This window comes from Haematobia irritans, chromosome 5 (assembly GCF_050003625.1).
Source record: "Haematobia irritans isolate KBUSLIRL chromosome 5, ASM5000362v1, whole genome shotgun sequence".
In the NCBI taxonomy this organism is placed as follows: Eukaryota; Metazoa; Arthropoda; class Insecta; order Diptera; family Muscidae; genus Haematobia; species Haematobia irritans.
In genome coordinates, this window is record NC_134401.1 from 81,390,445 (window position 1) to 81,446,073 (window position 55,629).

At 33.8% G+C, this 55,629-nt stretch overlaps 2 protein-coding genes across 3 annotated transcripts; both read left to right on the forward strand.

The window, feature by feature from the left end:
- The first annotated feature begins 623 nt into the window (after positions 1 to 623).
- Tsp42En (Tetraspanin 42En) lies at positions 624 to 16,424 on the forward strand. 2 transcript variants are annotated; one of them, XM_075310405.1, is made up of 5 exons: positions 624 to 884; positions 1,016 to 1,189; positions 1,317 to 1,472; positions 1,528 to 1,722; positions 15,843 to 16,424. In XM_075310405.1, the coding sequence occupies exons 1-5, from the start codon at positions 825 to 827 to the stop codon at positions 15,918 to 15,920; spliced, it is 663 nt and encodes a 220-aa protein (XP_075166520.1). In that variant the 5' UTR covers positions 624 to 824; the 3' UTR covers positions 15,921 to 16,424. The 2 variants fall into 2 exon arrangements, with proteins under 2 accessions (XP_075166520.1, XP_075166521.1); XM_075310406.1 differs by lacking the exon at positions 1,317 to 1,472.
- A 21,973-nt stretch (positions 16,425 to 38,397) lies between these two features.
- On the forward strand, positions 38,398 to 53,834 carry Tsp42Eo (Tetraspanin 42Eo). Its single transcript, XM_075310408.1, has 5 exons — positions 38,398 to 38,615; positions 52,953 to 53,126; positions 53,179 to 53,334; positions 53,405 to 53,602; positions 53,675 to 53,834. The coding sequence occupies exons 1-5, from the start codon at positions 38,556 to 38,558 to the stop codon at positions 53,744 to 53,746; spliced, it is 660 nt and encodes a 219-aa protein (XP_075166523.1). The 5' UTR covers positions 38,398 to 38,555; the 3' UTR covers positions 53,747 to 53,834.
- Positions 53,835 to 55,629: the final 1,795 nt, after the last annotated feature.

Genomic DNA, 55,629 nt, shown 5'->3' on the forward strand with positions numbered 1-55,629 from the left:
GGATGACAGTTTTTCGTAGAAGTTTCTACGCAATCCATGGTGAAGGGTACATAATATTCGGCCTGGCAGAACTTACAGCCGTATATACTTGTTTTTTTTTTTTTTAATTTCTTCATTGAAATGAACTTCCAAAGCAATGCAAAGTATTCAAAAATGGAGTACTTACGTCCTATAACAAGACCATGTGAAATTCATTGGAGATGGTCCAAAATTGGGGATCCAAACTACCCTTTTGGAAGCTGTTTTTTTGCTGGGAATTGTTATTACATCATGAGTTTATGAGATAATTCGTATATCCTAATAAAGGATTACTTACTTTTATATTCCCTACAATTTATTTCTCGGTGGGTTCACTTTTTTCACTTTCTATGACAACTCGAAATGTCAACACAACCCTAAAATGTCGAAGGGTCTCAACCCTCCTCGCCGTAAGAACACATGATAAGTTACACAACAAATCTTCGGAAAAGGATAAAATAACACCATTTTCTGAAAAAAACCCTGAATTTGTGAAAAATGTACAAATCTGGCAATATCTACATGGCAAGGCAGTAAAAAGGAAATCTAATCGTATACACAATGTCGTTACTGTCTGTGTCATTAGTTCACGGTTAGCTGTGAAAGCAATCGGTGGTCATTGCTACAGGGAAACCAAGTGAAAGAAACCCAACGAGAGAAAGTTTAAATAAAGAATAATATTAACACAATAAACTTTGTTGTTATTTTTTTGGGTATTTCCTCATTGAGAAAATACAACAAGAATTGACTTTACCACTATCCAATTGAAAACATATAAACATACAGAAACGAAGGACTTTGTGGATATGAGTTGCCAATTGTCATTTTACAAAGTGCTCTTGAGCATTGTAAACACAGTGCTATCGGTACGTATGAGCAATTTCCGCCCCCAAGAACGTTGTTGTAAAAAAATTATCACGTATACGTCCATGGGGACACTCCATCATGACGATGTCATCTGTTTATCCTGTTGTGCTGATGTTATTTTTGATTTTAGTTACTTGGCATTGGGCTGATAGCACTGTCCGTTTATGAACTGAATTCCTCAACACCTGGCACCTTTGAACATGTGGCGGTGGTAGTGCAGATTTTTATCGGCTCCTTTGTTATACTCACCTCATTTACGGGTTGTATTGGTGCTTGTCGTCATTCCTTGAGTCTTGTATGGAGTGTAAGTATTCCTTTGGGAAAGAGATAGAGAGGGGGAGCGAATATCAGTTTAGGTCATACTTTATCCTTTTGACACCTGCTTCATTTTCCCCCTAATTTCCTATGGAATTGTAAACCGACTCTCTTAGTATGCCATGTGTATTGGATTTTTATTGGTATTCCAAATTTACATCATTGTGGCTGCCCATTCTACGGACTATGTGGCAAATGCTCGTAACGATTTCGATAATTTGTGGTCTAATTATACCCTGAACGAGGACCGAATTTCAGGCATTGAAACAAGCGTAAATATATGAGGGAGAGTTTTAAATTCTCATTTCTAATGTTTTTGAATTCCAGTATCGTTGTTGTGGCCGTAATGGCTCGAGAGACTATCAACCCATAATTGGATCAATACCCAAGAAATGCTATCTGAACCAGGAGAGAACTAGTCAAAATCTATTCAAAGATGGTTGTCTGGACATTGTGGTGGAGAATGCTTCAAAGAATAGTCACATTGGTCTAACAGTCAAATGGATTATTTTTTTCCTGGAAGTAAGTACAATAGCTGTCATATAAATACCTCTTCTAACACCCCTAACCATTATGGTCACATGTTAAGAAAACTTGTGAACAAAGGCATAAGGACTTTCGCATTTTGTTTCTGGTGTTCTGAGTTACTCATGTGCCATTGTGTTTCCGTTTTTTTTTTTTGAAAACCCTGTCAACTTGTCAAATTAAATTCCAATAGAAAACCCTTCACTATCACCATATCGCCTTTGCAGTTTTTTTTTTAATTTCTTGATAATTCGAACTATGAACAGTTTTCTGTATTAGTTCGAACCTCATCATTTTTAAGGGAAAGTCTTTGCAATGAGTAAAAAATAACTTTGGGCAATTTTTTTTATCTAATTTAATATAAATTTTGCTAATGCCAGATAGTTAGTATCTACCCCACTAATGATCCTAGATCTGACATTGTTAATAGCTTCTGTTTGTCTTCCTGTTAATTCTCAACCACACTTCAAAAATATTGACACAATATGAAATATTATGCTAAATACTCAAATTTTATTTAAAAGAAAGTTTAAAGTTCATATAATATTGTTTCATTAAATTTAGGGCACAAGTCTTGTGAATTTGTGTCCTTCCGTGAAAGTCGTACACCATTGAAATGAGGAGATGTTCCTTATAGTAAAGATAAACATTTTTCGTTTCAAGAAATCGAATTTAAATATTAAATCTTTAACAGGTTAACGTAACGTAATTTTTCGTAATCTTAACTGCATTCCCTACAAACTACTACAAATTTTAGAAGAACAAAATTTGTACTCATGTGCTTTAGATTAAAAGCTGTAAACTCCACAAGTTAGAATTTCAAAAAAATATCGAATTTTGACCATTTTTTTTTTTGGAATAAGGCACATAACAGGTTGTCTGATAAGTCCCCGGTCTAACAAAGAAAAAAATTTTTTTTTTTTGTCAAAATTCGTTTTTATTATTCAACATAGTTCCCTTCAAGAGCGATACAACGATTATAACGACCTTCCAATTTTTTGATACCGTTTTGGTAGTACTCCTTCGGTTTTGTCTCAAAATAGGCCTCAGTTTTGAGGTCTGAGAACAAAAAAAAGTCGCTGGGGCCAGATCTGGAGAATACGGTGGGTTGGGAAGCAATTCGAAGCCCAATTCATGAATTTTTGCCATCGTTCTCAATGACTTGTGGCACGGTGCGTTGTCTTGGTGGAACAACACTTTTTTCTACTTCATATGGGGCTGTTTTGCCGCGATTTCGACCTTCAAACGCTCCAATAACGCCATATAATAGTCACTGTTGATGGTTTTCCCCTTCTCAAGATAATCGATAAAAATTATTCCATACGCATCCCAAAAAACATTACATTGCCAGCGGACTTTTGAGTCTTTGCACGCTTCGAAGACGGTTCACCGGTCGCTGTCCACTAAGGCGACTGTCGATTGGACTCAGGAGTGTAGTGATGGAGTCATGTTTCATCCATTGTTACATATCGACGGAAAAACTCGGGTGTATTACGAGTTAACAGCTGCAAACACCGCTCAGAATCTTCAACACGTTGTTGTTTTTGGTCAAATATGAGCTCGCGCGGCACCCATTTTGCACAGAGCTTCCGCATATCGAAATATTGTTGAATGATATGACCAACACGTTTCTTTGATATATTTAAGGCCTCTGCTATCTCGATCAACTTTATTTTACGGTCATTCAAAATCATTTTGTGGATTTTTTTGATGTTTTCGTCGGTAACCACCTCTTTCGGGCGTCCACTACGTTCACCGTCCTCCGTGCTCATTTCACCACGCTTGAATTTGCATTCCAATCAATTATTGTTGATTTCCCTGGGGCAGTGTCCGGAAACTCATTATCAAGCCAAGTTTTTGCTTCCACCGTATTTTTCCCCTTCAGAAAACAGTATTTTATCAAAACACGAAATTCCTTTTTTTTCATTTTTTTCACAATAACAATAGTTGCTTCACAAAAGACGCTCTATCTCACAAACTAATTGACTTACAAACGTCAAATTTTGACACAAATCATTTCTATGAGTCAGACCGGGGACTTAGATTTAGATTTAAGATAATCTGTTATAATTTAGATTTTTAATCTGGCATTTGTTGGTGCGTGAATAGCTTTACTAATATATGGCAAAAAGAGAATTAAAATTCTATAAATGATATCTGTATCCTAATTTTAATTTTATTGATCCTAGATTAAAGCTAGATAGGTGCCTTAAAATTTCCTTATTATATAGAAGCGACCTCTTTGGATCGGAATCAATGCCAAAATTCTTACAAATCTTTAAATTTTGGATATGATCAATAAAAAACTTTGTAGATACATTTGATCAATATATCTAATTCACCTATATCTAATTCAACCGTCGAACGGAACGGACGTGTTTTTTAATAGCGGCTATCATTAATAAAGGAGCATTGGACGGTATGGTTCCAAAGCAAAACTGGGGGAAATTGAGAATGCTTTGTCTGGCGTCTACTCACAGGTGTTGCAAAAGTTTCCCGGCCCAGATCCTCGACACCAAGAGGCTGGTTGATATCAAGGACGATTTAAGCTAGTCGCATTTGAGGACCAGAGGTCTATAGAATGTTTTAAAGCTGTTCTGATACTAATTGGTGAAGTTTGGGAAGGAGCTGCTCTAGAGTTAGTCGAGAAGAAAGACATACCTGCTAGAACTAGAGCACATGCGTGGATACCTGCAAACCCTCCTGACCCTGAATCTATTTTAAATAGACTGAAACAATGCAATCCAGATCTTCCAACAGCTGATTGGAAGGTTGGCCGTTCGGATGAAGTGGATGGACCGAGACGGCATGCAGTGTTTATATTGAACACTCAGTCTTTGCCACATCTAGCAAAGTCTCAGGGCCGTGTATGTTATGGCTTTCATTATATACAAATGAAGGTATATAAAAACGATCAGCTAAAGGATTCGGAAATCGACAAGCCTCTGTCTGAATCAGAAATAAGCGGATCCTCTTGCGAAGTCGAGGGAGATACCAAAGATGCAGACTTGGATAGACACCGTATGCAAGAGGAGGTTTCTACTGCCTCAAAACTCACCAAACTTGAACCTATGGTTATTGCGAGAGTCACCGAGATCTCTGAAGAGGATATTCTTGATGACTCGATTGAAACGGCTGATGTGACGGTTGTTGAAAATCTCGATGGTCCTACGGATCCTCCAGATAAATCTTCACCATTGTAAGGCTGCATGTGCTGCCTTAAAAGTTCTCCTGATGAAAAGGGACATAGATATAGTTCTTATTCAAGAACCATATGTTTATAGAAACAAAATATGTGAATTAAGTACTCCGGGGTTCAAACTATTGCAGTATACTGGTAATGATGTAATTCGAGCCTGTATAATTGCTAAAAACGAGCTCAACTTGTTTCTGCTTCCTTCAATGTGCAATACAGACACTGTCGTTGCCAGTTTAGAAATAGCTAAATGCAAATATTGGGTATCTTCGGTCTACATGGGACATGATAGGGAGATGCATCCATGTGCCGTTAACACCTTAGTTGAGGAGTCATTGAAAACAAAGACAAAACTCATTATGGGATGCGATGCAAATGCACATCATAGTATATGGGGAAGAGGTGACATTAATACATGAGGAGAGTCACTACTAGAGTTTATTTTGTGTACTAATTTGGTAGTTTGCAATAAGAGAGATGCCCCAACCTTTGTTACTAAAAACAGGCAAGAGGTTTTGGACGTCACCTTGGCCTCGCAAGAACTGAATGAAATGATATCTGATTGGCAGGTTTTAAGTGAACATAGCTTCTCAGATCATCGCTACATCAGTTTCAAATTTGATGTTCATACCACCGAGACCATATTTCCGCCAAATGCTGACTGGAATAGGTATAGTGAATCGTTCAATATGATGATACCGGAAATACCAGAGACAAATATGAGCACTGTGCAAGTTATCGAACACGCAGTGGAGAGGATTACTAAGGCGTTCAACATTTCACTGAAAGCTGCATGCCCTAGAGGGAAGCCAAGGGGGAAAACCGACCACCATGGTGGTATACGGTGTTAGGTAATATGAGGAAATCGTGCAGGAAGCTCTTTAAGAAAGTCCACTAGAGCTCCTGTGGATTGGGACGCTTACAAGAAGAATCTGAGAGGATACAAGCGAGAACTGAGAAAGGCTCAGCATAACTCTTGGAATGATTACTGCAGCAGCATTGAGAATACGTCCGAGGCTTTCAGACTACAGAAGGTGCTAGCATCCACGAGCTCCGCTCCAGGTTTCATTAAAATATCGGAGGGCAATTGGACAACGTCCAGTGCGGAGACGCTGGAGGTACTATTGGACACACATTTTCCCGGAAATCAGACGGTTGAACCATGTACTGTCGGTGCCACAGTGGCTCAGCGGTCGTTTCCTATCGAGGAAATTGTATCGGAATCAAGAATAAAATGGGAGTTAAATAGCTTTAGATCATTCAAATCCCCCGGACCTGATGGAATTATCCCCTGGTTGTCGGCGATATATATGGGATGTATCAACTTAGCATATATTCCAGGAAAGTGGAGGGAATCAAAAGTCGTTTTCATACCTAAAGCGGGAAAAGCCTCTCACTCGAATGCGAAGGACTTCCGACCAATCAGCTTATGATCATTCCTACTTCAGACTCTGGAGAGGATGATAGATATTTATCTTAGAACTAGCGTCCATTCAAGTTTGCAATCGAAACGACAACATGCATACTCGAATTGCAGGTCTACTGAGACCGCATTACATGAACTAGTCAGCTTTATTGAAGGCTCACTATCTGTCAAAGAATACACAATCGTGGCGTTTCTAGACATCGAAGGGGCGTTCAATAACGTCCATCCGAGCTCGATAATAAATGGACTGACAACTCTGAATGTTGATTCAGGTATACTTAGGCTGTTAAACGAACTTCTAAGGAAGAGACGCATTTCAGCCACACTAGGACAAGCAAACATACAAAGGTATGTGAACAAAGGCACTCCTCAAGGTTCTATCATCTCTTCTTTGGAATGTTGCTATAAACGACCTTCTGGTTTCCCTAGAAAAAGAAAGGATACAAGTGGTGGCATACGCAGATGATGTGGCGCTAGCAGTCAGGGGAAATTCCCATCAACAGGCAGAGATATTATACAGAGAGCCCTCCGGATGACTGAGAAATGGGCGAAAGATAATGGTCTTGGGGTAAATCCTGCAAAGACAGAACTAGTCATGTACTGCAAAGATCGCAGAACTCCCACGGTTAGGCCCATTTCCTTAGGGGGTATTGAAATTCCCTTTAGTGAGTGTGCAAAATACCTTGGCGTTATTTTGGACAGGAAGCTGAACTTTAAGCTTAATATTGAAGAAAGGGCGAGGAAAGCAACGGTAGCTTTATACTCGTGCAATAGGGAAAAAGTGGGGACTAAAACCAAAAATTGTGCATTGGCTATACACTATACATTGGTGTTATAGTCTGGTGGCCGGCACTTCACCAGCCAACAAGTTTAGAAAAAGTTCAGCATATGGCGTGCTTGTGTGTCTCAGGTGCATTCAGCAAGACAGGAACAAACTCCCTTAATGTCATGCTGCATCTATTGCCTTAGACATTTTGGCCAAACAGTCAGCTGCAACAACTGCTGTGCGGTTGCGCGAGCTATCGTTGTGGTCGGAAAAAAGTTACGGTCACAGTTCGGTCCTCAAATTAATGCCAGATGTGCCTAACGTAGTGGATTACACTTTGGCGAGACTACTTTTCGACAAAAAGTTTGAGACTCTAATTCCCAACAGTGAGGCGTGGTGTACACGGACCCTGGGGAATAAAAGATGTATAGATTTCTACACTGATGGCTCCAAATTGGATGGCCAAGTGGGTTTCGGAGTATATTCTAAAGATCTGGAACTTCGAATAGCGAAAAGATTACCTTATCACTGTAGTGTTTTTCAAGCTGAAATATTAGCAATAGGAGAAGTAGTGAATTGGCTGAGAAGTAATGCTCCAAGCAATATTGGCATTAATATATACTCAGGCAGTCAACCTGCAACAAAATCCTTGGACTCTGTGTAGCTCAACTCGAAAACGGCCATCGACTACCGCAAATCTCTCAATGAGATGGCAGAGCAGCAAAATATTCACCTAATATGGGTGCCTGGCCATAGGAACATACCGGGGAACTGCGAAGCAGATGAGCTAGCAAGGCTAGGAACTACCTTACATATTCCAGGGGAACTAAAATCTGTTGGTATGCCTCTGGCTACCTGCAAGCTCTTACTGCGTGAGAAGGCTGTCATGATGGCAAATGTTCGATGGGAGAATTGCAAGGGTTGTAACGACACCAAGCAAATATGGCCCCATTTAAACTTAAACCGCACACTAGATATGCTAGTGTTCTCGAGGCGCCAGATATCACTCCTGATATCTGCTATAACGGGTCGCTGCCTGATAGGCGATTTTGCAAAAACTATTGGTGCGAAGTATAATGACTATTGTATTAGCTGTCATGATGCGGAGAAAAAGGAATCAATAAAAAACTTCTTGTGTGATGTCCTGCATTTTGTGTAAGGCATAAGCAAATTTTAGGGTCATATAGCTTCAGATTACTGGCGGACCTGGAAAACGTTAACTTAAGCCGTCTGCTAATGTTTTTGGAACAATCTGGTTGGTTCAACAGAAAAAAATAATCGAGAAGGTTCAGCGCTTAAAACTAGAAGTGCCCATATGTAATATGTACTTTTAGTTAATGTGGTATCACAATGGACTGAATAGTCTAAGTGAGCCTGAATCTTAATCGGGCTGCCACTTTAACCTAACCTAACCTAACCTTTAGGACACTCCTCTCTTTGGATTTGAGTTTTGAGTGCTTGACTTTAGGAGATAAATGTTAATTTATTAGTCTTTTTAGCTTTTTTCTTTTTGTGCTTTCAAAGTCATTTAAAAAGTATTAACGACAATTTAAATTTTCAAATTCAGACTCGACTTCAAGTAGAAATTGTGCTATTTTTCAAGTAAACAACGTCTTTAAAATAAATTTTTAAAAAACATGCCATAACTTTGAACGAATTTTTGCCTTGTAGTCAAGATGCAAAAAGTCGACAAATATAAAGACGAATCCATTAATTTTGAAGATTTTTTCGGAAGTATTAAAGCCACGTTGACCTTAGTAATTTTTTTCGTGTTAGGATACCCAATTTAAAGTCGAATCACTTAATTATAAGGAAAAAACTACTTTATTGAAAAGTTTATTAACTTTTCGCCAAGGAAAGAAACTTTATATCTTTCTATGCTAATCAAAATTTGCATTCGTATTTTAAGGACATTGCCTCACGACAATATTTTTTCAGTGTATAATTATGAATTGATACGATCATTTTTACCATGGTACACTTAAAAAACAGTTTATTAAAGATTTTGATCTTCCCTTAATAATTTTGGTATTGATTCCAAACTGATGATGCGGCTTCCTTAAAAAAAATAAAAATTTCAGGAACCTATCCAGATTTAAATCAAAGTTCAATGAAAACGAAATTTGGATGCAGATCACATTTATCGAATTTGTATTCTCTAATTGCGATATATTAACAAAGTTGTTCACTTAGAAAAAGGATTCGTGTCCTAAACTTAATGAAACATTCTTTGAAGAAAAGATTACAAACTTTCTTGTAATTAAAATTTCATTTGGTAAACAAATTTGTGTTTTATTGTGTTGTATATTGAGTGTCCTAAAATTTAGGTGGCATTTCATTTCAAATTAGATCAATATTTTTTTCAATGCACTCAAAAACAGTTTACTTGGATTCAATGAATTTGGTATTGATTCCGAGCCAAAGAAGCGGATTATTCAAAATAAAAATAGCTTTTAGAAAGTTATCTGTTTTTAAATATAGACACTATAAAGTTGAAATTGGGATATAGATCTGATCTATTGAATTTGCATTTTCTGTTTGCGATATATTAAAAAAGCTAGTTTTTCTCTTTGATCCAAAGATTCAATATCATAGTTAATTTAAAGATTATTTCTTTAAATCAAAAATGTTCTCTTTAAGAGTAATTAGCCTTACTTCAAAGACGTACGACTTTATGGGAGGCACGCAGATTTCAAAGATACATGTCCTAAATTTAAAGGAAACAATTTTTTAAAGCAAATTCAAAAAAAAATATTTCAAAGAAATTTGTCCTTAATATTGTTGAAATTGTGTGTCCTAAAATTGACGTTCCATAATCTTTCATATTAGGTTAATATTTTTCCAGTGTAGTGTACTTTATTTCATGCTATTAGACCACTCAATTCATTGCAAAACGCCCGAAGTAATTTCGTGGAAAGTACGCACAATATTCATTAAAGATACGAAATTTTTTCATAGGATTATGAAGCAATAATTAAGTTAATAGAGCGTAACTTTTCGTACTTTGAAAATTATCATTGGTTGTAAAACAATGATAGCAAAAGATAGCATTATTATTAAATACTTATGCCCATATGCAATCATAATTTATTGACAGATTATAGGAGAAATTGGTATGGTAAAAGTAGGCGTGACATTTTCTTTAACTTTTTTATATATGGTGGTTCACCACTGTGGTATCACAATGGACTGAATAGTCTAAGTGAGCCTGATACATCTGGCTGCCACAAAACCTAACCTAAACCTAACCTATATATGGTGGTTGAGATATATAGATACCATATGTATATATTGTAATATATTAGTGTTAGTCTGTAATAGATGAGAATAAAACAAGTATAAACGGCCGTAAGTTCGGCCAGGCCGAATCTTATGTACCCTCCACCATGGATTGCGTAGAAACTTCTACGAAAGACTGTCATCCACAATCGAATTACTTGGGTTGTGGTATCTTAAATCGTTTTCTAAATTGTGAGTTAGTCCATACGTGGTATACATTAGACAAAAAAAGTATGTGTAGGTAAGTCTACAAATAATTACGAATCGATATGGACTTTTGCACGGAACGTAGGGAGCCAGAATTGAAATATGGGGGTCGCTTATATGGGGGCTATATACAATTATTGATATAGACAAATTTTTGTGTGATTGGGGATCGATTTATCTGAGGGCTATATATAACTATAGACCGATATGGATCTAGTTAGGCATGGTTGTTAACGGATGAAATTTGCTCCTCCAAGAGGCTCCAAAACCAAATCTCGGCATCGGTTTATATGGGGGCTATATATGATTATGGACTGATATGGACCACTTTTGGCATGGTTGTTAAATATCATATACTACCACCACGTACAAAATTTAAACCAGATCGGATGAATTTTGCTTCTCCAAAAGGCACCGGAGGTCAAATCTGGGGATCGGTTTATATGCGTGCTATATATAATTATGGACTGCTATGAACCAATTCCTGCATGGTTGTTGGACACCATATACTAACATCACGTACCATATACAAACGGAATGACAAAGTTAATATACCCCCATCCTATGGTGGATGGTAATCACGCTAACTTCCGAACGAAACAAGCTATCAACTTGAAACTTGGCACAAGTAGTTGTTATTGATGTAGGTCGGATGGTATTGCAAATGGGCCATATCGGTCCACTTTTACGTATAGCCCCCATATAAAGGGATCCTCAGATTTGGCTTGTGGAGCCTCTAACAGAAGCATATTTCATCCGATCCGGCTGAAATTTGGTACATGATGTTGGTATATGGTTTCTAACAACCACGCTAAAATTCGTCCACATCGGTCGATAATTATATATAGCCCCCATATAAACCGATCCCCAGATTTGGCTTGCGGAGCCTCAAAGAGAACCAACTTTCATCCGATCCGGCTGAAATTTGGTACATGATGTTGGTATATGGTATCTAACAACCATGCAAAAAGTTGTCCACATCGGTCCATAATTATCCATAGCCCCCATATAAACCGATCCCCAGATTTGGCTTGCGGAGCCTCAAAGAGAACCAACTTTCATCCGATCCGGCTGAAATTTGGTACATGATGTTGGTATATGGTATCTAACAACCATGCAAAAAGTTGTCCACATCGGTCCATAATTATCCATAGCCCCCATATAAACCGATCCCAAGATTTGGCTTGCGGAGCCTCAAAGAGAAGCAAATTTCATACGATACGGCTGAAATTTGGTACATGGTGTTGGTATATAGTCTCTAATAACCGTGCAAAAATTGGTCCACATTGGTCCATAATTATATATAGCCCCCATATAAACCGATCCCCAGATTTGGCTTGCGAAGTCTCCAGGAGAAGCAAATTTCATCCAATCCGGTTTTAATTTGGAGCATGGTGTTAGTATATGATCTTTTACAACCGTGCCAGAATTGATCCATATCGGTCCATAATTATATATAGCCCCCATATAAAGCGTTCTCCTGATTTGACCTCCGGAGCCTCTTGGAGGAGCAAAATTCATCCGATTCGGTTCAAATTTGGAACGTAGTGTTAGTATATGGCCGCTAACAACCATACCAAAATTGGTCCATATCGGTCTATAGTTATATATAGCTGATCTCCAATCACACAAAAATGGGTCCATATCGGTTCATAATCATGGTTGCCACTCGAGCCAAAAATAATCTACCAAAATTTTATTTCTATAGAAACTTTTGTCAAAATTTTATTTCTATAGAAAATTTTGTTAAAATTTTATTTCTTTAGAATTTTTTTTTAAATTTTATTTCTATACAAATTTTTGTCAAAATTTTATTTCTATAGAAAATTTTGTCAAAATTTTATTTCTATAGAAAATTTTGTTAAAATTTTATTCGGTTCGGTTATGGTTGCCCCTCGAGCCAAAAATAATCTACCAAAATTTTATTTCTATGGAAATTTTTGTCGCAATTTTATTGCTATAGAAACTTTTGTCAAAATTTTATTTCGATAGAAAATTTTTATTTCTATAGAAAATTTTGTCAAAATTTTATGTCTATAGAAAATTTTGTCAAACTGAATTATATACGTATTTGATCGATCTTTTTTGATTTAATATATACCACGTATGGATTTACATACAATTTAGAAGACGGCGTTAGGAGGTTTAAATATACCTTGCCATCGGCAAGCGTTACCGCAACTTAAGTAATTCGATTGTGGATGGCAGTGTTTAGAAGAAGTGTCTACGCAATCCATGGTGGAGGGTATATACGCTTCGGCCTGGCCGAACTTACGGCCGTATATACTTGTTTTTTTTTTTTTAATTTAGGACATAAATCTTCGAAATTTATATTTCTCTATTGAAGTCGTGTGTCTTTGAATTTAGGAAAATTTTCCTGAAATTAAATAAAAACATTTTCGTTTAAAAAAAATGTATCTACATTAGCTGATATATTGATTTAAGATGAAAATGCTTCAAATAGAGGCAAAGACTTATTTTAAGAACTTTTTTGGCATTAAGACAATTTTTATACCCTCCATCATAGGATGGGGGTATATTAACTTTGTCATTCCGTTTGTAACACATCGAAATATTGCTCTAAGACCCCATAAAGTATATATATTCTGGGTCGTGGTGAAATTCTGAGTCGATCTGAGCATGTCCGTCCGTCCGTCTGTTGAAATCACGCTAACTTCCGAACGAAACAAGCTATCGACTTGAAACTTAGCACAAGTAGTTGTTATCGATGTAGGTCGGATGGTATTGAAAATGGGCCATATCGGTCCACTTTTACGTATAGCCCCCATATAAAGGGACCCTCAGATTTGGCTTGTGGAGCCTCTAAAAGAAGCATATTTCATCCGATCCGGCTGAAATTTGGTATATGGTGTTGGTATATGGTCTCTAATAACCATGCAAAAATAGGTCCACATCGGTCCATAATTATATATAGCCCCCATATAAACCGATCCCCAGATTTGGCTTGTGGAGCCTCTAACAGAAGCATATTTCATCCGATCCGGCTGAAATTTGGTATATGGTGTTGGTATATGGTCTCTAACAACCATGCAAAAATTGGTTCACATCGGTCCATAATTATATATAGCCCCCATATAAACCGATCCCCAGATTTGGCTTGCGGAGCCTCAAAGAGAAGAAAATTTCATCCGATCCGGCTGAAATTTGGTACATGATGTTGGTATATGGTCTCTAACAACCATGCAAAAAGTGGTCCATATCGGTCCTTAATTATATATAGCCCCCATATAAACCGATCCCCAGATTTGGCTAGTGGAGCCTCTAAGAGAAGCAAATTTCATCCGATACGCCTGAAATTTGGTACATGATATTGGTATATGGTCTCTAACAACCGTGCAAAAATTGGTCCACATCGGTTCATAATTATATATAGCCCCCATATAAACCGATCCCCAGATTTGGCTTGCGGAGCCTCAAAGAGAAGAAAATTTCATCCGATCCGGCTGAAATTTGGTACATGATGTTGGTATATGGTCTCTAACAACCATGCAAAAAGTGGTCCATATCGGTCCTTAATTATATATAGCCCCCATATAAACCGATCCCCAGATTTGGCTAGTGGAGCCTCTAAGAGAAGCAAATTTCATCCGATACGCCTGAAATTTGGTACATGATATTGGTATATGGTCTCTAACAACCGTGCAAAAATTGGTCCACATCGGTTCATAATTATATATAGCCCCCATATAAACCGATCCCCAGATTTGGCTTGCGAAGTCTTCAAGAGAAGCAAATTTCATCCAATCCGGTTGTAATTTGGAACATGGTCCATATCGGTCCTTAATTATATATAGCCCCCATATAAAACTTTCTCCAGATTTGACCTCCGGAGCCTCTTGGAGGAGCAAAATTCATCCGATCCGGTTCAAAGTAGGAACGTGGTGTTAGTATATGGTCGCTAACAACCATACCAAAATTGGTCCAATCACACAAAAATTGGTCCATATCGGTTCATAATCATGGTTGCCACTAGAGCCAAAAATAATCTATCAAAATTTTATTTCTATAGAAAATGTTGTCAAAATTTTATTTCTAGAGAAAATTTTGCTAAAATTTTATTCGGTTCATAATAAAATTTTCATCATTGTCAAAATTTTATTTCTATAGAAAATTTTGTCAAAATTTTATTTCTATAGAAAATTTTGTTCAAATTTTATTCGGTTCATAATCATAGTTGCCACTCGAGCCAAAGATAATCGACCAAGATTTTATTTCTATAGAAAATTTTGTCAAAAGTTTATTTCTATAGAAAATTTTGTTAAAATTTTATTTCTGTAGAAATTTTTGTCAAAATTTTCTTTCTATAGAAAGTTTTGTCAAAATTTTTATTTCTATAGAAAAATTTGTGAAAATTTTATTTCCATAGAAAATTGTTTAATATTTTCTTGCTGTAGAAAATTTTATGTCTACTTTGTCAAACTGAATGATATACGTATTGGATCGATCTTTTTTGATTTAATATATTCCACGTATGGACATACAATTTAGAAGATGGTGTTAGGAGGTTTTAAGATACCTTGCCATCGGCAAGCGTTACCGCAACTTAAGTAATTCGATTGTGGATGGCAGTGTTTAGAAGAAGTTTCTACGCAATCCATGATGGAGGGTACATAAGCTTCGGCCTGGCCGAACTTACGGCCGTATATACTTGTTTATTTTGAAGTATTTGTTATAATTTGGGGGTTTTTAACTGGCATTCGATTGTACGCGAATATCTCTATTGATATATGGCAAAAAGAGAATGAAAATTCCAAAAATGATTTTAGACTGAAAGCTAGATAGGCTCCTAACAAATGTCTTCTTTAAAAGTCACATTTTTGGCTAGGAATTAATACAAAAATCCTTAAAGAAGGTCAAAATCTTTGCATTAAAGTATTTTTTTTTTTTTTTTTTTTTGAGTGGAGAATATTGAAAATTGTACAGTTTAATAATAACCTAATTTAAAATTTTAAATCTTTCTATACTAGTTTTTACGAAAATAAAATTGAATCAAATCAAGATCAAACTTAAGAATAGTTTGCATCGCTATACTGAAGATGATGTATGTTGGATCAAATTTTTTATTTGAAAATATGAATTTTGAATTAAAATAGCTCCCATTAGGCCAGAAAAAAATGATATGTGTTCTTTTTTAACTTTTATTTATTTGTGTATTGTGTAGAAATAGAAAGTATTGAAAGGCGTTTTTCCAATAAATGTATTTATCTCTTTTTTCATTACAGTTATGTGCCTTAGGACTTGCATCCTTGCTGGGTATAAACCTGCGAAACAAACGACGAAGGGGACAATTTGTAAACTAGGAACGTTTATTTATTGCATAATAACTGTGTACCCACATATACCAACTATCCTGAATATTCATACATACATATTTACATCTATATATATTTTCGATTTGATTTTTTCGATTGTTATTAACTTATTGTTGTAGTAAAAGCTAAGAGCAAATGTAAGGAATTTATATACAAAATCAAAAGGGACACACCATATGAATGACATACAGATGGAAAATAATTACAAAGTACCTTTCAATGCAACATACAAAGCTACACATACATTTGTTTTTATGTTAGTGTGTGTATGTGTAATGTCATATATCTATACATATAAAATATACAAAACATGCAATCATATGAATATCACAACTTACTTACACCCACATACAGATCTTTAAACATACATATATTCTAATAAATGAAATGTTATCGACGACCATACCAATTTACATTCGATTATTCCCGTAAATCATAAATCACAAACAAATATTTTATACAAAATAAAAATATTTATTTTTGAAAAAAAAATTGAAATCTCTTTTCTATATGTATACAAATTACTGGTATGTTCGTAATCGCAAAAATCTCAAGAACTACAGCACCGATTTTGGTGAGATATCAATATGGACTTCTTTTCTATCCAAATTAATTGTTCTACCTATTTTTAAAATTGTTATAGTATTGATTTCAGCTTATAGCTATTCGTTGACTAAACTATAAGAGTAGCCCTTTTACACTGCTAGATGGTTGGATCGACGATCGTTTCGGAACTGCCACATTCTTCATCAGCATCCTCTAATTGCAGCGAAACTATCAACCAATTGTCAGAATAAATTCGGATAATTCACTAAACCCAATGTGAATTATATTTGAAACTTCCCGAAAAAATGTTTTTTGATGGTCAACTTTGCCTTCATAAATTAACACAAACATTTCACTTTTCCTTTTCCAATGGAGAATCATTGATTTGAAAGCAGTTGGCTGGGTTTATTTTGAGCGTGATTTTTATACCCTCCACAATAGGATGGGAGGTATATTAAATTTGTGATTTCGTTTGTACCACATCGTGGTGAAATTCTGAGTCGATCTGAGCATATCCGTCCGTCCGTCTGTTGAAATCACGCTAACTTCCGAACGAAACAAGCTATCGACTTGAAACTTGGCACAAGTAGTTGGTATCGATGTAAGTCGGATGGTGTTGCACATGGGCCATATGGGCTTGCGGATCCTCTATGAGAAGCAAATTTCATCCGATCCGGCTGAAATTTAGTACATGGTGTTAGTATATGGTATCTAAGAACCATGCAAAAATTGGTCCATACCGGTCTTAATTATATATAACCCCCATTTAAACCGATCCCTAGATTTGACCTTTGAAGCTCTTGGAGAAGCAAAGTTCATCCGATCCGGTGGAAATTTGATACGTGGTAAAATTTGGTACATTGCGCTAGTATATGGCCGCTAACAACCATGCCAAAATTGGTCCATATCCATCTATAGTTATATATAGCCGATCCCCAAAAGTAATGTACAAAAATTTTATTTCTATAGAAAATTTTGTCAAAATTTTATTACTATAAGAAATTTTGTAAAAATTTTATTACTATACAAAATTTTCTAAAGATTTTATTTCTATAGAAAAGTTTGTCAAAATGTTATTGTTATAGATAATTTTGTCACATTGAATTATATACGTATTTAATCGGCTTTTTTTGTTTAATATATACCCCGTATGGACTAACTTACAATTGAGAAGACGGTGTAAAAAAGTTTTAAGATACCTTGCCATCGGCAAGTGTTACCGCAACCCAAGTAATTCGATTGTGGATGACAGTCTTTAGTACAAGTTTCTATGCAATCCATGGTGGAGGGTACATAAGATTCGCCCTGGCCAAACTTACGGCCGTATATACTTGTTTTCTTTTGTTGTTAGTTACGAGTAACTCGCCAATAAAGCCAGTTCTCTTGCATTTAAAACGAAATTTTTTGGTTTTTTGCAAATTCGTGAACTCTCAACTGGGTAGAGAAGAGTTCACCAATACGTGGTGGTAGTATATGATATTTAACAGCCATGCCAAAAGTGGTCCATGTCAGTCCATAATCATATATAGCTCCCATATAAACCGGTCCCGAGGTTTGGTTTTGGAGCCTCTTGGAGGAGCAAATTTCATCCGAGTCAGTTGAAATTTGATACATAGTGCTAGTATATGGCCGTTAACAACCATGCCTAACTAGGTCCATATCGGTCTATAGTTATATATAGCCCTCAGATAAATCGATTCCCAATCACACAAAAATTGGTCCATATCAAGTTCATAATTGTATATAGCCCCCAAAGCGACCCCCATATTTCAATTCTGGCTCTCTACGCATCGTGCAAAAAGTCCATATCGATTCGTAATTATTTGTAGACTTACTAATACATAACTTTTTTGTCTGATATATACCACGTATGGACTAACTAACAATTTAGAAAACGATGTTAAGAAGTTTTAAAATACCACAACCCAAGCAATTCGATTGTGGATGATAGTCTTTCGTATAAGTTTCTTCGCAATCCATGGTGGAGGGTACATAAGATTCGGCCTGAACTTACGGCCGTATATACTTGTCCTTTTTATTAAAAATGTTTTTACCAACTTATGGGACAAGAAGGGAATTGAGATACCAATCTACACAAGCCTTGTTATACGTTTCATTACAAACTAAAGCGAAATTTCACAGCCTTCAATTTTGAACTCCAACTTTATCCTTTAAAGTACGGAGTTTTCTTTAACAGCCCAGCAAAAAAAAAGCGTCGCCAAAATAGTAGTGAAAATGTTCTTTTTAAATCCGGAAGTGGTACAAAATTGACGGATGTCCACACGCATAGAAGAAACATGGTTGTCACGATCATATTCGAAGAGCAAAAAAATTAATTTTCACTTGCAACCATGTTGGCCCAGTGAACATAGTTCTAAGAAAAATATAATTGTCCTCATCTATGTTAAATAAACTGTTATTATATTGCTACACCCAGAAAAAAGTGTCTTCGAAACTAAGGAAAAAATGTTCATCAATTTAGTTTAGCCATTTTATTTCCATTCAGTTAAATTTTTGTGTGAAATAATAAAATTTACTTGTTTCAGTAAAAAAATCCTAAACTGAAAGCAGTTAGGAATAGTTAATTAACTAGAATAAGGCATGGCATTTTACTAATACTGCTTTCTTCGCTGGGTATAAGAATTTACTACTGGAAAAGAACATTTTATTCACTGATAACAAAGCATTCGTAAAAATAAACAAAACCCGAACTAAAACCAAGTTTCCTCAAATTTAGTAAGATTTCTTATAAAATGATAATTCTGACTTCCTTTATTATAGAAAGCTTATCATAGATACGAATAACACTTGGCATAGAAAAATATTTTAGTTCACACTTGTTAGAATATAGGAAAATTTCCTACATTTCTTTTATCTACCTGTAATCGATACCTGTCATCGATGTGTTTGCGCGTGGGTTGTTTTTATACCCTCCATCATAGGATGGGGGTATATTAACTTTGTCATTCCGTTTGTAACACATCGAAATATTGCTCTAAGACCCCATAAAGTATATATATTCTGGATCGTGGTGAAATTCTGAGTCGATCTGAGCATGTCCGTCCGTCCGTCCGTCCGTCTGTTGAAATCACGCTAACTTCCGAACGAAACAAGCTATCGACTTGAAACTTGGCACAAGTACACACAAAAAAATTTTTCTCTGATTCAATCACCAAATTAATTGATCCAATTAATTTTTTTATTGAAATGTCTTCAATCACGAAAATGATAGTATCAATCACAGTTTTAATTGAGCATAGAAAAAATTCTTGATTAAAAAATTAATTGATTTTTTCAGCAAAATTCAATTAATTTTTTAATTGATTCAATTAAAAATTTAATTGATGTTGATTGCAAAACGCAATTAATTTATTAAGGTAACTATTTTTAAAAAGGTAACTATTTTTAATTACTTAGTTAGATTGGCTTAGAGTTTTTATTTGGATTAACAAATGATTGTTTCCGAATTTGATTAAAAAGTTAATTGTATCAATTAATTTTTTAATTAAACATTTTAAAAATTTCAATCATTGACTTAATTAACTTAATGTTTCTATCATGATTAAAAAGTTAATTGTATCAATTAATTTATTAATTGAAAAAATTTTCAACTTCAATTAACTTTTTAATTGGAAATATTTTGGTGATATTTTTTTCTGTGTAGTTGTTATTGATGTAGGTCGGATGGTATTGCAAATGGGCCATATCGGTCGACTTTTACGTATAGCCCCCATATAAACGGACCCCCAAATTTGGCTTGCGATTGCTCTAAGAGAGGCAAATTTCATCCGATGCGGCTGAAATTTGGTACATGGTGTTAGTATATGGTCTCTAACAACCATGCAAAAATTGGTCCAAATTATATATAGCCCCCATATAAACCGTTCTCCAGATTTGATCTCCGGAGAAAATTTTTTCCAAATTTTATTTCTATAGAAATTTTTGTGAAAATATTACTTCTAAAGAAAATGTTGTCAACATTTTATTTTGTCAACATTTTATTTCTATAGAAACTTTAAACTTAATTATATACGTATTTAATCGGCCCTTTTGTAGTTTAATATATACCACGTATGCAAATTTTATTTCTATAGAGACTTTTGTCAAAATTTTATTTCTATAGAAAATTTTGACAAAATTTTATTTCTATAGAAAATTTTGTCAAAATTTTATTTCTATAGAAATTTTTTTTCCAAATTTTATTTCTATAGAAAATTTTGTCAAAATATTACTTCTATAGAAAATGTCAACATTTTATTTTGTCAAAATTTTATTTCTATAGAAACTTTAAACTTAATTATATACGTATTTAATCGGCCCTTTTGTAGTTTAATATATACCACGTATGGACTATGTGGTATATATTACGTTGTTAGGAAGTTTTATGATACCTTGCCATCGGCTTCAGTAGACGTTTCTACGCAATCCATGGAGAAGGGTACATAAGCTTCGGCTTGGCCGAACTTACGGCCGTATATACTTGTTTTAGTTGGAATCGCGTTGTTATGGTATACGGAGAGATTGTTAAAAAATAATATAGTAAAATAATATTATAAAACAAATAAAATATATAAAATATTTGTTATTTTAAATTAGTGAAAAAAATATTCGTTTTTTTTTTATAAAAAAGAAACCACCAGCAGAATAACAACCCCTTCATTCGACCTCATTTTGGAATCTTCAATTATCAGGTAATATTCAGCGACGCTAACCTTTTGTGAAAAAATTTGTTTTGGATTTTTTGTTTATATTTGCAGGTATTGAAATTGTAAAAGGTGGACAAAATTGCTAGGCAGCAAACTATTCAAAGTGAAAAGTACTAGAAGAAGAAAAAAATGTGTTTCAATGTTTCAAGGTCAGTCGATGCTTTTGATTCTATATAAATTTATTTAATATATTAATAAAATATGTCTTTTATTGAAGAAAAAATTGCTTATATACATACATAAAATTGTATTTAAAAACGAAGGTAAGCAGATCTAAATTTGAAGTAAAAGGTTTACCACAAATATGTAAGATTGTCCAAATGAATGAAAAAAGTTCAATAAAATCATTCCATATATGAATTCAATTCAGTTAAATTTTTTCATTCTGTAGTATAGTGGTACATAAATATAGAAAAATGTTAACTAATATACAGAATGCATTCTACCTAATTTCTACGAAAATCACATCATTCAAACAAATAAAAATGTCTTTGGCGCTATACGAAGTTCAACTTTCTTCACAATGAGTTCATTTTAACTTAAGGAAGGGATCACTTTTTCTGGGTGTAAAAAGAATTTTATGGACATTAAAAGACTATAGTCACGATCTAAAATGTTACAGTATTCGTCAAAAATGCTTTTCTCCCAGTTACACTGAAAAAAAAAAGCATACTCGGTTCCAAAGATTTTGTCTTTACTTTAAAAAGCCAAAGAAGCGGAGAATACAAGTAAGGATACTTTTAAGACACAATTCTGTTTTAAATTTAGGTTTTGTGTACTTGCTTCTAGGAAGCAAATTTTAATTTTTCGCTTTCTCAGCTTTTTATCTTCATATGCTATCAAAGTTCTTTAAAAGCGAGTTAACGGCAACTTTATTTTCCAAATTAGGACTCGACTTCCAGTAAAAATTATGCTATGTTTGAAGTAAAAAACTTCTTTAAAATAAAGTTTTGAAAAACATGTCCTATATTTGAACGATTTTTTGCTTTGTAGTCAAGATTCAAAAAGACAACAAATTTAAAGACAATTTCATTAAATTTACAGAATTTTTCTGAATTATTAAAGTCAAGTTGACTTAGCCTATAAATTTTTTCTTTCATGTTAAGATACCCATTTTTAAGTCAAATCACTTAATTATAAGGACAATACGACTTCATTGAAAACTTTATCGACTTTTGGACAAGGAAAATAACTTTCTTTTAGAAAAATGTGTCTTCTATACTAAGCAAAATTTGTATTCGTATTTTAAAGACATGAAATCTTTGACCTCACGACAATATTTTTTTCTGTGTAAAAGAACATGGTCACAACATAAAATGTTATGATCTTTCTGAAAAAAAATGTTTCGTCGGCGAAAAAAGGACTTCACTTGAAAAAAGACAAAATTATTATATAATTTCTTGTTTATTTGTATTTATAATAGGTGTGTTCCTTTACTTTACTCGTAGTTAAAAGTAGTAAAAGAGAGAAATATTGAAAATCTTCTCAAATTTCTATATTTGTTAAATGTACAGGAACGAAAATATAGTAAAAATTGTAAAAATGTCAACTAAAAAACAAAAGAAGCATTGTGATTTGAATAAATATTTTCAAAACAGGTAGGTAAATTAAATACCTTTATATCGAATTTTTTTTGACAAATGGCAGATTTTTGGCAGGAAACTTTGTAATCCTTATTACGATAGAAAGAAGCTATGGTATTTACTTTGTTATAAAAAGTACTCCTTTTGCAAAATTTTTAATCAAAGTAAAACTCTGGCTTCTGGGCCATAATGTAGAGTAATAGCGCATATTATCAGTATCTTATAAGGTGGGGATTTTTATTCCGTTTGTAACACATACAAATAACGAATTCTGACTATATAAAGTATATATAGTCTTGATCAGGGAGAAATTATAAGACGATGTCTCTCTGTCTGGCTATCTGTTATAATCAGGCTACTTCCTTCAATAATGAACCTATAGTGCTGAAATTTTAACAGACACGTTTTTCTTCTACATGCAGGTCAATTTTGAAGATGGGACTACTTCGGCCTAAGTTTCGATTTTGCTTCCATATGAACCGACCCCCGAATTGGGGTCTTCATGACATAGACATTAAAACTTTTATCCGATTTGCATGAAATTCAAAACGTAGAGGTACTTTTGGTCCATTAAAGGGTGTGCCGAATGTGGTGTGAGTCGGTCAATGTTTTGGTACTTTTTTCGAAACAAGTGGTATTGGTTCGGCATTGTTTTGAAATTCCAAATTGTGGAGTCTACACGTTAAATCTAAAGCACAAAGGTGCACAAAATTTTCCTCCAGAATACGTAGAATTTTATAAGGAATGTAGTCCTTCTAGACTCAAAATACAGACCCCACTTTGTTCAAATTTTGCAAAAAAAATAAATTGTAAGGCCCTATCTCGCAAATATTAGATATATTCGCACACATACACAATCTTTTTATGGTAGTTTATAAGTTCTATCCAGCAAAAAAAAAATCATGAAAATCGGTGCATAACACTCGGTGCATAACACTAACTAACTAACTAACATAACACTAACTAACAAGTAACACTAAATTGTCCAACTTCCAACGTCTATAGACCAGCCCGTGAATCCACTAGGGACCTACAAACCTCTAAATATAGAGAAAAACATTTCAGCTTTGGCATAAAGTAAATATTATGATGATATCTTAATCCATTAAAAAGTTACAGATTTATTTAAAAAAAAAGCGATTTGGAACTACTTTAGTTTGGAAAATTTGAAAACAAATAATTATTTTTGTCATGACATATCTACAACTTTTACTCGAAAGAATTTGTCGAGTAACTTGTAGTAAAAAAATTTTAAAAGAGACATGCATTTTGACATTGTTCTCTTAAAATTGTTTACTACTTTTACTATTTTTTGGGGTTGAGGAACGGTTTCTAGTAAAAACTAGTAAAAGTAGTAACTAGTAGTACGTAAAGGAACACAACTAATATCGTGCAAGCACACATCACATATTTTTATACACTCTATATTGGTTCAATTTCAACAATAAGTAATCATTCCATATTTACGTCTTGCCTATGAAATGTACAAACGCACACGGATGAAAAAGGCTGTTTTTCATATGTTTGGCTATAAACATTATATGTTTGGAACATAAATTTTTAAACACAATATTTTTGGGTGCAAGCATATAATGTTCATAAACAAGCATAACATGTTTGGGACATATATGTTAATATGTTGGAACATATTATGTTTGGGACATAAAATGTTTGTAAATATAATATGCTTGGATGCAAACATATATTAATTTAGAAATAGCCTATAAACATATATGTGTTTAGTAGCTTGGAGCGCTATTTAACAGGGAGCGATATTGAATTAAGTTGGTGGTTGTTGCTTGTTATTACAAAATTAACATTTTATTTTTCCTTGGGCAATTGATCAGCTACTTCTTTGATCCTTACAAACTGTGTGGTCCGCTGTTCGAATCCCCATCCGGCAAAAGGTAAAATTAAAATAAAAAAAATCATACAATTGAATAATTTCTTCTACAATGTTTGTATTACAGAAAAAGGTGCTAAGAACTAAAAAATCTCGTGGAAGTGAGAAAGATGTGGGGGAATATACAATTGGGCAGAAACAAAATTTTGAGCATTCAGGTCGAAAACCTATGTTGTTAGCACCTATATTACCTGTTTATTTTCATAATTCGTTATGATTGTAAATATATAAATAAATACATAAAATTTTGAGCACAATATTGTTTGGGAGATTTTTTTTAAGCATATAATATTTTTGGGTGCAAAATGCTTCCAAACATATTATATGTTCACATAATAACATATTGTTTTTTGGAAGACAACATTATTGAATTTGGATGCAAAAATACAAAATGTTTGGAACTTAGAGTACCCAAACATATATTGTTTAGACTAATATGCTTTCAAACATATTATATATTGGAAGAGATCAAACATATAAATGTTTGGGCAATACCCAAAAATGTATATGCTTGAAGCAAAATATGTTTGGGAGTATATGTTACAGAAGCGATTTTTTGTGAGATATGACATAATGTAACTGCAAATAAAAATAAATAATACAATATAGAAATATTCTGAGCAAAAAACAAACACTTCTTTCAAATACACTTCCCTTCTTTTAAATATGTTCACATAAAACCACGTGCCACTTCCGAATAAATAAATTAGCACAGTAATTCCGTATTCTCCGCCCATTCTAAGCAACAATCGAAACACAACTGACGCGCGAAATGAAAATTGTGTGTACATGCTCAAAGTTTTTATACAATTCTTTTCGCTTCAAAAAAGTAAAAAGAAAGAATTAAATGGTCACGAAAAAATGTATATGCGTAGCCGATAGAAAAAAAAACTTTTTTCCCTACAAAAAAAGTAAAAAAAAAACTAATGTTCAAAAAAATTAATGATTTTTCTGACCGTGTAATCGTATCAAATTTCTTTTCACAAAGACACAATACATGGGTTTCGCGACAATTTCATGCTCTAGATAACCATTAAATAGATACAGCAACCATGTCCAAACAAGTTATTTCTGTGCGTGTAGTTTTCTTAAAACCAATAGCGGTATGTGTTTGTTGGTAGATTCACTTTTAAGTTGCGAAGTAGAGTTGGCATTAAATTTAATTTTTGTTTTACCTGTTTTTTTCAGTTTGAACCCAAGCTGAGAGAGGGATATCTGATAAACAACTGACAAACGAATGAGATGAAGAATACTTTTAAGACACAATTCTCTTTTAAATTTGAGGTTTGTGTACTTGATTCTAGGAAGCAAATTTTAATTTTTCGTTTTTCAGCTTTTTTATTCATATGCTATCAAAGTCCTTTAAAAAAAGTTAACGACAACTTTATTTTCCAAATTCAGACTATACTTCCAGTAGAAATTATGCTAGGTTTCAAGTGAAGAACGTCTTTAAAATAAAGCGTTGAAAACCATGTCCTATTTTTGAACGATTTTTCGCTTTGTACTCAAGATGGAAAAAGACAACAAATTTAAAGACAATTGCATTAATTTTAAATAATTTTTCTGAATTTTTAATGTGAAGTTGACCATAGCCCAAAAAATGTTCCTGTTAAGATAACTATTTTTAAGTCACATCACATAAGGACAATACAACTTCATTGAAAAGTTTATCAACATTTGGGCAAGGAAAAAACTTTATATTAGAGAAATGTGGTAAGCAAAATTTGCATTCGTATTTTAAGGACATGAAATCTTATCATTTTGGAGTCTGCCCCAGGAAAATCAACAATAATTAATTGGTATGCAAAATTCAAGTGTGGTGAAATGAGCACGGAGGACGGTGAACGCAGTGGACGCCCGAAAGAGGTGGTTACCGACGAAAACATCAAAAAAATCCACAAAATGATTTTGAATGACCGTAAAATGAAGTTGATCGAGATAGCAGAGGCCTTAAAGATATCAAAGGAACGTGTTGGTCATATCATTCATCAATATTTGGATATGCGGAAGCTCTGTGCGAAATGGGTGCCGCGCGAGCTCACATTTGACCAAAAACAAGAACGTGTTGTTGATTCTGAGCGGTGTTTGCAGCTGTTAACTCGTAATACACCCGAGTTTTTCCGTCGATATTTGACAATGGATGAAACATGGCTCCATCACTACCCTCCTGAGTCCAATCGACAGTCGGCTGAGTGGACAGCGACCGGTGAACCATCTCCGAATCGTGGAAAGACTCAAAAGTCCGCTGGCAAAGTAATGGCCTCTGTTTTTTGGGATGCGCATGGGATAATTTTTATCGAATATCTTGAGAAGGAAAAAACCATTAACATTATATGACGTTATTGGAGCGTTTGAAGGTCGAAATCGCGGCAAAACGACCCCATATGAAGAAGAAAAAAGTGTTGTTCCACCAAGACAACGCACCGTGCCACAAGTCATTGAGAACGATGGCAAAAATTCATGAATTGGGCTTCGACTTGCTTCCCCACCCACCGTATTCTTCAGATCTGGTCCCCAGCGGCTTTTTCTTGTTCTCACACCTCAAAAGGATGCTGGCAAGGAAAAAATTTGGCTGCAATGAAGAGGTGATCGCCGAAACTGAGGCCTATTTTGAGGCAAAACCGAAGGAGTACTACTAAAATGGTCTCAAAAAATTGGAAGGTCGTTATAATCGTTGTATCGCTCTTGAAGGGAACTATGTTGAATAATAAAAACGAATTTCGACAAAAAAATGTGTTTTTCTTTGTTAGACCGGGGACTTATCAGCCAACCTGTTATGCCCTGAAAAAAAGCACACCCGGTTCCAAAGATTTTGTCTTTACTTTAACAATTTTGGTATTGATTCCGAGCCAAAGAAGCGGACAATTCAAGTAAGGATATTTTTAAGACTCAATTCTCTTTTAAATTTGGGGTTTGTGTACTTGATTGTAGGAAGCAAATTTTAATTTTTCGGTTTTCAGCTTTTTTATTCATATGCTATCAAAGTCCTTTAAAAAAAAGTTAACGACAACTTTATTTTCCAAATTCAGACTCGATTTCCAGTAGAAATTATGCTATGTTTCAAGTGAAGAACGTCTTCAAAATAAAGCGTTGAAAACCATGTCCTATTTTTAAACGATTTTTCGCTTTGTACTCAAGATGGAAAAAGACAACAAATTTAAAGACAATTGCATTAATTTTAAATACTTTTTCTGAATTATTAATGTGAAGTTGACCATAGCCCAAAAAATTTTCCTGTTATGATACCTATTTTTAAGCCACATCACTTAATTATAAGGACGATACGACTTTATTGGAAAGTTTATCAACATTTGGGCAAGGAAAAAACTTTATATTAGAGAAATGTGCTAAGCAAAATTTGCATTCGTATTTTAAGGACATGAAATCTTATCATTTTAATTGAACAAAAATAAGTTCTAATTATAATGTTTACTTTCAGAAACACTAATTTAGCCTAAAGACTACTGATTTATTGGAAATCTAGGCGCATCTACTTATTAGAAGGGACATGCTGACATGGTTAATATGATAAGTAAGATAATGTAAATTATACAGTTTAATTTTTCACCCTTTAGTTTTTTTATAACCTTCAACACTACTGTGGTACAGGGTATAATAAGTTTGTGCATTTGTACACCCAAAGAAATTTGTTTGTAGGGACAGCAGAAAAGTCTGCTAAAACAGCAGAAAGTCTGCTGAAAAAGGGACAGCAGTCACTGTTTGCTGAAATAGCAAACATTTCCTGCTATTTTTGAAGCTCGATTACACTAAAACATGTTTTATTTTGGCTAAAACAAATAAAAATGTCAACTTAGGAGCTATCCTAACATAATTAACACAATATTTTATGAATATCTATAGTATTTGACCAAAAATCTGAATATTTGTCGAATTGAGGCATAACAGCAAACAAAATGTTTGCTGATCGTATTTAGGAGCTTGTAAGTATATTACAGTGCAAAAATATACCAAAAACTAATTTTGGTTCTTAAATAGGCTTTGAGGAAAATTTTATAACCTAAAAATTTTATAAATTGTTGTTCATTACGCCCTGAAGTAAAAAAATATAACAGCAGACATCGACTGCTGTTTTTAGTAGACTTTTTTCTATGAGTGTATGTAACGCTGCCAAGGGCCGGTCTTAGACCCATCTTTTAGTATACCGATCATCTTCGAATTAAATTCTGAGTCGATTTAGCGATGTCCGTCTGTCTGTCCGAAATTTCACTCCGATTTACTTAAAATTGTGCACAAGGAATGGAATATAAATGTTTACTATGCATGCCAAATTTAGTTGAAATCGGTTCAGATTTATATATAGCTGTCATATATATCTTTCGTCCGATACGCACTTATATGGGCCCAGATTTACTTGAAGTTTTGCACAGAGAGTAGGACTAACATTATGTATGCCAAAGTTGTTAAAAATCGGTTTAGATTTAGATATAACTCCCAATATATCTTCCGACCGATTTACATTCATATGACTATAGTCATATACGAAGGCCAAAGTTTCATTTCGAAAATTTTGAAGTTTTGCACTGAGAGTGCCAAATTTTATCAAAATCGGCGTAGAATTAGACAAAGCCCCATATATATATATATATATATATATATATATATATATATATATATATATATATATATATATATATATATATATATATATATATATATATATATATATATATATATATATATATATATATATATAATATGACCAAAATCCAAATCGCTTCATATTTAAATATTTGTATATGGAAATATAAATTTGTATATGGAATAAAAATTTTGGTATACATAGTGGTGAATGGTATAATATAGTCGGTCCCGCCTGACTTTTAAAAATGATTTTTCTTTTCTCTTTTTATCATACATTTACTGTATGATTAAAATAAACTATAAATAAATAAGATTTTGGGTGCGCAATATATTAATTTTTTGATTGAAATTGTTTGCCAAAATCAAATAATTATTTAATTGAATCAATCAAATAGTTGATTGATTTTTGTCACGAAATTAATTTATTCATTTATAACGTTGATTGAATTGTATGTCAAAAATCAAGCATTTTTGTATGGATTCAATCACACAATTAATTGATTCCGTGACAGAAGCTAATTAAACTTTTAATTGAAAATCGTGTTAGTTTTCAAGCAAATGGGTGATTGATACTATCATTTTCGTGATTGAAGACATTTCTATTAAAAATGATTCATTAATTAAAAGTGCCCATCAAAAAAACGTTAGTTGAAATGTTCTTTTTCGATCCGGAAGTTGTCCAAAATTGGCGCAGAAACGATAAATTTAACATGACCTTATCACAGGATGGATGTCCACCTTTTCCACAGTAGTTGCACCGAATTTACATCACTTCTTAAGGTGTGATCCGAAGTCAATGTTCTGGATGTGAATTAAAAATATTTGTGATATTTTTTCAAATCAATAATTTTTATATATGCGATAGCTAGAATGCATTAAAAATCACAAAAAAACGTTTAAACGCGAATATTTTCAAAAATTCCCAATTTTTCTAGAATGGAATCAGCATTTTACAAAATTTATATAATTTGTACCACTTTATAAATTCTTACTCTGTTTTTTATTTATTTGAAACAAAAAAGTTAAAATTACTCATTAAAAATATGAAAAAACGAGTTATAAAACAAGTACACTGACGAAAAGACAGTTTTTCATATGTTTGGGTGTAAAAATTATATGTTTGGAACTCAAATTTTTTAACACAATATTTTTAAGTGCAAGCATATAATGTTCATAAAGTAGCATAACATGTTTGGGACATATGTGTTAATATGTCAGAACATATTATGTTTGTGATATAAAATGTTTGTAAATAACATATAATATGCTTAGATGCAAACATATATTAATTTGGAAATAGCCTATAAACATATATGTGTTTAGAAAGAGAGACCAAGAGAGTGATGCAAGTAAAATAATGGAAGTAACCAATTGGCGCCTTAAAAATATATCCACACTAGAGGTGTGCACGTGACACGAAATTGTCGTGACTCACGAACATTTTCGTGATTCACGCGTGAGTCGTGATTCACGCTGACGGCAACGGCGTGAGTGTGCGTGAGCGTGATTAACCAACAAAATGTCGTGCGTGAGCGTGAGTCACGAAAATAATATCTTCGTGAGTGTGCGTGAGTAACGAAATTCGCAAAAACACACTCACGAAAATAATTTCGCGTACAAACATAAAATGCTTACGAGTTGAATTCATTTATAATTTTAGTGACACCCTAGGTGTAAAGAGTTTTATAACGCTCTCGATTTTACACATACTCATGTTTTCAATCAGGTTCTATAGGTAAATTACTCATAAAATTATTCGTGAGTCACGACGTTTTTCGTGAGTCACGACATTTTTCGTGAGTGACGACTTTTAAAAGATTTTCGTGCGTGAGTGTGCGTGAGTACAAATTTTCTTTTCGTGAGCGTGCGTGAGCGTGAGTCCTACCAAAAAATATCGTGCGTGAGTGTGCGTGAATAAGATTTCTCCGTCGTGAGTGTGCGTGAGCGTGAGCAAAATATTACTCACGTGCACACCTCTAATCCACACAAAAAAATAAGGTGAAACATAATATGTTCGAACAATACAAACAATATTTTGTTTGGACCAAATCTGAAAATATATATTCTTGAAGCAAAATGTGTTTGGAGTATATGTTACAGAAGAGATTTTTTTGAGGGTGTATATACAGCACTAAGTTCGGCCGGGCCGAATCTTAAATACCCACCACCATGAATCAAATATTGTAGTTTCCTTTGAAATCTCAGGGGAGTTTGATGACAGAAATTCACGCAAGCAGAGTAGTTCAACCAGTACACACAAAAAAATAACTGCAAATAAATATTAACAACTTTATTTGTATGTAAAATCTGCTGAGGCTCAACAAATTTGTCTATTGAATATGAGGCATTTGTTGTTGAAATGTATTTGTAGATGCTTGACAGAGGAAATAATAGAAATTTTCTGAATTTTCAACAAATTGTTTTGTTGCGAAAATAGTTGAGTGCTATCGACATGAAAACAAAAACAAAAATACAAGACTGGTTACGCGCACATCGCTGAGAACATGTACGAAAGCTAAAAGAAGTATGCGAAGAATACCGTTAGAACAAAATGAGGATGAGCACATGCACGTGTATGATAGCAAGCAAAGAGCTCATTCATCAGAGAATACAGAAAATCATTTATAAAGGTCTGTGAATAATTTATATTTTTCAATTTGGTAGTTTCTTAAATGTGTTTGTTGTATGAGATAATTAATAAAACCATATTAATATCGGGATTAGAGTTATTACAATTCTAATTAACTAGAATATATATCACTGGGCAAAAAGTTGTCAAAATGCTTGCTAGACCCTCGACTACTCAAATTTAAAATCGTCATACATTTACAAAACTGAGTATAGGATTTTCGACACAAAAATGCTACATGTTCCCCGTCCACAAATAGCATTTTGGTCGTATTCCTTCTCTGTGTGTACTTAACAAAATATCTCCAAAATTGTTCCGTCAATTTTGCAATTTTGGTGCAATAATTCTGTCAATTTCAATTTAATTTTTTGTCAATACACCAATAAATTTGTTACAGGTCATTGATAGACTCCAGCAAACCACATACAAATTTTTTCCTTCAAATTCAAAAATATTTGTTGAGGATTAAACGTAACGATCAACAACAAATATTTTGTACTGTTGGAAGCTCAACAAATTATATACAAATTATGTTATTGAGAACACAAATTATTTGTTGCCTTCTGATGGTAACGATTGCTAACAACTTTTTTGTAATAATGGTTATTAAAAGTATAAATTAGTTTGTTGCAGGAAAATTAACAAATTTTGTTATTGGTTTTCCAACTAAAGTTATTGGTTCTCAAACTTATTTTTATCTGTGTACACTTCCCGAATATAATTTAAAGATTTTGCCTATGAAGACTATAACAGATTCTGGATTTATAAGAACCATTTTTGTTTGAGTTTTAGAGGAATCATTAACATCGTTTGCAAGTGTGCAAGAAAATTATGAAATAACACCTTTATTTGATATCTAAAATCTGCAGATTTTCACCGACATTTTTTAAATGATTACGAAAAGTAAAATCTGGAAATTGTACATTCAGTTTCAAACAATTTTCATTATCAGTGCGCCTTCTATACCCTCGAAGAAGTGAAATCGGTCTATATGGAGGCATTACCAAATGGACCGATAAAACCTAAATCCGATAGACGTTTTTGTAGGTCTAAAGTTCTAGTATATTTACAATTTCAGGCAAATCGATAAAAACTACAGTTTCTAGAAACCCAAGGAGTTAAATCGGGAGATCGTTTTTATGGGGGGGGCTATACAAAAGCATGGACCGATACTCACCGTTTTCGGCACACCTCTTTATGGTCCTAAAATACTTCTAGATTTCAAATTTTAGACAAATTGGATAAAAGCTACGGTCTCTAGAATCTCAAACAATTAAATCATTTCTTGCACACCTACCCAGCAAAAAAATTTGGAAGTTCTTCCAAAGGCACAACTTTAAAAGCACTTCCAGAAGATGCACTCCCAATGATGTTCTTTATTTTAACTACCCAGGAAGTTCTTTTGATTCAATTTTTTATAATTTGGTTTTTCATACTTTCATTGGGTAATTTTAGGTTTTTGTTTCAATTAGGTTAAAAACAGAGAAAGAATTCATAAAATGGTACAAATCATTTAAATTTTGTCGAAAAATCTGAAAAAACTGTGAATTTTTGAAAATATTGAACATTTCCGACAAGCGTTACAATTCATTTAAAATTATAAAAAATTATAAAAATTATTTATTTGACAAAATATCACAGAATTTTTTAATTTACATCCAAAGCATTGAATTCGGATCACACCTAAGAAGTGATGCAAATTCAGAGCAACGGCTGTTGAAATGGAGGACTTCCGTCCTATGACAAGCCCACGTTAAATTCATCGCTTCTGCGTCAATTTTGCACCACTTCCGGATCCAAAAAGAAGATTTTCATTATTATTTATAGTCCTAAAAAACCTCCAAATTTTTAATATCAGGCAAATCGGACAACAACTACGGTTTCTACAAGCCCAAAAAGTAAAATCAGATTTCGGTATCTATCTATATATCTATATAGGGGCCTTATCAAATTGGCACACCTCTTTATGACCCCAAAATATTCTAGATTTCCAATTTCAGGCAAATTGGATAAAAACTACGGTTTCTATAAGCCCAAGAAGAAAAATCGGGAGAGCGGTCTATATGGGGTATACATATATCAAAACATGAACCGATACTCACCATTTTCGGCGCACCTCTTTATGGTCCTACAATACCTCTGGATTTCCAATTTCAGGTAAATTGGATAAAAACTAAGGATCTAGAAGCCCAAGAAGTAAAATCGGGAGATCGGTCTATATGGGAGCTATACCAAAACATGGACCGATACTCATCATTTTGGACACACGTCTTTATGGTCCTAAAATACCTCTGGATTTCCAATTTCAGGCAAATTGGATAAAAACTAAGAAGTAAAATGGGGAGATCGGTCTATATGGGAGCTATACCAAAACATGGACCTATACTCACCACTTTTAGCACACCCAAAATACCTCTAGATTTTCAATTTCAGGGAAATTGGATAAAAAATACTGTTTCTATAAGCCCAAGACCCCAAATCGGGAGGTCGGGAGGTGGAGACTATACCAAAACCTGGACCGATATAGCCCATCTTCGGACTTAACCTGCCTGCAGACAAAAGACGAGTTTATGTAAAATTTCAGCACGATTGCTACATTATTGAAGACTGTAGCGTGATTACATGAGACAGCCAGACGGACATGGTTATATCGTCTTAGAATTTCTCCCTGATCAAGAATATATATACTTTGTGGGTATAAAAACTGAATTAAAAGAACTTCCTGTGTAGTTAAAGTAAAGAACATCTTTGGAAGTACTTTTAAAGGTGTGCTCGTAGAAAAACTTCAATTTTTTTTGCTGGGTGGATGTGCAGAATGGTCGCAAAAAGTATTCAAGCTATAACAATAGGTTCCCTTAATGTCATGCTACATCTATTGCCTTTAGACATTTAGGCCAAACAGTCTGTTGCAACAACGGCTGTGCGGTTGCGCGAGCTATCGCTGTGGTCGGAAAAATGTACGGTTATAGTTCGGTCCACAAAGTAATGCCAGATCTGCCTAACGTAGTGGATTACACCCTGGCAAAACCACTTTTCGACAAAAAGTTTGAAACTCTAATTCCCAACAGTGAGGCGTTGGGAATTAGAGTTTTATTCCCCGATGGAAGACATCGGGGAATAAAAGATATATAGATTTCTATACTGATGGCTCCAAATTGAATGGCAAGTGGGGTTCGGAGTATATTCTAAAGATCTGAAAAATCGAATAGCGAAAAGATTACCTAATCAATGTAGTGTTTTTCAGGCTGAAATATTGGCAATAAGAGAGGTGGTGAATTGGCTGAGAAGTAATGTTCCAACAAATATTGGCATTAATATATACTCAGACAGTCAACCTGCAATAAAATCCTTGGACTCTGTGTTCCTTAACTCGAAAACGGCCATAGACTGCCACAAATCTCTCAACGAGATGGCTGAGCAGTACAATATTCACCTAATATGGGTGCCTGGCCATAGGAACATACCGGGGAACGAAGCAGATGTGTTAGCAAGGCTAGGAATTACCTTACATATTCCAGGGAAACTAGAATCTGTTGGTATGCCTCTGGCCACCTGCAAGCTCTTACTGCGTGAGAAGGCTGTTATGATGGCCAATATTCGATGAGTTGTAACGACACCAAGCAAATATGGCCCCATTTAAACTTAAACCGCACACTAGATATGCTAGTGTTCTCAAGGCGTCAGATAGCAACCCTAATATCTGCTATAACGGCCAGATAGGCGAATTTGCAAAAACTATAGGTGCGAAGTATAATGACTATTGTATAAGTTGTCATGATGTGGAGGAAAAGGAATCAATTAAACACCTCTTATGTGAGTGTCCTGCTTTTTATGTAAGGCGTAAGCGAATTTTAGGAGCATATAGCTTTAGATTACTGGCGGACCTGGAAAACGTTAACTCAAACAGTTTGTTTGTTTTTGGAGCAATCTGGTTGGTTCCACAGAAGTAAATAATAGAGAAGGTTCAGTGATTAAGACTAGAAGTGCCCATATGTAATAGGTACTTTTAGTTAAATGTGGTATCACAATGGACTGAATAGTCTAAGTGAGCCTGAAATTTAATCGGGCTGCCACTTTAACCTAACCTAACCTAACCTAACAATAGGCTATAACACCCGAAACAGATTTCATATAAGTGTGATTCTATAAAATCGGCACTATTTTACCGAAGGGCCAATGACCAGATAGGAATAGGTCTATTATAGCGGGAGCTTAATCCAAGACGGGCTCAACGACATTGCAAAATCGTGAACGGTAGTTCATGAAACCAAGAACAATAGACAAATCAAAAACGAAAGGTCACCATATCATGATTCGAAAATGCATTCGAAAATAAAACAATTCTTTTGTACATATTTTTTTATGTATGTTAACATTGCTTTAAGCACAATAACTACATTGATATTTATTTGACCATTGAGAAAGTTTTTCCATCAAAGTAGGAAAACAACACATATGGAGAAAACAATATCGTAGACTTTCGATTTGTCTGTCTTTCACGTCAGTTCATCATTTCCTCAGTGTCAGACACTCATTAATTCATTCCCTCACATCTTTAAATATGCGAGATTTCAGAAAGCAAATGAATGTTGCACACTCTCAATGAGAGTAATCTCATAAACATTGGGACGGGTAGACAAAATATTCTGATAGACAGCACCTACAAAAACAAGTTCATACACATACAAACATAATGCTACACAGAAAAAAATCCGTAGTTAAACTAACTTAATTTAACTTATTTTTATTGGAAAAAATTATTTGCTTGTAGTTAAATTTTATTATTTTTATCGAAATTTTCCACAGCCTAATGAAATCTTACGTTATTTAAGTATGTCTCAAAAATTTTATGAACTAAACGTGAGTATAAAGCTCAATGAGCAATATGAACTAAAGCAAAAGAAGATTTTCGTACGATTCCCAAAAGTACTGTATGGTTAAAATGGTCATGATTTGGCGCCAATGATTTTCTTCTTTATTTTTAGTTAATTTTTTCTTCTATGAGATGATGTAATTTCGTGAACTGCAGTTAAAAAGTACAACAGGGCATTAAAATTTCCTGGTTTTAACAACGCTTTGTGGAAATCTCAAAAAATGGAGTAAAATTTAGTTCAATTTTCGTGCAAGGTAGTTCATTCTTCCTATAAAACAGTTCACTTTTTTCGGTGTACTATGATTGCACATATCGCGAGAACGAATGCATATTGAAAAATGAGAAAAATGAAATGAGGACTAAAGCCATTGAAGTTCCAAAAAGTACAAGAGCTCACCGATGCACAAAAATATTCGACTGGAAAGTGCCAAGGAGTTGCTTTGATGGCCATAACTTGTGTCAAAGGTAGCCAATTAGAACAAATCTAAAATGATTCTAATTTTTTGATGTTATTTGCGACATTTTTGAACAATAAAATTTAGTTAAAAAATATAATGCTTTATTTCGATGCATTGCATACCAGCTACACTGTATAGGCTTGAAAATATTAAATACTTCTAACTCAGTGTTATCTACATTATTGTGTATTTTAATGAAGGCCCCAGAAGAAAAGTAATTTTCAAATATGACCCTAGAGTGCTAGAAAACTGCGAAGTATCTTCGATGTACTACACTCAAAAAAAAAAGTTTACTTGGATCCAAAGATTTTTACCTTCCCTTAACGATTTTGGTATTGATTCCGAGCTAAAGATGCAGCTTCGTTAAAATAAAGACATTTTTTAATTTAAAATTGGATACAGATCGCATTCATCGAATTTTTCTTCTCTGTTTGCGTTTATATTAATAAAGGTATTCATGGACAAACAAATGCCAGTTTAAAAATCCAAATTATGCCAGGTACTTCAAAGTAAAAACTGTTTTCTTAATGCTAAAAAAACATTAAACCAAAGATTCAAATCCTTAAAATAAGTCTAAGTCTCCATTTGAAGCGTTTTTATCTTAAATTTAAAAAAATCAATATGTCAGTTGAGTTAAAGATGATTTCTTTAAATTAAAAATGTCTTTCTTTATTTTAAGGAAATTTTGCCTAACTTCAAAGATCAACAACATTAGCAGAAGGACGCAAAATTTCAAGATTTGTGTCCTTAAAAAAATTTTTGAAAATTTTGTGTCCTAAATTTAATGAAAAAAATTTTTTTTAAGCAAGGATTATAAACTTTCTTTTAATTAAAATGTCATTATTTTAAAGAATTTTGTCCTTATCATTGCGTAAATTTCGAGTCCTAAAATTTAAGTTGCATAATCTTCCATATTAGGTCAATATTTTTTTCCGTGTAAATGCACATCGGTCCTCCCCATTGTCCACACATACAGGCTAGCTAACGTATTTGCCAGTGTAGTATTTTTGGAAAATCTTGGCATATTTCAGAAAAGCCAACAACAACAATGCCAACAACCACTATGGTAAAATAAAACATGCTGAGAGAAATGAAAGAAACGCTGAAAGGCGCGTTCAAATAATGTTGGTGTTGTTTTTTCGCAAGTTTTATTTGGATGAATTGTTTCATTTCAACATTCACTCGTTGGCCGTTTGGACGTGCTGTGGCATAGTGGCGCCGTGCTCCCACAATAATTCTGGCAAAAAACTAAAACAAATTAACTAAAAATTCATTAAAAAATTCCTTTACAATTCCCCCACGGTTATCGCGTAATTGGTTAAAATGCAAACGAGTCGCACCTGTCTACAATGGACGATAATCATTTTTAATACCATGTGTGTTGTAAGTGTCCCAAGGAATAAAACTATGATACAATTTTAATGTAATTACAGAAAATTAAAAAAGATGAAAATAAATTTATTGTATTTTGTGAATTATATTGAGTGACTACTGATTCAACTCTGTCGTGAGAATAAGTGAGAGATGTGAGAAAATTAGCAACGATCGCGTTGGAGATGTTGCAAGAATTTTCATAAATCCAAAAACCCTGATGGCGTATACGTAATGATGATTATTGTGTATACAAATTCATATGGTTATTCATTTGAATAAATGAGGGATGTATATACATATGTGTGTGTGTGTGTGTCCGTGTAGTTTTCTCACGCACTCACCTACACAACACACACACCGATTCAATAACATAAACAAATGGTATACTGTTAGCCTTCTCGAAATGTTTACACATTTTAAAATAAATTATTTCTATAAAAGCCCAACAACACAGCTATAAACAAAACAAATTTTAATATCAATACCAATTAGTGAAATTAAAAATGAAAAGCTTTGCAAAAATATTTTTGTGAAACGTGAGAAACAATTAGGTGGCATTTCATTCCGAAACCAAAATATGAAATTGAAAAATAACGAAAGTAATGAGAGAAACTTTTTGAAAATTTTGGTATTTTTTTATTTCATATTCATATTCATCTTTATTTAATCAAACCGAGCCCATGCGGACTATATGTTGATAGATAATACAAATGATTACAGGTATTTGCTTGAAATGATTAAACTAACTAATACATATTTTAAAAACATTAAGTGAAAAATACTATAATAAAACGAAATATATATGAAAATTATGAAAATAAAAACAAAGAAATGTGATGTTTAAAACCAATATCCTAAAACTAAAAACCTAACGCACACTTTTATAAAAGAAAAAATATAATAATTATGAAAAAAATAAATGGTGATAAAATTATTGTCAGTGAGAAACATGACTAGTTCAAACGATTATTATGAAAATGCAAAATCAATCTATCTTTAAATGTATGAGAAGAAATTGAAAAATCCTTAGCAATAGCAGGCAAATGGTTCCATAGCCTTGTTATGCGAATTGCAAAAGATTTCTCAAAAATGTTGTGGCTGAAATGTTCCACACGGAGTTGTGAATTTCTTGTGGAGTGTAAAAAATTGAAGTTATGCAGAAGATAAGAAGGTTGTCTGCGTTTTATGACATTAAAAAAGAAACAAAGACATTTTATGGATACAAAATCGTTAAAAGAACAACCCAAGAACTGCGAAGCAAAGTAGTCGTAGTCCCTCCAACATCGCTGGCCGTAAACAAAACGAAGAATACCATGAAAACACGAAATAAGTCTGTTAACGCAGGATCGATTAGCACCCGTATAGACCTCAATACCGTAAAGTATATGCGGCATGAGCAAGGAATGTGCCAACATATATTTAATCTGTGTAGGAAATATAACATTAAGGGAATATAACTTCTTAAGTACAAAATTCAATTTCGCACACACATGGGCGATATGTGAGCCAAATGTAAGACCGTTGTCAAGTTCGAATCCGAGCGAAGTAATACAACTAGACGGAACGACAACACTATTCTGGACAACAATACAATTATTAGCACGTAAATTGTGAGATCCACCAAATACTATACATTTAGTCTTATCTACATTAATCCTAAGTTTATTGCAACGGGCCCATTCACAGATACGACCAATATCATCATCTAGATTGGAGACACAGGTATCCAGATCCTCCGTATCACTTGTACTTAGCAACTGAATATCGTCAGCATATATAGCTAAGTTAACATGCCGAACGTAAAGATGTAGGTCATTCACATACAACGTAAATAGAATCGGTCCCAATATAGAGCCCTGGGGTACCCCGGCAAGTATCGTGTTGACACCCGAACATTGATCCCGATATGACACGAACTGCGAACGACCAGACAGAAACGAGGACATTAGCTCGCATGATGACACTGACAAGTTGAATTCATGATTAAGTTTATAGCACAGGATGTTGTGATCTACAGAGTCAAAAGCTTTGCTCAGATCTAGAGCAGCCAGAATGGCTGGGTTACGATTATCCATCGCACGCCTGATATCATCAGTCAACTTGATCATAAGCGAGGTAGTGCTATGAAACCTCCTAAAACCGGATTGACTAGTATCCACCAACGAGAAACGATTGAGATGATCCACTAACTGATCCTTAATTAATATTTCGAAAGCTTTCGACAAGGCAGGCAGAATAGAGATGGGTCGGTAATCAGAACAATTAAAACCTGATGTACCTTTTTTCCTTAATGGAATGACTCTTGCCAGCTTCCATGCCAAGGGAAAGTTGCAAGTCATTAAGATAGTATTGAACAGGTGGAGAATGTGCTGTTGTATATACGGAAATATCAACTTGATAAACCGTATTGGGATATGATCTGTCCCAATAGCATTAGACCTAATACTAAATATTGCACTATGTAATTCAAAGGGATCAACTCTACGAAAATTGAGACAATTGTCACGCATATCAGAAGTGTAAGAAGTACTTAAACTAGGCGAAAAAAGGGACGACACATTAGTATAATAATTGTTCAAGTTATCAACATCTATATCACAGTTGGTATCACAGGAAGTTTCAGAATCAAGACCACCAGTCGAGCGAATCTTGGACCAGAGATCTTTAGAACTTGTAGTTCCGCTGAACAAGCGAGCACCATATGATCGCATAGCCCGTCTTATATTTCTCCGAACAATAGCATTATACTCTCTATATATAAGTTTATCACTAGTTGAGTTCGACTCCAAATAAGCCGCATATGCCAGATCTCTGTTAATGATAGCATCCTTTATGTTCCTATCATCATACCAAATTGGATTGCCGTGCCTAATCAGACGTGTCTTTTCGGGAACATGATGTTCGAACAAATTAATCAGTATACTATTCAAGTGGAAAAGTTGCACATCAGTATTATTAGTTCTGTAAATAGGGTCAAAATCATTAGAGAATAAGTCATTTAATAAGTATCCCATATCAACTGATTCGTAATCACGAAAAGTGACATATTCAGGCACATTGCACATAGGTAGACGATATTGCACTAGCATAAAAGCATGGTTGGATCTAAGAGCAGGGAAATTGAACTGACTACTACTGACGATTGCACCTGGATCACTAACCAAAGCGTAATCAATTAAAGAAGAAGAATGCCTTGTCACATCAAAATGTGTCGGAATATCATTGTGCAAAACAGCCAAATTACACCTTGTAAGCATGAACTTAAGAATATAATATTTCCTAGGATCCAAAATATCACAGTTGAAGTCACCAATAATAATAACATTAGAAAATCTATTAACAATATCAGTAATAAACGTTTCTAATGCATCAATATCACCAGTCGGCAGGTAAACAATCCCAACAACTAAATTTAAGTTTCCAGAAGTTATATTCACAAACAATGCTTCGCAAGAATTTGAATCAGATAATGTAGCCACAATTCTATAGTAATGTTCGAGCAAATCTCAAAAATACGGTAAATAACACACAAAAAAGGGTTAAACTGTTTTCTAGGAAGAATTAACTAACTCATGCGAAAATTTAACTAAATTGTACTCCACATTTATTATTTTCACAAAACGTTGTTAACACCAGGAAAATTTAATGCCCTGACTGAGGAAATTAATAATTGTTTTTAATACATTTTTATTTGCAATAAAAATAAGCTAAAACAGGCGTTAGTTTACTACTGACTTTTTTGGTGACCAGAAATATATACATGTGTGAAATATTTTATAAATTGTACTCCACATTTATTATTTTCACAAAACGTTGTTAACACCAGGAAAATTTAATGCCCTGACTGAGGAAATTAATAATTGTTTTTTAATACATTTTTATTTGCAATAAAAATAAGTTAAAACAGGCGTTAGTTTACTACTGACTTTTTTGGTGACCAGAAATATATACATGTGTGAAATATTTTATATTAATTAAAATTAACAACATGTGTTACCGATAATAAGTCATATTTACCTGGCTGTGGGGTGATAGTTTGTAGGCTCAAATTTTCGTATGTACCTTGGCTAAATATCATTTGGGGAGTTTACAAATGGCTCAATTGGGAAATCTTTCTCCTCTGAGAATAACATACAATGTTAGGAAATTCACGATGTTCACGTAAGCCAAACAACTCCTACTTACATACCTAGACTAAAAATAAGAGATTTCATGTCCTTAAAATACCATGTCCAACAGTCAATAAACTTTTCAATGAAGTCGTTTTGTCCTTATACTTTAAGTGATTCGACTTAAAATTGGGTATCCTAACATGAAAGAAATTTTTTTTTGGCTAAGTTCGACATTCTGAAAGTTCCTCAAAATTAATGAAATCTTCTTTAAATTTTTTGACTTTTCAATGTTTTTCAATACCTCATTTTATTTTGAAGACGTATTTTCCTGAAAACATAGCATAATTTCTATTTAAAAACGAGTCTCCATTTGGACATTTTAGTTGTCTTTAACATGTTTCAATAAAGGGTGATACGGTCAAAATTTGGTAAAGGGAAAACGCATGTAAATTGGTGAAATCGTTTATTTAAAAAATCAAATTAAATTTCTTTTTTTCAAGTTCAATTAGTATAAAATTCAGGAAAAATATTCAGTTAGGCTTTCGCTTTACCAAATCCGAATTGCCGGGCCTCACGCTTGACACCTGCCATCAGATTTTGTACAGCCACCTTGTCCACCTTCTTCGCCGCAGAAAGCCAGTTTGCCTTGAACTACTGCTCGTCCTTAGCAGTTTTTTGGTCTTCTTTAGGTTCCGCTTGACAATAGCCCAGTATTTCTCAATTGGGCGGAGCTCTGGCGTTTTGGGAGGGTTCTTGTCCTTGGGAACAACCTGCACGTTGTTGCCGGCGTACCACTCCATGGCCTTTTTACCGTAATGGCAAGATGCCAAATCCGGCCAAAACAGTACGGAACAACCGTGTTTCTTCAGGAAAGGCAGCAGACGTTTATTCAAACACTTTTTCACGTAAATTTCTTGGTTGGCAGTCTCGGAAGCTATGAAAATGCTGCTTTTCAAGGTACAGGTACAGATGGCTTGCCAAACCAGATATTTCTTTGCGAACTTTGACAGTTTTATGTGCTTGAAAACATCTGCTACCTTTCCCCTTCCTTTTGCCGTATAAAACTCCTGTCCAGGAAGCTGCTGGTAGTCGGCTTTGACGTAGATTTCGTAGGCATCGCGAGTAGCTCGGATTTTCGCGATGCGCGAGCAAAATTTTGATACGCTGCTCTTCTTGCTTGGACGGCATTTTGACAACTGAAGAGTGAATTCCAAAATCAAAATAGGAGCAACATTCTACACACACACACCTTCAAAATGAGGGGTGTTCAGGTTTTTTAAATGCAAATATGATAGAAATACGTCAAGTTTATATTGACCAAATTTTGACCGTATCACCCTTTAGCACATAAAGAAACAAGTAAGGAAAGTCTAAAGTCGGGCGGGACCGACTATATTATACCCTGCACCACTTTGTAAATCCACATTTTCGATACTATATCAAATCCGTCAAATGTGTTGGGTGCTATATACAAAGGCTTTTGTCCCAAATACATACATTTAAATCTGACTCCATCTGGACAAAATTTATAATCTATAAACTTAATACTTAAGTCGGCTAATGCCCTGGGATGCACCAGGGCTGTGGAGCCGGAGTCGGAGTCTGAAGATTTTGCAGGAGTCGGAGTCGGAGTCGGAGTCTTAAAAATTTTGCTCGACTCCGACTCCGGCTAAACCAAATTTTTTAAAACACTTCACATTTTTGTAACTAAGTAAGTTTTTACGCAAATTAGTTTCAATTGCGTTATTCATTCGATCAATGTACAGCATGATTGGAAATGAAAATCAACTTCCAATTACGGCTATCTTTTTATGTTTCCTAGAATGTTAAATCGATCCATCTGCTAGATGGGCTGGATCAATCCAATTTAATGCCCATATCAATTTATTTGAAATATTTCGAACAATCGAAATTATTATTTTTTTTTTAATTTTATTTTAAGACCATATACATATGTGGAATATTGACCGAAAATTTTGTCAAAGTTGTTTTTTTATAGAAAATGTTGTCAAAATGTTATTTCTATAAAAAGTTTTGTCAAAATTTTATTTTTCATAGCAAATTTTGTCACAATTTTATTTCTATAAAAAATTTATTGAAAATTTATTACTATAGAAATATTTTTTTTTTATAGAAAATTTAGTCAAAATTTTATTTCTATAGAAAATTGAGTCAAAATTTTGTTTCTATAGAATATGTTGCGAAATTTTATTTCTATAGAAAATTTTGCAAAATTTAGTTTGTTACACAAACATTTTTTCAAAATTTTATTTCTATTGATAGTTTTATTTCTATAAAAATTTAAGTCAAAATTTTATTTCTATAGAAAATTTTGCCAAAATTTTATAGTAATAGATTTTTTTATTAGAAAATTTGGTCAAAATTTTATTTCTATAGAAAATTTAGTCAAAATTTTGTTTCTGTAGAATATCTTGCAGAATTTTATTTACTACACAAAAAATTTTCTAAAACTGTATTTTTATTGATAATTTTTTCAAAATTTTATTTCTATAAGAAAAAATTGTCAAATTTTATTTCTATAGCAAATTTTCTCAAAATTTTTTTTCTTACTGATGCTCACTGATACTCACCGCTATAAAAAATGTATTCAAAATTTTATTACTATAGAAATATTTTTTTCTATATAAAATTTAGTCAAATTTTTATTTCTGTAGAAAATTTAGTCAATTTTTTTTCTGTAGAATATTTTACAAAGTTTTATTTCTATATAGAAAATTTTGCAAAATTTTGTTTGCTACACAATTTTTTAAATTGTATTTCTATTGATATTTTTTTCAAACTTTTATTTCTATAAAAAATATTGCCAAATTTTATTTCTATAAAAATTTTATTCAAAATTTTATTTCTATATATTTGGTAAAAATTTGATTTCAATAGAAAATTTTGCCAAAATTTTATTTCTATAGAAAATTTTGCAAAACTTTATTTCTATACAAAATTTTGCAAAACTTTATTTCTAAATAAAATTTTGCAAAATTTTATTTACTAGACAAAAATTTTTCCAAAATTGTATGCTCTGCTAAGTCTGCTATTCCATCCGATCCGGCTGTTACATGGTGTTGGTATATGGTCTCTAACAACCATGCAAAAATTGGTCCACATCGGTTCATAATTATATATAGCCCCCATATAAACCGATCCCCAGATTTGGCTTACGATGTCTCCAAGAGAAGCAAATTTCACCCAAGTCGGTTGTAATTTGGAACATGGTGTTAGTATATGATCTTTAACAATCGTGCCAGAATTGGTCCATATCGGTAAATAATTATATATAGCCCCCATGTAAAACGTTCTCCAGATGTGACCTCCGGAGCCTCTTGGAGAAGCAAAATTCATCCCATCCAGTTCAAATTAGGAATGTGGTGTTAGTATATGGTCGCTAACAACCATACCAAAATTGGTCCAATCACACAAAAATTGGTCCATATCGGTTCATTATCATGGTTGCCACTAGAGCCAAAAATAATCTACCAAAATCTTATTTCTATAGAAAATTTTGTCAAAATTTTATTTCTATAGAAAATTTTGTCAAAATTTTATTTCTAGAGAAAATGTTGTTAAAATTTTATTCGGTTCATAATAAAATTTTCATCATTTTCAAAATTTTATTTCTATAGAAAATTTTGTCAAAATTTTATTTCTATAGAAAATTTTGTTCAAATTTTATTCGGTTCATAATCATGGTTGCCACTAGAGCCACAAATAATCTACCAAGATTTTATTTCTATAGAAATTTTTGTCAAAAGTTTATTTCTATAGAAAATTTTGTTAAAATTTTATTTCTGTAGAAATTTTTGTCAAAATTTTCTTTCTATAGAATATTTAGTCAAAATTTTTATTTCTATAGAAAATTTTGTGTAAATTTTATTTCTATAGAAAATTTTGTTAAAATTTTATTTCAGTAGAAAATTTTGTCAAACTGAATTATATACGTATTGGATCGATCTTTTTTGATTTAATATATACCACGTATGGACTCACATACAATTTAGAAGATGGTGTTAGGAGGTTTTAAGATACCTTGCCATCGGCAAGCGTTACCGCAACTTAAGTAATTCGATTGTGGATGGCAGTGTTTAGAAGAAGTTTCTACGCAATCCATGATGGAGGGTACATAAGCTTCGGCCTGGCCGAACTTACGGCCGTATATACTTGCTTTTTGTTAAAATTGTGTTACGTCCCATAACGTTAGATTTAAATTCTAAGTACATAGATTTTGTAGAAGTATATACAATTTTGTCTAAATCGATTCAGATTCAAATTCATGCATATGGGAATATAAACCTTTATATAGCTCACAACAAATTTAAAGGATTTGTGATAGTATCAATAATTTTGGTTAACAAACACATATACGGTTGGTATCTTCTCATATTCCGATGGGTATTTATATCATTATTTTATTTATTAAACATATCCCTACATATTTTAAATTTAGGGAGTTCAATTGGCATCTAATGTGAAATTAAGACCTTTTTTTGCACACATAAATAAATACGATACTTTATATCGATCCACTTACGGTACCCCCACAATAGAACTACAAATTAGTGGTATTAAAATGAGATTTAGTTATATTACCCGGAGTCGCATTCGGAGTCGAGCTGATGAAAAATACCCCATATAGACCGATCTCCCGATTTTACTTCTTGGGCTTCTAGAAACTGTATTTTCTATCCGATTTGGCTGAAAATTGAAAGCTAAAGGTATATTAGGACCAAAAGTAGGTGTGCTAAAAATGGTGTGTATCGGTCCATGTTTTGGTATAGCCCCCATATAGACCGATCTCCTAATTTTACTTCTTGAGCTTCTAGGAACCATAGTTTCTATCCGATTTGCCTTAAACTTCAAATACAGAAGTATTTTAGGACCACAAATAGGTGTGAAGAAAATTATGGTTATAGGTTCATGTGTTGGTATAGCCCCTATATATACCGATCTTCCGATTTTATTTTTTGGGCTTCTAGAAAACGTACTTTCTATCCGATTTGCCTAAATTTAAAATCTATAATTATAATAGATGTAACGGAAATGAGTTGGTATAGCCCACGTATAGACCGATCTGCCGATTTTACTCCAAGGGCAATAGTTTTTATCCGATTTTCATGAAGTTGTAAAACTAGATTGTTTTGAAAATTCGCCCTATTTTCATCGATATATTTTGAACCACTTAAATTATCACAGATCTTATTATACACGTTTGTTCGACATCTCAATACCTTGCATTCAAGTACAAACAACGATATAATCGGACATTTCTAGCTCCAGGTATAATTTGTTTAGCGAAAAAAGTCAGAAAAACAAAAAATAACGGGATATCTCAAAAACGTTTTTTTAACCTTCATTTTCGAATTCAGCAGATCAAAATACATACGAAAAGTCATAAAATGTACATTTTCAGTGTAAACTAATGTTAACAAAACCCACACAAAAAATTCATTATTTGGATATAAAGAAACAAGACCACTTCGCTATTAGGGAGATAACACAAAGGGGGGCAAAAGAAAGCAGCTGATTTTTATCAATTTTGAATCTTGAAATATTAGCTAATAAACCACAAAAAATCCCATTGGAGACTTCAGGGGGAACAGAACTAAAACTCTACATAAAATTTACATATAAGAACGAACGAACACGAAGCAATGAGACTGGCAAAAATTGATTTTATAACAAATTTAAAACAAGTTTTATACATTTTTTATTTTAAAATATAGTTAATACCATTTAGTTCAATATTTATTTCGATTTATTTCGATATATATATTTTTTTTGCTTTTGTTTTATTTATTTAAATGTGCACTTAATTTTATTCTTTTTCACACTTCAAAAACCCACTGCTTACACGCTCATAAAAAATCGCTTCTGTAACATATACTCCCAAACATATTTTGCTTCAAGCATATACATTTTTGGGTATTGCCCAAACATTTATATGTTTGATCTCTTCCAATATATAATATGTTTGAAAGCATATTAGTCTAAACAATATATGTTTGGGTAGTCTAAGTTCCAAACATTTTGTATTTTTGCATCCAAATTCAATAATGTTGTCTTCCAAAAAACAATATGTTATTATGTGAACATATAATATGTTTGGAAGCATTTTGCACCCAAAAATATTATATGCTTAAAAAAAATTCTCCCAAACAATATTGTGCTCAAAATTTTATTTATTTATTTATATATTTACAATCATAACGAATTATGAAAATAAACAGGTAATATAGGTGCTAACAACATATGTTTTCGACCTGAATGCTCAAAATTTTGTTTCTGCCCAATTGTATATTCCCCCACATCTTTCTCACTTCCACGAGATTTTTTAGTTCTTAGCACCTTTTTCTGTAATACAAACATTGTAAAAGAAATTATTCAATTGTATGATTTTTTATTTTATTTTAATTTTACCTTTTGCCGGACGGGGATTCGAACAGCGGACCACACAGTTTGTAAGGATCAAAGAAGTAGCTGATCAATTGCCCAAGGAAAAATAAAATGTTAATTTTGTAATAACAAGCAACAACCACCACCTTAATTCAATATCGCTCCCTGTTAAATAGCGCTCCAAGCTACTAAACACATATATGTTTATAGGCTATTTCTAAATTAATATATGTTTGCATCCAAGCATATTATATTTACAAACATTTTATGTCCCAAACATTATATGTTCTAACATATTAACATATATGTCCCACACATGTTATGCTAGTTTATGAACATTATATGCTTGCACTCAAAAATATTGTGTTTAAAAATTTGTGTTCCAAACATATAATGTTTATAGCCAAACATAGGAAAAACAGTCTTTTTCATCCGCGTACTTGCTCTCTCTTTTGAAGCCGTTCTTAAAGAGTACAGAAGGAATAAAACAGAAACAAATACACATTGTAGAACGTTGTTTGCATAAGAAACATCGATGCCACACTTTTTGACAAATTTCTAACTTTGATTTTTTATTTTTGGCCAAAGGGATCGACCACTGTGGGATGGAACACTATGTTAGTAAAAAAACAAGTATATACAGCCGTAAGTTCGGCCAGGCCGAATCTTATGTACCCTCCACCATGGATTGCGTAGGAACTTCTACTAAAGGCTGTCATCCACAATCGAATTACTTGGGTTGCGATAACACTTGCCGATGACAAGGTATCGTAAAACTTTTTAACACTGTCTTCTAAATTGTAAGTTACTCCATAAGGGGTATATATTAAACAAAAAAAAAGGCCGATTAAATTCGTATATAATTCAGTTTGACAAAATTTTCTATAGAAATAAAATTTTGACAAAATTTTATATAGAAATAAAAACTTGACAAAATTTTCTATAGAAATAAAATGTTGACAAAATTTTCTATGGAAGTAAAATGTTGACAAAATTTTCTACAGAAATAATTTTTTTACAAAATTTTCTATAGAAATAAAATTTTGACAAAATTTTCTATGGAAATAAAATGTTGACAAACATTGCTATAGAAATAAACTTTTTACAAAACTTTCTATAGAAATGAAATTTTGACAAAACTTTCTATAGTAATAAAATTTGACAATTTTTACATGGGTGTTAGAGGCCATATACTAACGAAATGTACCAAATTTCAACCGCATCGGATGACTTTTGCTCCTCCAAGAGGCTCCGGAGGTCAAATCTGGGGATCGGTTTATATGGGAGCTATATATAATTATGGACCGATATGGACCAATTTTTGCATGCTTGCATGCTTGTTAGAGACCGTATACTAACATCAGGTACCCAATTTCAAACGGATCGGATGAATTTTGCCCCTCCAAGAGGCTCCGGAGGTCAAATCTGGGGATCGGTTTATATGGGAGCTATATATAATTATGGACCGATATGGACCAGTTTTTGCATGGTTGTTAGAGACCATATACTAACACCACGTACCAAATTTCAATCGGGTAGGATGAAGTTTGCTCCTCCAAGAGGCTCCGGAGGTCAAATCTGGGGATCGGTTTATATGGGAGCTATATATATTTATGGACCGATATGGACCAATTTTTGCATGGTTGTTAGAGACCGTATACTAACATCAGGTACCAAATTTCAACCGGATCGGATGAATTTTGCCCATCCAAGAGGCTCCGGAGGTCAAATCTGGGGATCGGTTTATATGGGGGCTATATATAATTATGGACCGATATGGACCAATTTTTGCATGGTTGTTAGAGACCGTATACTTAGACCACGTACCAAATTTCAACCGGATCGGATGAATTTTGCTGCTCCGGAAGGCTCCGCAAGCCAAATTTGGGGATCGGTTTATATGGGGGCTATACGTAAACGTGGGCCGATATGGCCCATTTTCAATACCATCCGACCTACATCAATAACAACTACTTGTGCCAAGTTTCAAGTCGATAGCTAGTTTCGTTCGGAAGTTAGCGTGATTTCCACAGACGGACGGACAGCCGGACAGACGGACGGACGGACGGACATGCTTAGATCGACTCTGAATTTCACCACGACCCAGAATATATATACTTTATGGGGTCTTAGAGCAATATTTCGATGTGTTACAAACGGAATGACAAAGTTAATATACCCCCATCCTATGGTGGAGGGTATAATAAAAAAGTAAGAAAAGTCTAAAGTCGGATGGGACCGACTAGGTTAGGTTAGGTTAAAGTGGCAGCCCGATTAAGATTCAGGCTCACTTAGACTATTCAGTCCATTGTGATACCACATTAACTAAAAGTACCTATTACATATGGGCACTTCTAGTTTTAACCGCTGAACCTTCTCGATTATTTTTCTTTGTTGAACCAACCAGATTGTTCCAAAAACATAAGCAGACTGCTTAAGTTAACGCTTTCCAGATCCGCCAGTAATCTGAAGATATATGCTCCTAAAAGTTGCTTGCGCTTTACACACAATGCAGGACACTAACACAAGAGGTGTTTAATTGATTCTTTTTCCTCCGCATCATGACAGCTCATACAATAGTCATTATACTTCGCGCCAATAGTTTTTGCAAAATCGCCTATCAGGCAGCGACCCGTTATAGCAGATATCAGGAGTGATATCTGACGTCTCGAGAACACTAGCATATCTAGTGTGCGGTTTAAGTTGAAATGGGGCCATATTTGCTTGGTGTCGTTACAACCCTTGCAATGCTCCCATCGAACATTTGCCATCATAACAGCCTTCTCACGCAGTATGAGCTTGCAGGTAGCTAGGGGCATACCAACAAATTCTAGTTCCCCTGGAATATGTAAGGTATTCCCTAGCCTTGTCACCTCATCCGCTTCGCAGTTCCCCGGTATGTTCCTATGGCCAGGCGTCCATATTAGGTGAATATTGTACTGCTCAGCCATCTCATTGAGAGATTTGCGGCAGTCGATGGCCGTTTTCGAGTTGAGGAACACAGAGTCCAAGGATTTTATTGCAGGTTGACTGTCTGAGTATATATTAATGTCCACATTTTTTGGAACATTACTTCTCAGCCAATTCGCCACCTCTCTTATTGCTAATATTTCAGCCTGAAAAACACTACAGTGATTAGGTAATATTTTCGCTATTCGAAGTTCCAGATCATTAGAATATACTCCGAACCCCACTTGTCCATCCAATTTGGAGCCATCAGTGTAGAAATCTATATATTCTTTATTCCCCGGGGTCTGTGTGCACCACGCCTCACTGTTGGGGATTAGAGTCTCAAACTTTTTGTCGAAAAGTGGACTCGCCAAAGTGTAATCCACTACCTTAGGCACATCTGGCATTATTTTGAGGACCGAACTGTGACCGTAACTTTTTTCCGACCACAGCGATAGCTCGCGCAACCGCACAGCCGTTGTTGCAGCTGACTGTTTGGCCAAAATGTCTAAAGGCAATAGATGCAATATGACATTAAGGGAATTTGTTCCTGTCTTGCTGAATGCGTCTGAAATACACAAACACGCCATACGATGAACTTTATCTAAACAAGTCGGTTCCTGAAGTGCCGGCCACCAGACTACAACACCATATAGCATTATAGGTCTAACCACTGCCGTGTATAGCCAATGCACAATTTTTGGTTTTAGTCCCCACTTTTTTCCTATTTCAATCAAGTTGTTTAACGTACTGCCTTCGAATTCGATGCATTGTATGTTTCATTTAGGACGATGAAATGTTCAATAAAATTAGACCAGCTTGATTTTCGATTTTGCCTTCATGTTTTCCGATTAATACATGTAATGCTTTCCCCTTACAGATCATTGGTATTTTAACTGCAGTCGCCAGTGTATTCGAATTACAGAAATATTCGTTTGGAACACCGGATTTCACGGAAAAAATCATTCACATAGGCATAGGAGCTATACTGGTCATATCGGCTTTCGTGGGATGCTGTGCCGCTGTAAATGGATCGGTTAAGATGCTGGTGGGCGTAAGTACTCCCATTGAACTTTAGTCCATTAACTTACTCATGGACAATTCAGTTTACTGTGATTCTATTGGCATTGATAGCAACCCACATCTGGACCCTTTGGCGTTACAATGAAGATAGAGTACGGACTTCAACTACAAACATGGTCAATTATCATTGGATAGCAGAAACACATAAACAGGGTAGTATGGATAACCTTCAAACTATCGTAAGTTAGATTTCGCGTCCTAGAAATATTCAACCCTTCTATATATGACATCTGATTCCATCTTTGCCAGTATCAATGTTGTGGGAAGAATGGTTACATGGACTACAATATCAATAGTATGACAGTTCCTAATACCTGTTATCTGGTTCGCAATCACAAAAAGGAGTTCTATCCACATGGTCAGGGATGCATGACAGCCGTACTGGATGCTTATCTGTATATTTACCGCTTCGAGAAATGGTCTCATGTTGCGTTAATATGCTTCGAAGTGAGTACAAAGATTCCTAATAGTCATTTTGAATTCTTCAATAATCTCGACAATTTTCACTTCTCCATACAGTCTCTTGGCATAACGTTGGCTTTTGTGTTGATCTTTAATCTGACTGCAGATACACGACGCTATAATTATTAGCTATAATTATCAAAATTACCTGTATTTCTATTCCGAAATAATTTTTATCCAATATTTAATAAATTTAGTTATATGAATTTGTATGGAATATCCAGAGGATTTCTTCGGGTGGTCATTGTAATCTTATTAATTTCAATGGAGTACAACTACTGAATAGCTTAAAGATTCCAGGGCTTTGGATTAGGCGTCTGAGTCTAAAGATTTTGCTGGTGTCCGAGTCGAATCGTAAAAATTTTGCTCGACTCTTAACCCAACAACACTTAACCCTCTAATGCCCAATCCCGCCTTTAGGCGGGCTTCATTAAATCGAGAAGCTTTTAGTAAAACACACCTTAAGACAACAAAAATGGGTAAAATAAAAAAGAAAACCTAGTTAAAATTGTTCATGAGGCTTTGCTGAATTTTACCATATAAATTTTTAGATTTCTTGCTTTTGTACCGTTAACATTGAATAATTAATCAGCTGGCAAAAAATTGGGGCATTAGAGGGTTAATATAGTATTGCAAGTATTAGAGATTTCCCCCCGTTATTAAATATATGCTTCAACATAGTTCGTCGTAGATATTTGTGTTTATAATATAAGCTGAATCGAAGAAGGCGTAGATGGAAAACAAGGATAGCAAACGAAATTCATTTGTTACAGTTCTTTGTATCTCTCTGAAAAGTTCAAACTTTTATCTCCAAAACAATGTTTCTATTACAAAATTTTTATTTTTACCGTAAATAAAAACATTTTTTATACTAAAACCACTAACAATTTCGTCTATCAAGCAATGTTCTTTTCTAAAAACCAAATAGCTTTACGCGGCAAATATGATATATCTTGATATTTTGTAGTAATAATATGACATTATGCAATGGCACATATTTTAAATGTGCCCTTAAGATATTGTACAAAAAATTTTGGAATATTACGTTATTTCCATTTTTGTTTTACCCAAAGTCGTATCGTTTATACAGAAAGGAGCATCAGGCGCTTGCAACTACATTTGTTTGTTTTCTTTAAACAAAGTTACTTTAAATGCAGTTTGTACGTGCATTATACACTGGTCTATAAATAGATCTATAAACCAGTGTATAATGCACGAATGGTCTACGTCTGGACAAAAGGTAAAATTTAACAAGTATATACGGCCGTAAGTTCGACCAGGCCGAAGCTTATGTACCCTCCATCATGGATTGCGTAGAAACTTCTTCTAAACACTGCCATCCACAATCGAATTACTTAAGTTGCGGTAACGCTTGCCGATGGCAAGGTATCTTAAAACCTCCTAACACCATCTTCTAAATTGTATGTAAGTCCATACGTGGTATATATTAAATCAAAAAAGATCGATCCAATACGTATATAATTCAGTTTGTAGACAAAGTAGACATAAAATTTTGACAAAATTTTCTACTGAAATAAAATTTTAACAAAATTTTCTATAGAAATAAAATTTACACAAAATTTTCTATAGAAATAAAAATTTTGACTAAATATTCTATAGAAAGAAAATTTTGACAAAAAATTTCTACAGAAATAAAATTTTAACAAAATTTTCTATAGAAATAAACTTTTGACAACATTTTCTATAGAAATAAAATCTTGGTAGATTATTTGTGGCTCGAGTGGCAACCATGATTATGAACCGAACAAAATTTGAACAAAATTTTCTATAGAAATAAAATTTTGACAAAATTTTCTATAGAAATAAAATTTTGAAAATGATGAAAATTTTATTATAAACCGAATAAAATTTTAACAAAATTTTCTCTAGAAATAAAATTTTGACAAAATTTTCTATAGAAATAAAATTTTGGTAGATTATTTTTGGCTCTAGTGGCAACCATGATAATGAACCAATATGGACCAATTTTTGTGTGATTGGACCAATTTTGG

What these genes read in the sequence shown, in the direction of transcription:
- Tsp42En (XM_075310405.1), top strand. Translation starts at nt 825, where the DNA reads ATGAGTTGCCAATTGTCATTTTACAAAGTGCTCTTGAGCATTGTAAAC. An exon ending in TTGTAAACACAGTGCTATCG is followed by an intron (nt 885 to 1,015) that starts GTACGTATGAGC and finishes TTTTGATTTTAG; the next exon opens with TTACTTGGCATTGGGCTGAT. An exon ending in CCTTGAGTCTTGTATGGAGT is followed by an intron (nt 1,190 to 1,316) that starts GTAAGTATTCCT and finishes CGACTCTCTTAG; the next exon opens with TATGCCATGTGTATTGGATT.
- Tsp42Eo (XM_075310408.1), top strand. Translation starts at nt 38,556, where the DNA reads ATGCAAACGAGTCGCACCTGTCTACAATGGACGATAATCATTTTTAAT. An exon ending in TTTTTAATACCATGTGTGTT is followed by an intron (nt 38,616 to 52,952) that starts GTAAGTGTCCCA and finishes TTCCCCTTACAG; the next exon opens with ATCATTGGTATTTTAACTGC. An exon ending in TTGCGTTAATATGCTTCGAA is followed by an intron (nt 53,603 to 53,674) that starts GTGAGTACAAAG and finishes TTCTCCATACAG; the next exon opens with TCTCTTGGCATAACGTTGGC.